Here is a 71,123-nt window from a genome sequence, read left to right as displayed (position 1 = left end):
AAGCCATTGCTTGTTGCTTTTACATCCATGTATGGAAGAACCCCGGCAGGCATCTGCCAATAAAAAGGGTCAATTTTTGGATGGGTTGTGAAAAGCCATTGCTTGTTGCTTTTACATCCATGTATGGAAGAACCCCGGCAGGCATCTGCCAATAAAAAGGGTCAATTTTTGGATGGGTTGTGAAAAGCCATTGCTTGTTGCTTTTACATCCATGTATGGAAGAACCCCGGCAGGCATCTGCCAATAAAAAGGGTCAATTTTTGGAGGGCTTGTGAAAAGTCATTGCTTGTTGCTTTTACATCCATCTATGGAAGAACCCCGGCAGGCATCTGCCAAAAAAAGCGTAAATTTTTGGAGGGCTTGTGAAAAGCCATTGCTTTTTGCTTTTATATCCATGTATGGAAGAACCCCGGCAGGCATCTGCCCAAAAAAAAGGGTCAATTTTTGGAGGGCTTGTGAAAAGTCATTGCTTGTTGCTTTTACATCCATGTATGGAAGAACCCCGGCAGGCATCTGCCAAAAAAAGCGTCAATTTTTGGAGGGCTTGTGAAAAGCCATTGCTTGTTGCTTTTACATCCATGTATGGAAGAACCCCGGCAGGCATCTGCCCAAAAAAAGGGTCAATTTTTGGAGGGCTTGTGAAAAGTCATTGCTTGTTGCTTTTACATCCATGTATGGAAGAACCCCGGCAGGCATCTGCCAAAAAAAGCGTCAATTTTTGGAGGGCTTGTGAAAAGCCATTGCTTTTTGCTTTTACATCCATGTATGGAAGAACCCCGGCAGGCATCTGCCAATAAAAAGGGTCAATTTTTGGAGGGCTTGTCAAAAGCCATTGCTTGTTGCTTTTACATCCATGTATGGAAGAACCCCGGCAGGCATCTGCCAATAAAAATTGTAAATTTTTGGAGGGCTTGTGAAAAGCCATTGCTTGTTGCTTTTACATCCATGTATGGAAGAACCCCGGCAGGCATCTGCCCAAAAAAAGCGTCAATTTTTGGAGGGCTTGTGAAAAGCCATTGCTTGTTGCTTTTACATCCATGTATGGAAGAACCCCGGCAGGCATCTGCCAAAAAAAAGGGTCAATTTTTGGAGGGCTTGTGAAAAGTCATTGCTTGTTGCTTCTACATCCATCTATGGAAGAACCCCGGCAGGCATCTGCCAATAAAAAAGGTCAATTTTTGGAGGGCTTGTGAAAAGCCATTGCTTGTTGCTTTTACATCCATGTATGGAAGAACCCCGGCAGGCATCTGCCAAAAAAAAGGGTAAATTTTTGGAGGTCTTGTGAAAAGTCATTGCTTGTTGCTTTTACATCCATGTATGGAAGAACCCCGGCAGGCATCTGCCCAAAAAAAGGGTCAATTTTTGGAGGGCTTGTGAAAAGTCATTGCTTGTTGCTTTTACATCCATGTATGGAAGAACCCCGGCAGGCATCTGCCAAAAAAAGCGTCAACTTTTGGAGGGCTTGTGAAAAGCCATTCTTGTTGCTTTTACATCCATGTATGGAAGAACCCCGGCAGGCATCTGCCAATAAAAAGGGTCAATTTTTGGAGGGCTTGTGAAAAGTCATTGCTTGTTGCTTTTACATCCATGTATGGAAGAACCCCGGCAGGCATCTGCCAATAAAAAGGGTCAATTTTTGGAGGGCTTGTGAAAAGTCATTGCTTGTTGCTTTTACATCCATCTATGGAAGAACCCCGGCAGACATCTGCCAAAAAAAGCGTCAATTTTTGGAGGGCTTGTGAAAAGCCATTGCTTTTTGCTTTTATATCCATGTATGGAAGAACCCCGGCAGGCATCTGCCAAAAAAAGCGTACATTTTTGGAGGGCTTGTGAAAAGCCATTGCTTGTTGCTTTTACATCCATGTATGGAAGAACCCCGGCAGGCATCTGCCAATAAAAAGGGTCAATTTTTGGATGGGTTGTGAAAAGCCATTGCTTGTTGCTTTTACATCCATGTATGGAAGAACCCCGGCAGGCATCTGCCAATAAAAAGGGTCAATTTTTGGATGGGTTGTGAAAAGCCATTGCTTGTTGCTTTTACATCCATATATGGAAGAACCCCGGCACGCATCTGCCAAAAAAATGGGTCAATTTTTGGAGGGCTTGTAAAAAGTCATTGCTTGTTGCTTCTACATCCATCTATGGAAGAACCCCGGCAGGTATCTGCCAATAAAAAAGGTCAATTTTTGGAGGTCTTGTGAAAAGCCATTGCTTGTTGCTTTTACATCCATGTATGGAAGAACCCCGGCAGGCATCTGCCAATAAAAAGGGTCCATTTTTGGAGGGCTTGTGAAAAGCCATTGCTTGTTGCTTTTACATCCATGTATGGAAGAACCCCGGCAGGCATCTGACAATAAAAAGGGTCATTTTTTGTAGGGCTTGTGAAAAGCCATTGCTTGTTGCTTTTACATCCATGTATGGAAGAACCCCGGCAGGCATCTGCCAAAAAAAGCGTCAATTTTTGGAGGGCTTGTGAAAAGCCATTGCTTGTTGCTTTTACATCCATGTATGGAAGAACCCCGGCAGGCATCTGCCAAAAAAAAGGGTCAATTTTTGGAGGGCTTGTGAAAAGCCATTGCTTGTTGCTTTTACATCCATCTATGGAAGAACCCCGGCAGGCATCTGCCAAAAAAAAGCGTCAATTTTTGGAGAGCTTGTGAAAAGTCATTGCTTGTTGCTTTTACATCCATGTATGGAAGAACCCCGGCAGGCATCTGCCAAAAAAAAGCGTACATTTTTGGAGGGCTTGTGAAAAGCCATTGCTTGTTGCTTTTACATCCATGTATGGAAGAACCCCGGCAGGCATCTGCCAATAAAAAGGGTCCATTTTTGGAGGGCTTGTGAAAAGCCATTGCTTGTTGCTTTTACATCCATGTATGGAAGAACCCCGGCAGGCATCTGACAATAAAAAGGGTCATTTTTTGTAGGGCTTGTGAAAAGCCATTGCTTGTTGCTTTTACATCCATGTATGGAAGAACCCCGGCAGGCATCTGCCAAAAAAAGCGTCAATTTTTGGAGGGCTTGTGAAAAGCCATTGCTTGTTGCTTTTACATCCATGTATGGAAGAACCCCGGCAGGCATCTGCCAAAAAAAAGGGTCAATTTTTGGAGGGCTTGTGAAAAGCCATTGCTTGTTGCTTTTACATCCATCTATGGAAGAACCCCGGCAGGCATCTGCCAAAAAAAAGCGTCAATTTTTGGAGAGCTTGTGAAAAGTCATTGCTTGTTGCTTTTACATCCATGTATGGAAGAACCCCGGCAGGCATCTGCCAAAAAAAAGCGTACATTTTTGGAGGGCTTGTGAAAAGCCATTGCTTGTTGCTTTTACATCCATGTATGGAAGAACCCCGGCAGGCATCTGCCAATAAAAAGGGTCAATTTTTGGATGGGTTGTGAAAAGCCATTGCTTGTTGCTTTTACATCCATGTATGGAAGAACCCCGGCAGGCATCTGCCAATAAAAAGGGTCAATTTTTGGATGGGTTGTGAAAAGCCATTGCTTGTTGCTTTTACATCCATGTATGGAAGAACCCCGGCAGGCATCTGCCAATAAAAAGGGTCCATTTTTGGAGGGCTTGTGAAAAGCCATTGCTTGTTGCTTTTACATCCATGTATGGAAGAACCCCGGCACGCATCTGCCAATAAAAATTGTAAATTTTTGGAGGGCTTGTGAAAAGTCATTGCTTGTTGCTTTTACATCCATGTATGGAAGAACCCCGGCAGGCATCTGCCAAGAAAAGCGTCAATTTTTGGAGGGCTTGTGAAAAGCCATTGCTTGTTGCTTTTACATCCATGTATGGAAGAACCCCGGCAGGCATCTGCCCAAAAAAAGGGTCAATTTTTGGAGGGCTTGTGAAAAGTCATTGCTTGTTGCTTTTACATCCATGTATGGAAGAACCCCGGCAGGCATCTGCCAAAAAAAGCGTCAATTTTTGGAGGGCTTGTGAAAAGCCATTGCTTGTTGCTTTTACATCCATGTATGGAAGAACCCCGGCAGGCATCTGCCAATAAAAAGGGTCCATTTTTGGAGGGCTTGTGAAAAGCCATTGCTTGTTGCTTTTACATCCATGTATGGAAGAACCCCGGCAGGCATCTGCCAATAAAAAGGGTACATTTTTGGAGGGCTTGTGAAAAGCCATTGCTTGTTGCTTTTACATCCATGTATGGAAGAACCCCGGCAGGCATCTGCCAAAAAAAAGGGTCAATTTTTGGAGGGCTTGTGAAAAGCCATTGCTTGTTGCTTTTACATCCATCTATGGAAGAACCCCGGCAGGCATCTGCCAAAAAAAAGCGTCAATTTTTGGAGAGCTTGTGAAAAGTCATTGCTTGTTGCTTTTACATCCATGTATGGAAGAACCCCGGCAGGCATCTGCCAAAAAAAGCGTACATTTTTGGAGGGCTTGTGAAAAGCCATTGCTTGTTGCTTTTACATCCATGTATGGAAGAACCCCGGCAGGCATCTGCCAATAAAAAGGGTCCATTTTTGGAGGGCTTGTGAAAAGCCATTGCTTGTTGCTTTTACATCCATGTATGGAAGAACCCCGGCAGGCATCTGCCCAAAAAAAGGGTCAATTTTTGGAGGGCTTGTGAAAAGTCATTGCTTGTTGCTTTTACATCCATGTATGGAAGAACCCCGGCAGGCATCTGCCAAAAAAAGCGTCAATTTTTGGAGGGCTTGTGAAAAGCCATTGCTTGTTGCTTTTACATCCATGTATGGAAGAACCCCGGCAGGCATCTGCCAAAAAAAGCGTCAATTTTTGGAGCGCTTGTGAAAAGTCATTGCTTTTTGCTTTTACATCCATGTATGGAAGAACCCCGGCAGGCATCTGCCAAAAAAAGCGTAAATTTTTGGAGGGCTTGTGAAAAGCCATTGCTTGTTGCTTTTACATCCATGTATGGAAGAACCCCGGCAGGCATCTGCCAATAAAAAGGGTCCATTTTTGGAGGGCTTGTGAAAAGCCATTGCTTGTTGCTTTTACATCCATGTATGGAAGAACCCCGGCAGGCATCTGCCCAAAAAAAGGGTCAATTTTTGGAGGGCTTGTGAAAAGTCATTGCTTGTTGCTTTTACATCCATGTATGGAAGAACCCCGGCAGGCATCTGCCAAAAAAAGCGTCAATTTTTGGAGGGCTTGTGAAAAGCCATTGCTTGTTGCTTTTACATCCATGTATGGAAGAACCCCGGCAGGCATCTGCCCAAAAAAAGGGTCAATTTTTGGAGGGCTTGTGAAAAGTCATTGCTTGTTGCTTTTACATCCATGTATGGAAGAACCCCGGCAGGCATCTGCCAAAAAAAGCGTCAATTTTTGGAGGGCTTGTGAAAAGTCATTGCTTTTTGCTTTTACATCCATGTATGGAAGAACCCCGGCAGGCATCTGCCAAAAAAAGCGTAAATTTTTGGAGGGCTTGTGAAAAGCCATTGCTTGTTGCTTTTACATCCATGTATGGAAGAACCCCGGCAGGCATCAGCCAATAAAAAGGGTCAATTTTTGGAGGGCTTGTGAAAAGCCATTGCTTGTTGCTTTTACATCCATGTATGGAAGAACCCCGGCAGGCATCTGCCAATAAAAAGGGTCAATTTTTGGAGGGCTTGTCAAAAGCCATTGCTTGTTGCTTTTACATCCATGTATGGAAGAACCCCGGCAGGCATCTGCCAATAAAAAGGGTCAATTTTTGGAGGGCTTGTGAAAAGCCATTGCTTGTTGCTTTTACATCCATGTATGGAAGAACCCCGGCAGGCATCTGCCAATAAAAAGGGTCAATTTTTGGAGGGCTTGTCAAAAGCCATTGCTTGTTGCTTTTACATCCATGTATGGAAGAACCCCGGCAGGCATCTGCCAATAAAAAGAGTAAATTTTTGGAGGGCTTGTGAAAAGCCATTGCTTGTTGCTTTTACATCCATGTATGGAAGAACCCCGGCAGGCATCTGCCAATAAAAAGAGTAAATTTTTGGAGGGCTTGTGAAAAGCCATTGCTTGTTGCTTTTACATCCATGTATGGAAGAACCCCGGCAGGCATCTGCCAAAAAAAAGGGTCAATTTTTGGAGGGCTTGTGAAAAGTCATTGCTTGTTGCTTTTACATCCATGTATGGAAGAACCCCGGCAGGCATCTGCCAAAAAAAAGGGTCAATTTTTGGAGGGCTTGTGAAAAGCCATTGCTTGTTGCTTTTACATCCATCTATGGAAGAACCCCGGCAGGCATCTGCCAAAAAAAAGCGTCAATTTTTGGAGGGCTTGTGAAAAGTCATTGCTTGTTGCTTTTACATCCATGTATGGAAGAACCCCGGCAGGCATCTGCCAAAAAAAGCGTAAATTTTTGGAGGGCTTGTGAAAAGCCATTGCTTGTTGCTTTTACATCCATGTATGGAAGAACCCCGGCAGGCATCTGCCAATAAAAAGGGTCCATTTTTGGAGGGCTTGTGAAAAGCCATTGCTTGTTGCTTTTACATCCATGTATGGAAGAACCCCGGCAGGCATCTGCCAATAAAAAGGGTCATTTTTTGTAGGGCTTGTCAAAAGCCATTGCTTGTTGCTTTTACATCCATGTATGGAAGAACCCCGGCACGCATCTGCCAATAAAAATTGTAAATTTTTGGAGGGCTTGTGAAAAGTCATTGCTTGTTGCTTTTACATCCATGTATGGAAGAACCCCGGCAGGCATCTGCCAAAAAAAGCGTACATTTTTGGAGGGCTTGTGAAAAGCCATTGCTTGTTGCTTTTACATCCATGTATGGAAGAACCCCGGCAGGCATCTGCCAATAAAAAGGGTCCATTTTTGGAGGGCTTGTGAAAAGCCATTGCTTGTTGCTTTTACATCCATGTATGGAAGAACCCCGGCAGGCATCTGCCCAAAAAAAGGGTCAATTTTTGGAGGGCTTGTGAAAAGTCATTGCTTGTTGCTTTTACATCCATCTATGGAAGAACCCCGGCAGGCATCTGCCAAAAAAAGCGTCAATTTTTGGAGGGCTTGTGAAAAGCCATTGCTTTTTGCTTTTATATCCATGTATGGAAGAACCCCGGCAGGCATCTGCCAATAAAAAGGGTCATTTTTTGTAGGGCTTGTGAAAAGCCATTGCTTGTTGCTTTTACATCCATGTATGGAAGAACCCCGGCAGGCATCTGCCAAAAAAAGCGTCAATTTTTGGAGGGCTTGTGAAAAGCCATTGCTTGTTGCTTTTACATCCATGTATGGAAGAACCCCGGCAGGCATCTGCCAAAAAAAGCGTCAATTTTTGGAGGGCTTGTGAAAAGTCATTGCTTTTTGCTTTTACATCCATGTATGGAAGAACCCCGGCAGGCATCTGCCAAAAAAAGCGTAAATTTTTGGAGGGCTTGTGAAAAGCCATTGCTTGTTGCTTTTACATCCATGTATGGAAGAACCCCGGCAGGCATCTGCCAATAAAAAGGGTCCATTTTTGGAGGGCTTGTGAAAAGCCATTGCTTGTTGCTTTTACATCCATGTATGGAAGAACCCCGGCAGGCATCTGCCCAAAAAAAGGGTCAATTTTTGGAGGGCTTGTGAAAAGTCATTGCTTGTTGCTTTTACATCCATGTATGGAAGAACCCCCGGCAGGCATCTGCCAAAAAAAGCGTCAATTTTTGGAGGGCTTGTGAAAAGCCATTGCTTGTTGCTTTTACATCCATGTATGGAAGAACCCCGGCAGGCATCTGCCAATAAAAAGGGTCAATTTTTGGAGGGCTTGTGAAAAGTCATTGCTTGTTGCTTTTACATCCATCTATGGAAGAACCCCGGCAGGCATCTGCCAAAAAAAGCGTCAATTTTTGGAGGGCTTGTGAAAAGCCATTGCTTTTTGCTTTTATATCCATGTATGGAAGAACCCCGGCAGGCATCTGCCAAAAAAAGCGTAAATTTTTGGAGGGCTTGTGAAAAGCCATTGCTTGTTGCTTTTACATCCATGTATGGAAGAACCCCGGCAGGCATCTGCCAATAAAAAGGGTCCATTTTTGGAGGGCTTGTGAAAAGCCATTGCTTGTTGCTTTTACATCCATGTATGGAAGAACCCCGGCAGGCATCTGCCAATAAAAAGGGTCAATTTTTGGAGGGCTTGTCAAAAGCCATTGCTTGTTGCTTTTACATCCATGTATGGAAGAACCCCGGCAGGCATCTGCCAATAAAAAGGGTAAATTTTTGGAGGGCTTGTGAAAAGCCATTGCTTGTTGCTTTTACATCCATGTATGGAAGAACCCCGGCAGGCATCTGCCAAAAAAAAGGGTCAATTTTTGGAGGGCTTGTGAAAAGCCATTGCTTGTTGCTTTTACATCCATCTATGGAAGAACCCCGGAAGGCATCTGCCAAAAAAAGCGTCAATTTTTGGAGGGCTTGTGAAAAGTCATTGCTTGTTGCTTTTACATCCATGTATGGAAGAACCCCGGCAGGCATCTGCCAAAAAAAAGGGTCAATTTTTGGAGGGCTTGTGAAAAGTCATTGCTTGTTGCTTTTACATCCATGTATGGAAGAACCCCGGCAGGCATCTGCCAAAAAAAGCGTAAATTTTTGGAGGGCTTGTGAAAAGCCATTGCTTGTTGCTTTTACATCCATTTATGGAAGAACCCCGGCAGGCATCTGCCCAAAAAATAGGGTACATTTTTGGAGGGCTTGTGAAAAGTCATTGCTTGTTGCTTTTACATCCATGTATGGAAGAACCCCGGCAGGCATCTGCCAAAAAAAAGGGTCAATATTTGTAGGGCTTGTGAAAAGCCATTGCTTGTTGCTTTTACATCCATGTATGGAAGAACCCCGGCAGGCATCTGCCAAAAAAAGCGTCAATTTTTGGAGGGCTTGTGAAAAGCCATTGCTTGTTGCTTTTACATCCATGTATGGAAGAACCCCGGCAGGCATCTGCCAATAAAAAGGGTCCATTTTTGGAGGGCTTGTGAAAAGCCATTGCTTGTTGCTTTTACATGTATGGAAGAACCCCGGCAGGCATCTGCCAATAAAAAGGGTAAATTTTTGGAGGGCTTGTCAAAAGCCATTGCTTGTTGCTTTTACATCCATGTATGGAAGAACCCCGGCAGGCATCTGCCAATAAAAAGGGTCAATTTTTGGAGGGCTTGTGAAAAGCCATTGCTTGTTGCTTTTACATCCATGTATGGAAGAACCCCGGCAGGCATCTGCCAATAAAAAGGGTAAATTTTTGGAGGGCTTGTGAAAAGCCATTGCTTGTTGCTTTTACATCCATGTATGGAAGAACCCCGGCAGGCATCTGCCAAAAAAAAGGGTCAATTTTTGGAGGGCTTGTGAAAAGCCATTGCTTGTTGCTTTTACATCCATCTATGGAAGAACCCCGGAAGGCATCTGCCAAAAAAAGCGTCAATTTTTGGAGGGCTTGTGAAAAGTCATTGCTTGTTGCTTTTACATCCATGTATGGAAGAACCCCGGCAGGCATCTGCCAAAAAAAAGGGTCAATTTTTGGAGGGCTTGTGAAAAGCCATTGCTTGTTGCTTTTACATCCATGTATGGAAGAACCCCGGCAGGCATCTGCCAAAAAAAGCGTAAATTTTTGGAGGGCTTGTGAAAAGCCATTGCTTGTTGCTTTTACATCCATGTATGGAAGAACCCCGGCAGGCATCTGCCAAAAAAAGCGTCAATTTTTGGAGGGCTTGTGAAAAGCCATTGCTTGTTGCTTTTACATCCATGTATGGAAGAACCCCGGCAGGCATCTGCCAAAAAAAGCGTCAATTTTTGGAGGGCTTGTGAAAAGCCATTGCTTGTTGCTTTTACATCCATGTATGGAAGAACCCCGGCAGGCATCTGCCCAAAAAAAGGGTCAATTTTTGGAGGGCTTGTGAAAAGCCATTGCTTGTTGCTTTTACATCCATGTATGGAAGAACCCCGGCAGGCATCTGCCCAAAAAAAGGTCAATTTTTGGAGGGCTTGTGAAAAGTCATTGCTTGTTGCTTTTACATCCATGTATGGAAGAACCCCGGCAGGCATCTGCCAAAAAAAGCGTCAATTTTTGGAGGGCTTGTGAAAAGTCATTGCTTGTTGCTTTTACATCCATCTATGGAAGAACCCCGGCAGGTATCTGCCAATAAAAAAGGTCAATTTTTGCATGGGTTGTGAAAAGCCATTGCTTGTTGCTTTTACATCCATGTATGGAAGAACCCCGGCAGGCATCTGCCAATAAAAAGGGTCAATTTTTGCATGGGTTGTGAAAAGCCATTGCTTGTTGCTTTTACATCCATGTATGGAAGAACCCCGGCAGGCATCTGCCAATAAAAAGGGTAAATTTTTGGAGGGCTTGTCAAAAGCCATTGCTTGTTGCTTTTACATCCATGTATGGAAGAACCCCGGCAGGCATCTGCCAATAAAAATTGACAATTTTTGGAGGGCTTGTGAAAAGTCATTGCTTGTTGCTTTTACATCCATGCATGGAAGAACCCCGGCAGGCATCTGCCAATAAAAAGGGTAAATTTTTGGAGGGCTTGTGAAAAGCCATTGCTTGTTGCTTTTACATCCATGTATGGAAGAACCCCGGCAGGCACCTGTCCAAAAAAAGGGTACATTTTTTGAGGGCTTGTGAAAAGTCATTGCTTGTTGCTTTTACATCCATCTATGGAAGAACCCCGGCAGGCATCTGCCAAAAAAAGCGTAAATTTTTGGAGGGCTTGTGAAAAGCCATTGCTTGTTGCTTTTACATCCATGTATGGAAGAACCCCGGCAGGCATCTGCCAAAAAAAGGGTCAATTTTTGGAGGGCTTGTGAAAAGCCATTGCTTGTTGCTTTTACATCCATGTATGGAAGAACCCCGGCAGGCACCTGCCCAAAAAAAGGGTACATTTTTTGAGGGCTTGTGAAAAGTCATTGCTTGTTGCTTTTACATCCATCTATGGAAGAACCCCGGCAGGCATCTGCCAAAAAAAGCGTAAATTTTTGGAGGGCTTGTGAAAAGCCATTGCTTGTTGCTTTTACATCCATGTATGGAAGAACCCCCGGCAGGCATCTGCCAAAAAAAGGGTCAATTTTTGGAGGGCTTGTGAAAAGCCATTGCTTGTTGCTTTTACATCCATGTATGGAAGAACCCCGGCAGGCATCTGCCAAAAAAAGCGTCAATTTTTGGAGGGCTTGTGAAAAGTCATTGCTTGTTGCTTTTACATCCATGTATGGAAGAACCCCGGCAGGCATCTGCCAAAAAAAGCGTCAATTTTTGGAGGGCTTGTGAAAAGCCATTGCTTGTTGCTTTTACATCCATGTATGGAAGAACCCCGGCAGGTATCTGCCAAAAAAAGGGTCAATTTTTGGAGGGCTTGTGAAAAGTCATTGCTTGTTGCTTCTACATCCATCTATGGAAGAACCCCGGCAGGTATCTGCCAATAAAAAAGGGTCCATTTTTGGAGGGCTTGTGAAAAGTCATTGCTTGTTGCTTCTACATCCATCTATGGAAGAACCCCGGCAGGTATCTGCCAATAAAAAAGGTCAATTTTTGGAGGGCTTGTGAAAAGCCATTGCTTGTTGCTTTTACATCCATGTATGGAAGAACCCCGGCAGGCATCTGCCAATAAAAAGGGTCAATTTTTGGATGGGTTGTGAAAAGCCATTGCTTGTTGCTTTTACATCCATGTATGGAAGAACCCCGGCAGGCATCTGCCAATAAAAAGGGTCAATTTTTGGAGGGCTTGTCAAAAGCCATTGCTTGTTGCTTTTACATCCATGTATGGAAGAACCCCTGCAGGCATCTGCCAATAAAAATTGTCAATTTTTGGAGGGCTTGTGAAAAGCCATTGTTTGTTGCTATTACATCCATGTATGGAAGAACCCCGGCAGGTATCTGCCAATAAAAAAGGTCAATTTTTGGAGGGCTTGTGAAAAGCCATTGCTTGTTGCTTTTACATCCATCTATGGAAGAACCCCGGCAGGCATCTGCCCAAAAAAAGGGTCAATTTTTGGAGGGCTTGTGAAAAGCCATTGCTTGTTGCTTTTACATCCATGTATGGAAGAACCCCGGCAGGCATCTGCCAATAAAAAGGGTCAATTTTTGGAGGGCTTGTCAAAAGCCATTGCTTGTTGCTTTTACATCCATGTATGGAAGAACCCCTGCAGGCATCTGCCAATAAAAATTGTCAATTTTTGGAGGGCTTGTGAAAAGCCATTGTTTGTTGCTATTACATCCATGTATGGAAGAACCCCGGCAGGTATCTGCCAATAAAAAAGGTCAATTTTTGGAGGGCTTGTGAAAAGCCATTGCTTGTTGCTTTTACATCCATGTATGGAAGAACCCCGGCAGGCATCTGCCAAAAAAAAGGGTCAATTTTTGGAGGGCTTGTGAAAAGTCATTGCTTGTTGCTTTTACATCCATGTATGGAAGAACCCCGGCAGGCATCTGCCAATAAAAAGGGTCAATTTTTGGAGGGCTTGTCAAAAGCCATTGCTTGTTGCTTTTACATCCATGTATGGAAGAACCCCTGCAGGCATCTGCCAATAAAAATTGTCAATTTTTGGAGGGCTTGTGAAAAGCCATTGTTTGTTGCTATTACATCCATGTATGGAAGAACCCCGGCAGGTATCTGCCAATAAAAAAGGTCAATTTTTGGAGGGCTTGTGAAAAGCCATTGCTTGTTGCTTTTACATCCATGTATGGAAGAACCCCGGCAGGCATCTGCCAAAAAAAAGGGTCAATTTTTGGAGGGCTTGTGAAAAGTCATTGCTTGTTGCTTTTACATCCATGTATGGAAGAACCCCGGCAGGCATCTGCCCAAAAAAAGGGTCAATTTTTGGAGGACTTGTGAAAAGCCATTGCTTGTTGCTTTTACATCCATGTATGGAAGAACCCCGGCAGGCATCTGCCAAAAAAAAGGGTCAATTTTTGGAGGTCTTGTGAAAAGTCATTGCTTGTTGCTTTTACATCCATGTATGGAAGAACCCCGGCAGGCATCTGCCAAAAAAAAGGGTCAATTTTTGGAGGGCTTGTGAAAAGTCATTGCTTGTTGCTTTTACATCCATGTATGGAAGAACCCCGGCAGGCATCTGCCCAAAAAAAGGGTCAATTTTTGGAGGGCTTGTGAAAAGCCATTGCTTGTTGCTTTTACATCCATGTATGGAAGAACCCCGCAGGCATCTGCCCAAAAAAAGGGTCAATTTTTGGAGTTCTTGTGAAAAGTCATTGCTTGTTGCTTTTACATCCATGTATGGAAGAACCCCGGCAGGCATCTGCCAAAAAAAAGGGTCAATTTTTGGAGGGCTTGTGAAAAGTCATTGCTTGTTGCTTTTACATCCATGTATGGAAGAACCCCGGCAGGCATCTGCCCAAAAAAAGGGTCAATTTTTGGAGGGCTTGTGAAAAGCCATTGCTTGTTGCTTTTACATCCATGTATGGAAGAACCCCGGCAGGCATCTGCCAAAAAAAAGGGTCAATTTTTGGAGGTCTTGTGAAAAGTCATTGCTTGTTGCTTTTACATCCATGTATGGAAGAACCCCGGCAGGCATCTGCCAAAAAAAGGGTCAATTTTTGGAGGGCTTGTGAAAAGTCATTGCTTGTTGCTTTTACATCCATGTATGGAAGAACCCCGGCAGGCATCTGCCCAAAAAAAGGGTCAATTTTTGGAGGGCTTGTGAAAAGCCATTGCTTGTTGCTTTTACATCCATGTATGGAAGAACCCCGGCAGGCATCTGCCAAAAAAAAGGGTCAATTTTTGGAGGTCTTGTGAAAAGTCATTGCTTGTTGCTTTTACATCCATGTATGGAAGAACCCCGGCAGGCATCTGCCAAAAAAAGGGACAATTTTTGGAGGGCTTGTGAAAAGTCATTGCTTGTTGCTTTTACATCCATGTATGGAAGAACCCCGGCAGGCATCTGCCAAAAAAAGGGTAAATTTTTGGAGGGCTTGTGAAAAGTCATTGCTTGTTGCTTTTACATCCATGTATGGAAGAACCCCGGCAGGCATCTGCCAAAAAAAAGGGTACATTTTTGGAGGGCTTGTGAAAAGCCATTGCTTGTTGCTTTTACATCCATGTATGGAAGAACCCCGGCAGGCATCTGCCAATAAAAATTGTCAATTTTTGGAGGGCTTGTGAAAAGTCATTACTTGTTGCTTTTACATCCATGTATGGAAGAACCCCGGCAGGCATCTGCCAATAAAAAGGGTAAATTTTTGGAGGGCTTGTGAAAAGCCATTGCTTGTTGCTTTTACATCCATGTATGGAAGAACCCCGGCAGGCATCTGCCAAAAAAAGCGTCAATTTTTGGAGGGCTTGTGAAAAGCCATTGCTTGTTGCTTTTACATCCATGTATGGAAGAACCCCGGCAGGCATCTGCCCAAAAAAAGGGTCAATTTTTGGAGGGCTTGTGAAAAGTCATTGCTTGTTGCTTTTACATCCATGTATGGAAGAACCCCGGCAGGCATCTGCCAAAAAAAGCGTAAATTTTTGGAGGGCTTGTGAAAAGCCATTGCTTGTTGCTTTTACATCCATGTATGGAAGAACCCCGGCAGGCATCTGCCAAAAAAAGCGTAAATTTTTGGAGGGCTTGTGAAAAGCCATTGCTTGTTGCTTTTACATCCATGTATGGAAGAACCCCGGCAGGCATCTGCCAATAAAAAAGGTCAATTTTTGGAGGGCTTGTGAAAAGCCATTGCTTGTTGCTTTTACATCCATGTATGGAAGAACCCCGGCAGGCATCTGCCAAAAAAAGCGTAAATTTTTGGAGGGCTTGTGAAAAGCCATAGCTTGTTGCTTTTACATCCATGTATGGAAGAACCCCGGCAGGCATCTGCCAAAAAAAGCGTAAATTTTTGGAGGGCTTGTGAAAAGCCATTGCTTGTTGCTTTTACATCCATGTATGGAAGAACCCCGGCAGGCATCTGCCAATAAAAAGGGTCAATTTTTGGAGGGCTTGTGAAAAGCCATTGCTTGTTGCTTTTACATCCATGTATGGAAGAACCCCGGCAGGCATCTGCCAATAAAAAGGGTCAATTTTTGGAGGGCTTGTCAAAAGCCATTGCTTGTTGCTTTTACATCCATGTATGGAAGAACCCCGGCAGGCATCTGCCAATAAAAAGGGTAAATTTTTGGAGGGCTTGTGAAAAGCCATTGCTTGTTGCTTTTACATCCATGTATGGAAGAACCCCGGCAGGCATCTGCCAATAAAAAGGGTAAATTTTTGCAGGGCTTGTGAAAAGCCATTGCTTGTTGCTTTTACATCCATGTATGGAAGAACCCCGGCAGGCATCTGCCAATAAAAAGCGTCAATTTTTGGAGGGCTTGTGAAAAGTCATTGCTTGTTGCTTTTACATCCATGTATGGAAGAACCCCGGCAGGCATCTGCCAATAAAAAGGGTCAATTTTTGGAGGGCTTGTCAAAACCCATTGCTTGTTGCTTTTACATCCATCTATGGAAGAACCCCGGCAGGCATCTGCCCAAAAAAAGGGTCAATTTTTGGAGGGCTTGTGAAAAGTCATTGCTTGTTGCTTTTACATCCATGTATGGAAGAACCCCGGCAGGCATCTGCCAAAAAAAGGGTCAATTTTTTGAGGGCTTGTGAAAAGTCATTGCTTGTTGCTTTTACATCCATGTATGGAAGAACCCCGGCAGGCATCTGCCAAAAAAAGGGTCAATTTTTGGAGGGCTTGTGAAAAGTCATTGCTTGTTGCTTTTACATCCATGTATGGAAGAACCCCGGCAGGCATCTGCCAATAAAAAGGGTAAATTTTTGGAGGGCTTGTGAAAAGCCATTGCTTGTTGCTTTTACATCCATGTATGGAAGAACCCCGGCAGGCATCTGCCAAAAAAAAGGGTCAATTTTTGGAGGGCTTGTGAAAAGTCATTGCTTGTTGCTTCTACATCCATCTATGGAAGAACCCCGGCAGGTATCTGCCAATAAAAAAGGTCAATTTTTGGAGGGCTTGTGAAAAGCCATTGTTTGTTGCTTTTACATCCATGTATGGAAGAACCCCGGCAGGCATCTGCCAATAAAAAGGGTCAATTTTTGGATTGGTTGTGAAAAGCCATTGCTTGTTGCTTTTACATCCATGTATGGAAGAACCCCGGCAGGCATCTGCCAATAAAAAGGGTCAATTTTTGGAGGGCTTGTGAAAAGCCATTGCTTGTTGCTTTTACATCCATGTATGGAAGAACCCCGGCAGGCATCTGCCAATAAAATTTGTCAATTTTTGGAGGGCTTGTGAAAAGTCATTGCTTGTTGCTTTTACATCCATGTATGGAAGAACCCCGGCAGGCATCTGCCAAAAAAAGCGTCAATTTTTGGAGGGCTTGTGAAAAGCCATTGCTTGTTGCTTTTACATCCATGTATGGAAGAACCCCGGCAGGCATCTGCCCAAAAAAAGGGTCAATTTTTGGAGGGCTTGTGAAAAGTCATTGCTTGTTGCTTTTACATCCATGTATGGAAGAACCCCGGTAGGCATCTGCCAAAAAAAAGCGTCAATTTTTGGAGGGCTTGTGAAAAGTCATTGCTTGTTGCTTTTACATCCATGTATGGAAGAACCCCGGCAGGCATCTGCCAAAAAAAGCGTAAATTTTTGGAGGGCTTGTGAAAAGCCATTGCTTGTTGCTTTTACATCCATGTATGGAAGAACCCCGGCAGGCATCTGCCCAAAAAAAGGGTCAATTTTTGGAGGGCTTGTGAAAAGTCATTGCTTGTTGCTTCTACATCCATCTATGGAAGAACCCCGGCAGGTATCTGCCAATAAAAAAGGTCAATTTTTGGAGGGCTTGTGAAAAGCCATTGCTTGTTGCTTTTACATCCATGTATGGAAGAACCCCGGCAGGCATCTGCCAATAAAAAGGGTCAATTTTTGGATGGGTTGTGAAAAGCCATTGCTTGTTGCTTTTACATCCATGTATGGAAGAACCCCGGCAGGCATCTGCCAAAAAAAGCGTAAATTTTTGGAGGGCTTGTGAAAAGCCATTGCTTGTTGCTTTTACATCCATGTATGGAAGAACCCCGGCAGGCATATGCCAATAAAAAGGGTCCATTTTTGGAGGGCTTGTGAAAAGCCATTGCTTGTTGCTTTTACATCCATGTATGGAAGAACCCCGGCAGGCATCTGCCAATAAAAAGGGTCAATTTTTGGAGGGCTTGTCAAAAGCCATTGCTTGTTGCTTTTACATCCATGTATGGAAGAACCCCGGCAGGCATCTGCCCAAAAAAAGGGTAAATTTTTGGAGGGCTTGTGAAAAGTCATTGCTTGTTGCTTTTACATCCATGCATGGAAGAACCCCGGCAGGCATCTGCCAAAAAAAGCGTCAATTTTTGGAGGGCTTGTGAAAAGCCATTGCTTGTTGCTTTTACATCCATCTATGGAAGAACCCCGGCAGGCATCTGCCAAAAAAAGCGTCAATTTTTGGAGGGCTTGTGAAAAGCCATTGCTTTTTGCTTTTATATCCATGTATGGAAGAACCCCGGCAGGCATCTGCCAAAAAAAGCGTACATTTTTGGAGGGCTTGTGAAAAGCCATTGCTTGTTGCTTTTACATCCATGTATGGAAGAACCCCGGCAGGCATCTGCCAATAAAAAGGGTCAATTTTTGGAGGGCTTGTGAAAAGTCATTGCTTGTTGCTTTTACATCCATGTATGGAAGAACCCCGGCAGGCATCTGCCAATAAAAAGGGTCAATTTTTGGAGGGCTTGTGAAAAGCCATTGCTTGTTGCTTTTACATCCATGTATGGAAGAACCCCGGCAGGCATCTGCCAAAAAAAGCGTCAATTTTTGGAGGGCTTGTGAAAAGCCATTGCTTCTTGCTTTTACATCCATGTATGGAAGAACCCCGGCAGGCATCTGCCCAAAAAAAGGGTCAATTTTTAGAGGGCTTGTGAAAAGTCATTGATTGTTGCTTCTACATCCATCTATGGAAGAACCCCGGCAGGCATCTGCCAAAAAAAGCGTAAATTTTTGGAGGGCTTGTGAAAAGCCATTGCTTGTTGCTTTTACATCCATGTATGGAAGAACCCCGGCAGGCATCTGCCAATAAAAAGGGTCCATTTTTGGAGGGCTTGTGAAAAGCCATTGCTTGTTGCTTTTACATCCATGTATGGAAGAACCCCGGCAGGCATCTGCCAATAAAAAGGGTCAATTTTTGGAGGGCTTGTGAAAAGCCATTGCTTGTTGCTTTTACATCCATGTATGGAAGAACCCCGGCAGGCATCTGCCAATAAAAAAGGTCAATTTTTGGAGGGCTTGTGAAAAGCCATTGCTTGTTGCTTTTACATCCATGTATGGAAGAACCCCGGCAGGCATCTGCCAATAAAAAATGTCAATTTTTGGATGGGTTGTGAAAAGCCATTGCTTGTTGCTTTTACATCCATGTATGGAAGAACCCCGGCAGGCATCTGCCAATAAAAAGGGTCAATTTTTGGATGGGTTGTGAAAAGCCATTGCTTGTTGCTTTTACATCCATGTATGGAAGAACCCCGGCAGGCATCTGCCAAAAAAAGCGTCAATTTTTGGAGGGCTTGTGAAAAGCCATTGCTTTTTGCTTTTATATCCATGTATGGAAGAACCCCGGCAGGCATCTGCCCAAAAAAAAGGGTCAATTTTTGGAGGGCTTGTGAAAAGTCATTGCTTGTTGCTTTTACATCCATGTATGGAAGAACCCCGGCAGGCATCTGCCAAAAAAAGCGTCAATTTTTGGAGGGCTTGTGAAAAGCCATTGCTTGTTGCTTTTACATCCATGTATGGAAGAACCCCGGCAGGCATCTGCCCAAAAAAAGGGTCAATTTTTGGAGGGCTTGTGAAAAGTCATTGCTTGTTGCTTTTACATCCATGTATGGAAGAACCCCGGCAGGCATCTGCCAAAAAAAGCGTCAATTTTTGGAGGGCTTGTGAAAAGCCATTGCTTGTTGCTTTTACATCCATGTATGGAAGAACCCCGGCAGGCATCTGCCCAAAAAAGGGTCAATTTTTGGAGGGCTTGTGAAAAGCCATTGCTTGTTGCTTTTACATCCATGTATGGAAGAACCCCCGGCAGGCATCTGCCAATAAAAAGGGTCAATTTTTGGAGGGCTTGTGAAAAGTCATTGCTTGTTGCTTTTACATCCATCTATGGAAGAACCCCGGCAGGCATCTGCCAAAAAAAGCGTCAATTTTTGGAGGGCTTGTGAAAAGCCATTGCTTTTTGCTTTTATATCCATGTATGGAAGAACCCCGGCAGGCATCTGCCAATAAAAAGGGTCAATTTTTGGATGGGTTGTGAAAAGCCATTGCTTGTTGCTTTTACATCCATGTATGGAAGAACCCCGGCAGGCATCTGCCAATAAAAAGGGTCAATTTTTGGATGGGTTGTGAAAAGCCATTGCTTGTTGCTTTTACATCCATGTATGGAAGAACCCCGGCAGGCATCTGCCAAAAAAAGCGTCAATTTTTGGAGGGCTTGTGAAAAGCCATTGCTTTTTGCTTTTATATCCATGTATGGAAGAACCCCGGCAGGCATCTGCCCAAAAAAAAGGGTCAATTTTTGGAGGGCTTGTGAAAAGTCATTGCTTGTTGCTTTTACATCCATGTATGGAAGAACCCCGGCAGGCATCTGCCAAAAAAAGCGTCAATTTTTGGAGGGCTTGTGAAAAGCCATTGCTTGTTGCTTTTACATCCATGTATGGAAGAACCCAGGCAGGCATCTGCCCAAAAAAAGGGTCAATTTTTGGAGGGCTTGTGAAAAGTCATTGCTTGTTGCTTTTACATCCATGTATGGAAGAACCCCGGCAGGCATCTGCCAAAAAAAGCGTCAATTTTTGGAGGGCTTGTGAAAAGCCATTGCTTGTTGCTTTTACATCCATGTATGGAAGAACCCCGGCAGGCATATGCCAATAAAAAGGGTCCATTTTTGGAGGGCTTGTGAAAAGCCATTGCTTGTTGCTTTTACATCCATGTATGGAAGAACCCCGGCAGGCATCTGCCAATAAAAAGGGTCAATTTTTGGAGGGCTTGTCAAAAGCCATTGCTTGTTGCTTTTACATCCATGTATGGAAGAACCCCGGCAGGCATCTGCCCAAAAAAAGGGTAAATTTTTGGAGGGCTTGTGAAAAGTCATTGCTTGTTGCTTTTACATCCATGCATGGAAGAACCCCGGCAGGCATCTGCCAAAAAAAGCGTCAATTTTTGGAGGGCTTGTGAAAAGCCATTGCTTGTTGCTTTTACATCCATCTATGGAAGAACCCCGGCAGGCATCTGCCAAAAAAAGCGTCAATTTTTGGAGGGCTTGTGAAAAGCCATTGCTTTTTGCTTTTATATCCATGTATGGAAGAACCCCGGCAGGCATCTGCCAAAAAAAGCGTACATTTTTGGAGGGCTTGTGAAAAGCCATTGCTTGTTGCTTTTACATCCATGTATGGAAGAACCCCGGCAGGCATCTGCCAATAAAAAGGGTCAATTTTTGGAGGGCTTGTGAAAAGTCATTGCTTGTTGCTTTTACATCCATGTATGGAAGAACCCCGGCAGGCATCTGCCAATAAAAAGGGTCAATTTTTGGAGGGCTTGTGAAAAGCCATTGCTTGTTGCTTTTACATCCATGTATGGAAGAACCCCGGCAGGCATCTGCCAAAAAAAGCGTCAATTTTTGGAGGGCTTGTGAAAAGCCATTGCTTCTTGCTTTTACATCCATGTATGGAAGAACCCCGGCAGGCATCTGCCCAAAAAAAGGGTCAATTTTTAGAGGGCTTGTGAAAAGTCATTGCTTGTTGCTTCTACATCCATCTATGGAAGAACCCCGGCAGGCATCTGCCAAAAAAAGCGTAAATTTTTGGAGGGCTTGTGAAAAGCCATTGCTTGTTGCTTTTACATCCATGTATGGAAGAACCCCGGCAGGCATCTGCCAATAAAAAAGGTCAATTTTTGGAGGGCTTGTGAAAAGCCATTGCTTGTTGCTTTTACATCCATGTATGGAAGAACCCCGGCAGGCATCTGCCAATAAAAAATGTCAATTTTTGGATGGGTTGTGAAAAGCCATTGCTTGTTGCTTTTACATCCATGTATGGAAGAACCCCGGCAGGCATCTGCCAATAAAAAGGGTCAATTTTTGGATGGGTTGTGAAAAGCCATTGCTTGTTGCTTTTACATCCATGTATGGAAGAACCCCGGCAGGCATCTGCCAAAAAAAGCGTCAATTTTTGGAGGGCTTGTGAAAAGCCATTGCTTTTTGCTTTTATATCCATGTATGGAAGAACCCCGGCAGGCATCTGCCCAAAAAAAAGGGTCAATTTTTGGAGGGCTTGTGAAAAGTCATTGCTTGTTGCTTTTACATCCATGTATGGAAGAACCCCGGCAGGCATCTGCCAAAAAAAGCGTCAATTTTTGGAGGGCTTGTGAAAAGCCATTGCTTGTTGCTTTTACATCCATGTATGGAAGAACCCCGGCAGGCATCTGCCCAAAAAAAGGGTCAATTTTTGGAGGGCTTGTGAAAAGTCATTGCTTGTTGCTTTTACATCCATGTATGGAAGAACCCCGGCAGGCATCTGCCAAAAAAAGCGTCAATTTTTGGAGGGCTTGTGAAAAGCCATTGCTTGTTGCTTTTACATCCATGTATGGAAGAACCCCGGCAGGCATCTGCCCAAAAAAGGGTCAATTTTTGGAGGGCTTGTGAAAAGCCATTGCTTGTTGCTTTTACATCCATGTATGGAAGAACCCCCGGCAGGCATCTGCCAATAAAAAGGGTCAATTTTTGGAGGGCTTGTGAAAAGTCATTGCTTGTTGCTTTTACATCCATCTATGGAAGAACCCCGGCAGGCATCTGCCAAAAAAAGCGTCAATTTTTGGAGGGCTTGTGAAAAGCCATTGCTTTTTGCTTTTATATCCATGTATGGAAGAACCCCGGCAGGCATCTGCCAATAAAAAGGGTCAATTTTTGGATGGGTTGTGAAAAGCCATTGCTTGTTGCTTTTACATCCATGTATGGAAGAACCCCGGCAGGCATCTGCCAATAAAAAGGGTCAATTTTTGGATGGGTTGTGAAAAGCCATTGCTTGTTGCTTTTACATCCATGTATGGAAGAACCCCGGCAGGCATCTGCCAAAAAAAGCGTCAATTTTTGGAGGGCTTGTGAAAAGCCATTGCTTTTTGCTTTTATATCCATGTATGGAAGAACCCCGGCAGGCATCTGCCCAAAAAAAAGGGTCAATTTTTGGAGGGCTTGTGAAAAGTCATTGCTTGTTGCTTTTACATCCATGTATGGAAGAACCCCGGCAGGCATCTGCCAAAAAAAGCGTCAATTTTTGGAGGGCTTGTGAAAAGCCATTGCTTGTTGCTTTTACATCCATGTATGGAAGAACCCCGGCAGGCATCTGCCCAAAAAAAGGGTCAATTTTTGGAGGGCTTGTGAAAAGTCATTGCTTGTTGCTTTTACATCCATGTATGGAAGAACCCCGGCAGGCATCTGCCAAAAAAAGCGTCAATTTTTGGAGGGCTTGTGAAAAGCCATTGCTTGTTGCTTTTACATCCATGTATGGAAGAACCCCGGCAGGCATCTGCCCAAAAAAGGGTCAATTTTTGGAGGGCTTGTGAAAAGCCATTGCTTGTTGCTTTTACATCCATGTATGGAAGAACCCCCGGCAGGCATCTGCCAATAAAAAGGGTCAATTTTTGGAGGGCTTGTGAAAAGTCATTGCTTGTTGCTTTTACATCCATCTATGGAAGAACCCCGGCAGGCATCTGCCAATAAAAAGGGTCAATTTTTGGAGGGCTTGTCAAAAGCCATTGCTTGTTGCTTTTACATCCATGTATGGAAGAACCCCGGCAGGTATCTGCCAATAAAAAAGGTCAATTTTTGGAGGGCTTGTGAAAAGCCATTGCTTGTTGCTTTTACATCCATGTATGGAAGAACCCCGGCAGGCATCTGCCAAAAAAAAGGGTCAATTTTTGTAGGTCTTGTGAAAAGTCATTGCTTGTTGCTTTTACATCCATGTATGGAAGAACCCCGGCAGGCATCTGCCAAAAAAAAGGGTCAATTTTTGTAGGTCTTGTGAAAAGTCATTGCTTGTTGCTTTTACATCCATGTATGGAAGAACCCCGGCAGGCATCTGCCCAAAAAAAGGGTCAATTTTTGGAGGGCTTGTGAAAAGTCATTGCTTGTTGCTTTTACATCCATGTATGGAAGAACCCCGGCAGGCATCTGCCAAAAAAAGCGTCAACTTTTGGAGGGCTTGTGAAAAGCCATTGCTTGTTGCTTTTACATCCATGTATGGAAGAACACCGGCAGGCATCTGCCAAAAAAAAGGGTCAATTTTTGGAGGGCTTGTGAAAAGTCATTGCTTGTTGCTTCTACATCCATGTATGGAAGAACCCTGGCAGGTATCTGCCAAAAAAAGCGTCAATTTTTGGAGGGCTTGTGAAAAGCCATTGCTTGTTGCTTTTACATCCATGTATGGAAGAACCCCGGCAGGCATCTGCCAATAAAAAGGGTCAATTTTTGGATGGGTTGTGAAAAGCCATTGCTTGTTGCTTTTACATCCATGTATGGAAGAACCCCGGCAGGCATCTGCCAATAAAAAGGGTCAATTTTTGGAGGGCTTGTGAAAAGTCATTGCTTGTTGCTTTTACATCCATGTATGGAAGAACCCCGGCACGCATCTGCCAAAAAAAAGGGTAAATTTTTGGAGGGCTTGTAAATAGTCATTGCTTGTTGCTTCTACATCCATCTATGGAAGAACCCCGGCAGGTATCTGCCAATAAAAAAGGTCAATTTTTGGAGGTCTTGTGAAAAGCCATTGCTTGTTGCTTTTACATCCATGTATGGAAGAACCCCGGCAGGCATCTGCCAAAAAAAGCGTCAATTTTTGGAGGGCTTGTGAAAAGCCATTGCTTGTTGCTTTTACATCCATGTATGGAAGAACCCCGGCAGGCATCTGCCCAAAAAAAGGGTCAATTTTTGGAGGGCTTGTGAAAAGTCATTGCTTGTTGCTTTTACATCCATGTATGGAAGAACCCCGGCAGGCATCTGCCAAAAAAAGCGTCAATTTTTGGAGGGCTTGTGAAAAGCCATTGCTTGTTGCTTTTACATCCATGTATGGAAGAACCCCGGCAGGCATGTGCCAAAAAAAGCGTACATTTTTGGAGGGCTTGTGAAAAGCCATTGCTTGTTGCTTTTACATCCATGTATGGAAGAACCCCGGCAGGCATCTGCCAATAAAAAGGGTCAATTTTTGGAGGGCTTGTAAAAAGTCATTGCTTGTTGCTTCTACATCCATCTATGGAAGAACCCCGGCAGGTATCTGCCAATAAAAAAGGTCAATTTTTGGAGGTCTTGTGAAAAGCCATTGCTTGTTGCTTTTACATCCATGTATGGAAGAACCCCGGCAGGCATCTGCCAATAAAAAGGGTCCATTTTTGGAGGGCTTGTGAAAAGCCATTGCTTGTTGCTTTTACATCCATGTATGGAAGAACCCCGGCAGGCATCTGCCAATAAAAAGGGTCCATTTTTGGAGGGCTTGTGAAAAGTCATTGCTTGTTGCTTTTACATCCATGTATGGAAGAACCCCGGCAGGCATCTGCCAAAAAAAGCGTCAATTTTTGGAGGGCTTGTGAAAAGCCATTGCTTGTTGCTTTTACATCCATGTATGGAAGAACCCCGGCAGGCATCTGCCCAAAAAAAGGGTCAATTTTTGGAGGGCTTGTGAAAAGTCATTGCTTGTTGCTTTTACATCCATGTATGGAAGAACCCCGGCAGGCATCTGCCAAAAAAAGCGTCAATTTTTGGAGGGCTTGTGAAAAGCCATTGCTTGTTGCTTTTACATCCATGTATGGAAGAACCCCGGCAGGCATCTGCCAATAAAAAGGGTCCATTTTTGGAGGGCTTGTGAAAAGCCATTGCTTGTTGCTTTTACATCCATGTATGGAAGAACCCCGGCAGGCATCTGCCAATAAAAAGGGTACATTTTTGGAGGGCTTGTGAAAAGCCATTGCTTGTTGCTTTTACATCCATGTATGGAAGAACCCCGGCAGGCATCTGCCAATAAAAAGGGTCCATTTTTGGAGGGCTTGTGAAAAGCCATTGCTTGTTGCTTTTACATCCATGTATGGAAGAACCCCGGCAGGCATCTGCCAATAAAAAGGGTCCATTTTTGGAGGGCTTGTGAAAAGTCATTGCTTGTTGCTTTTACATCCATGTATGGAAGAACCCCGGCAGGCATCTGCCAAAAAAAGCGTCAATTTTTGGAGGGCTTGTGAAAAGTCATTGCTTGTTGCTTTTACATCCATGTATGGAAGAACCCCGGCAGGCATCTGCCAAAAAAAGCGTCAATTTTTGGAGGGCTTGTGAAAAGCCATTGCTTGTTGCTTTTACATCCATGTATGGAAGAACCCCGGCAGGCATGTGCCAAAAAAAGCGTACATTTTTGGAGGGCTTGTGAAAAGCCATTGCTTGTTGCTTTTACATCCATGTATGGAAGAACCCCGGCAGGCATCTGCCAATAAAAAGGGTCAATTTTTGGAGGGCTTGTAAAAAGTCATTGCTTGTTGCTTCTACATCCATCTATGGAAGAACCCCGGCAGGTATCTGCCAATAAAAAAGGTCAATTTTTGGAGGTCTTGTGAAAAGCCATTGCTTGTTGCTTTTACATCCATGTATGGAAGAACCCCGGCAGGCATCTGCCAATAAAAAGGGTCCATTTTTGGAGGGCTTGTGAAAAGCCATTGCTTGTTGCTTTTACATCCATGTATGGAAGAACCCCGGCAGGCATCTGCCAATAAAAAGGGTCCATTTTTGGAGGGCTTGTGAAAAGTCATTGCTTGTTGCTTTTACATCCATGTATGGAAGAACCCCGGCAGGCATCTGCCAAAAAAAGCGTCAATTTTTGGAGGGCTTGTGAAAAGCCATTGCTTGTTGCTTTTACATCCATGTATGGAAGAACCCCGGCAGGCATCTGCCCAAAAAAAGGGTCAATTTTTGGAGGGCTTGTGAAAAGTCATTGCTTGTTGCTTTTACATCCATGTATGGAAGAACCCCGGCAGGCATCTGCCAAAAAAAGCGTCAATTTTTGGAGGGCTTGTGAAAAGCCATTGCTTGTTGCTTTTACATCCATGTATGGAAGAACCCCGGCAGGCATCTGCCAATAAAAAGGGTCCATTTTTGGAGGGCTTGTGAAAAGCCATTGCTTGTTGCTTTTACATCCATGTATGGAAGAACCCCGGCAGGCATCTGCCAATAAAAAGGGTACATTTTTGGAGGGCTTGTGAAAAGCCATTGCTTGTTGCTTTTACATCCATGTATGGAAGAACCCCGGCAGGCATCTGCCAAAAAAAAGGGTCAATTTTTGTAGGTCTTGTGAAAAGTCATTGCTTGTTGCTTTTACATCCATGTATGGAAGAACCCCGGCAGGCATCTGCCCAAAAAAAGGGTCAATTTTTGGAGGGCTTGTGAAAAGTCATTGCTTGTTGCTTTTACATCCATGTATGGAAGAACCCCGGCAGGCATCTGCCAAAAAAAGCGTCAACTTTTGGAGGGCTTGTGAAAAGCCATTGCTTGTTGCTTTTACATCCATGTATGGAAGAACACCGGCAGGCATCTGCCAAAAAAAAGGGTCAATTTTTGGAGGGCTTGTGAAAAGTCATTGCTTGTTGCTTCTACATCCATGTATGGAAGAACCCTGGCAGGTATCTGCCAAAAAAAGCGTCAATTTTTGGAGGGCTTGTGAAAAGCCATTGCTTGTTGCTTTTACATCCATGTATGGAAGAACCCCGGCAGGCATCTGCCAATAAAAAGGGTCAATTTTTGGAGGGCTTGTGAAAAGTCATTGCTTGTTGCTTTTACATCCATCTATGGAAGAACCCCGGCAGACATCTGCCAAAAAAAGCGTCAATTTTTGGAGGGCTTGTGAAAAGCCATTGCTTTTTGCTTTTATATCCATGTATGGAAGAACCCCGGCAGGCATCTGCCAAAAAAAGCGTACATTTTTGGAGGGCTTGTGAAAAGCCATTGCTTGTTGCTTTTACATCCATGTATGGAAGAACCCCGGCAGGCATCTGCCAATAAAAAGGGTCAATTTTTGGATGGGTTGTGAAAAGCCATTGCTTGTTGCTTTTACATCCATGTATGGAAGAACCCCGGCAGGCATCTGCCAATAAAAAGGGTCAATTTTTGGATGGGTTGTGAAAAGCCATTGCTTGTTGCTTTTACATCCATGTATGGAAGAACCCCGGCACGCATCTGCCAAAAAAAAGGGTAAATTTTTGGAGGGCTTGTAAAAAGTCATTGCTTGTTGCTTCTACATCCATCTATGGAAGAACCCCGGCAGGTATCTGCCAATAAAAAAGGTCAATTTTTGGAGGTCTTGTGAAAAGCCATTGCTTGTTGCTTTTACATCCATGTATGGAAGAACCCCGGCAGGCATCTGCCAAAAAAAGCGTCAATTTTTGGAGGGCTTGTGAAAAGCCATTGCTTGTTGCTTTTACATCCATGTATGGAAGAACCCCGGCAGGCATGTGCCAAAAAAAGCGTACATTTTTGGAGGGCTTGTGAAAAGCCATTGCTTGTTGCTTTTACATCCATGTATGGAAGAACCCCGGCAGGCATCTGCCAATAAAAAGGGTCAATTTTTGGAGGGCTTGTAAAAAGTCATTGCTTGTTGCTTCTACATCCATCTATGGAAGAACCCCGGCAGGCATCTGCCAATAAAAAAGGTCAATTTTTGGAGGTCTTGTGAAAAGCCATTGCTTGTTGCTTTTACATCCATGTATGGAAGAACCCCGGCAGGCATCTGCCAATAAAAAGGGTCCATTTTTGGAGGGCTTGTGAAAAGCCATTGCTTGTTGCTTTTACATCCATGTATGGAAGAACCCCGGCAGGCATCTGCCAATAAAAAGGGTCCATTTTTGGAGGGCTTGTGAAAAGTCATTGCTTGTTGCTTTTACATCCATGTATGGAAGAACCCCGGCAGGCATCTGCCAAAAAAAGCGTCAATTTTTGGAGGGCTTGTGAAAAGCCATTGCTTGTTGCTTTTACATCCATGTATGGAAGAACCCCGGCAGGCATCTGCCCAAAAAAAGGGTCAATTTTTGGAGGGCTTGTGAAAAGTCATTGCTTGTTGCTTTTACATCCATGTATGGAAGAACCCCGGCAGGCATCTGCCAAAAAAAGCGTCAATTTTTGGAGGGCTTGTGAAAAGCCATTGCTTGTTGCTTTTACATCCATGTATGGAAGAACCCCGGCAGGCATCTGCCAATAAAAAGGGTCCATTTTTGGAGGGCTTGTGAAAAGCCATTGCTTGTTGCTTTTACATCCATGTATGGAAGAACCCCGGCAGGCATCTGCCAATAAAAAGGGTACATTTTTGGAGGGCTTGTGAAAAGCCATTGCTTGTTGCTTTTACATCCATGTATGGAAGAACCCCGGCAGGCATCTGCCAAAAAAAAGGGTCAATTTTTGGAGGGCTTGTGAAAAGCCATTGCTTGTTGCTTTTACATCCATGTATGGAAGAACCCCGGCAGGCATCTGCCCAAAAAAAGGGTCAATTTTTGGAGGGCTTGTGAAAAGTCATTGCTTGTTGCTTTTACATCCATGTATGGAAGAACCCCGGCAGGCATCTGCCAAAAAAAGCGTCAATTTTTGGAGGGCTTGTGAAAAGCCATTGCTTGTTGCTTTTACATCCATGTATGGAAGAACCCCGGCAGGCATCTGCCAATAAAAAGGGTCCATTTTTGGAGGGCTTGTGAAAAGCCATTGCTTGTTGCTTTTACATCCATGTATGGAAGAACCCCGGCAGGCATCTGCCAATAAAAAGGGTACATTTTTGGAGGGCTTGTGAAAAGCCATTGCTTGTTGCTTTTACATCCATGTATGGAAGAACCCCGGCAGGCATCTGCCAAAAAAAAGGGTCAATTTTTGTAGGTCTTGTGAAAAGTCATTGCTTGTTGCTTTTACATCCATGTATGGAAGAACCCCGGCAGGCATCTGCCCAAAAAAAGGGTCAATTTTTGGAGGGCTTGTGAAAAGTCATTGCTTGTTGCTTTTACATCCATGTATGGAAGAACCCCGGCAGGCATCTGCCAAAAAAAGCGTCAACTTTTGGAGGGCTTGTGAAAAGCCATTGCTTGTTGCTTTTACATCCATGTATGGAAGAACACCGGCAGGCATCTGCCAAAAAAAAGGGTCAATTTTTGGAGGGCTTGTGAAAAGTCATTGCTTGTTGCTTCTACATCCATGTATGGAAGAACCCTGGCAGGTATCTGCCAAAAAAAGCGTCAATTTTTGGAGGGCTTGTGAAAAGCCATTGCTTGTTGCTTTTACATCCATGTATGGAAGAACCCCGGCAGGCATCTGCCAATAAAAAGGGTCAATTTTTGGAGGGCTTGTGAAAAGTCATTGCTTGTTGCTTTTACATCCATCTATGGAAGAACCCCGGCAGACATCTGCCAAAAAAAGCGTCAATTTTTGGAGGGCTTGTGAAAAGCCATTGCTTTTTGCTTTTATATCCATGTATGGAAGAACCCCGGCAGGCATCTGCCAAAAAAAGCGTACATTTTTGGAGGGCTTGTGAAAAGCCATTGCTTGTTGCTTTTACATCCATGTATGGAAGAACCCCGGCAGGCATCTGCCAATAAAAAGGGTCAATTTTTGGATGGGTTGTGAAAAGCCATTGCTTGTTGCTTTTACATCCATGTATGGAAGAACCCCGGCAGGCATCTGCCAATAAAAAGGGTCAATTTTTGGATGGGTTGTGAAAAGCCATTGCTTGTTGCTTTTACATCCATGTATGGAAGAACCCCGGCACGCATCTGCCAAAAAAAAGGGTAAATTTTTGGAGGGCTTGTAAAAAGTCATTGCTTGTTGCTTCTACATCCATCTATGGAAGAACCCCGGCAGGTATCTGCCAATAAAAAAGGTCAATTTTTGGAGGTCTTGTGAAAAGCCATTGCTTGTTGCTTTTACATCCATGTATGGAAGAACCCCGGCAGGCATCTGCCAAAAAAAGCGTCAATTTTTGGAGGGCTTGTGAAAAGCCATTGCTTGTTGCTTTTACATCCATGTATGGAAGAACCCCGGCAGGCATGTGCCAAAAAAAGCGTACATTTTTGGAGGGCTTGTGAAAAGCCATTGCTTGTTGCTTTTACATCCATGTATGGAAGAACCCCGGCAGGCATCTGCCAATAAAAAGGGTCAATTTTTGGAGGGCTTGTAAAAAGTCATTGCTTGTTGCTTCTACATCCATCTATGGAAGAACCCCGGCAGGTATCTGCCAATAAAAAAGGTCAATTTTTGGAGGTCTTGTGAAAAGCCATTGCTTGTTGCTTTTACATCCATGTATGGAAGAACCCCGGCAGGCATCTGCCAATAAAAAGGGTCCATTTTTGGAGGGCTTGTGAAAAGCCATTGCTTGTTGCTTTTACATCCATGTATGGAAGAACCCCGGCAGGCATCTGCCAATAAAAAGGGTCCATTTTTGGAGGGCTTGTGAAAAGTCATTGCTTGTTGCTTTTACATCCATGTATGGAAGAACCCCGGCAGGCATCTGCCAAAAAAAGCGTCAATTTTTGGAGGGCTTGTGAAAAGCCATTGCTTGTTGCTTTTACATCCATGTATGGAAGAACCCCGGCAGGCATCTGCCCAAAAAAAGGGTCAATTTTTGGAGGGCTTGTGAAAAGTCATTGCTTGTTGCTTTTACATCCATGTATGGAAGAACCCCGGCAGGCATCTGCCAAAAAAAGCGTCAATTTTTGGAGGGCTTGTGAAAAGCCATTGCTTGTTGCTTTTACATCCATGTATGGAAGAACCCCGGCAGGCATCTGCCAATAAAAAGGGTCCATTTTTGGAGGGCTTGTGAAAAGCCATTGCTTGTTGCTTTTACATCCATGTATGGAAGAACCCCGGCAGGCATCTGCCAATAAAAAGGGTACATTTTTGGAGGGCTTGTGAAAAGCCATTGCTTGTTGCTTTTACATCCATGTATGGAAGAACCCCGGCAGGCATCTGCCAAAAAAAAGGGTCAATTTTTGGAGGGCTTGTGAAAAGCCATTGCTTGTTGCTTTTACATCCATCTATGGAAGAACCCCGGCAGGCATCTGCCAAAAAAAAGCGTCAATTTTTGGAGAGCTTGTGAAAAGTCATTGCTTGTTGCTTTTACATCCATGTATGGAAGAACCCCGGCAGGCATCTGCCAAAAAAAGCGTACATTTTTGGAGGGCTTGTGAAAAGCCATTGCTTGTTGCTTTTACATCCATGTATGGAAGAACCCCGGCAGGCATCTGCCAATAAAAAGGGTCCATTTTTGGAGGGCTTGTGAAAAGCCATTGCTTGTTGCTTTTACATCCATGTATGGAAGAACCCCGGCAGGCATCTGCCCAAAAAAAGGGTCAATTTTTGGAGGGCTTGTGAAAAGTCATTGCTTGTTGCTTTTACATCCATGTATGGAAGAACCCCGGCAGGCATCTGCCAAAAAAAGCGTCAATTTTTGGAGGGCTTGTGAAAAGCCATTGCTTGTTGCTTTTACATCCATGTATGGAAGAACCCCGGCAGGCATCTGCCCAAAAAAAGGGTCAATTTTTGGAGGGCTTGTGAAAAGTCATTGCTTGTTGCTTTTACATCCATGTATGGAAGAACCCCGGCAGGCATCTGCCAAAAAAAGCGTCAATTTTTGGAGGGCTTGTGAAAAGTCATTGCTTTTTGCTTTTACATCCATGTATGGAAGAACCTCGGCAGGCATCTGCCAAAAAAAGCGTCAATTTTTGGAGGGCTTGTGAAAAGCCATTGCTTGTTGCTTTTACATCCATGTATGGAAGAACCCCGGCAGGCATCTGCCAAAAAAAGCGTAAATTTTTGGAGGGCTTGTGAAAAGCCATTGCTTGTTGCTTTTACATCCATGTATGGAAGAACCCCGGCAGGCATCTGCCAATAAAAAGGGTCCATTTTTGGAGGGCTTGTGAAAAGCCATTGCTTGTTGCTTTTACATCCATGTATGGAAGAACCCCGGCAGGCATCTGCCCAAAAAAAGGGTCAATTTTTGGAGGGCTTGTGAAAAGTCATTGCTTGTTGCTTTTACATCCATGTATGGAAGAACCCCGGCAGGCATCTGCCAAAAAAAGCGTCAATTTTTGGAGGGCTTGTGAAAAGCCATTGCTTGTTGCTTTTACATCCATGTATGGAAGAACCCCGGCAGGCATCTGCCCAAAAAAAGGGTCAATTTTTGGAGGGCTTGTGAAAAGTCATTGCTTGTTGCTTTTACATCCATGTATGGAAGAACCCCGGCAGGCATCTGCCAAAAAAAGCGTCAATTTTTGGAGGGCTTGTGAAAAGTCATTGCTTTTTGCTTTTACATCCATGTATGGAAGAACCCCGGCAGGCATCTGCCAAAAAAAGCGTAAATTTTTGGAGGGCTTGTGAAAAGCCATTGCTTGTTGCTTTTACATCCATGTATGGAAGAACCCCGGCAGGCATCTGCCAATAAAAAGGGTCAATTTTTGGAGGGCTTGTGAAAAGTCATTGCTTGTTGCTTTTACATCCATCTATGGAAGAACCCCGGCAGGCATCTGCCAAAAAAAGCGTCAATTTTTGGAGGGCTTGTGAAAAGCCATTGCTTTTTGCTTTTATATCCATGTATGGAAGAACCCCGGCAGGCATCTGCCAAAAAAAGCGTAAATTTTTGGAGGGCTTGTGAAAAGCCATTGCTTGTTGCTTTTACATCCATGTATGGAAGAACCCCGGCAGGCATCTGCCAATAAAAAGGGTCCATTTTTGGAGGGCTTGTGAAAAGCCATTGCTTGTTGCTTTTACATCCATGTATGGAAGAACCCCGGCAGGCATCTGCCAATAAAAAGGGTCAATTTTTGGAGGGCTTGTCAAAAGCCATTGCTTGTTGCTTTTACATCCATGTATGGAAGAACCCCGGCAGGCATCTGCCAATAAAAATTGTCAATTTTTGGAGGGCTTGTGAAAAGCCATTGCTTGTTGCTTTTACATCCATGTATGGAAGAACCCCGGCAGGCATCTGCCCAAAAAAAGCGTCAATTTTTGGAGGGCTTGTGAAAAGCCATTGCTTGTTGCTTTTACATCCTTGTATGGAAGAACCCCGGCAGGCATCTGCCAAAAAAAGGGTCAATTTTTGCAGGGCTTGTGAAAAGCCATTGCTTGTTGAATTTACATCCATGTATGGAAGAACCCCGGCAGGCATCTGCCAATAAAAAGAGTAAAGTTTTGGAGGGCTTGTGAAAAGTCATTGCTTGTTGCTTTTACATCCATGTATGGAAGAACCCCGGCAGGCAACTGCCAATAAAAAGAGTAAATTTTTGGAGGGCTTGTGAAAAGCCATTGCTTGTTGCTTTTACATCCATGTATGGAAGAACCCCGGCAGGCATCTGCCAAAAAAAAGAGTACATTTTTGGAGGGCTTGTGAAAAGTCATTGCTTGTTGCTTTTACATCCATGTATGGAAGAACCCCGGCAGGCATCTGCCAAAAAAAAGGGTCAATTTTTGAAGGGCTTGTGAAAAGTCATTGCTTGTTGCTTCTACATCCATCTATGGAAGAACCCCGGCAGGTATCTGCCAATAAAAAAGGTCAATTTTTGGAGGGCTTGTGAAAAGCCATTGCTTGTTGCTTTTACATCCATGTATGGAAGAACCCCGGCAGGCATCTGCCAAAAAAAAGGGTCAATTTTTGGAGGTCTTGTGAAAAGTCATTGCTTGTTGCTTTTACATCCATGTATGGAAGAACCCCGGCAGGCATCTGCCCAAAAAAAGGGTCAATTTTTGGAGGGCTTGTGAAAAGTCATTGCTTGTTGCTTTTACATCCATGTATGGAAGAACCCCGGCAGGCATCTGCCAAAAAAAGCGTCAACTTTTGGAGGGCTTGTGAAAAGCCATTGCTTGTTGCTTTTACATCCATGTATGGAAGAACCCCGGCAGGCATCTGCCAAAAAAAAGGGTCAATTTTTGGAGGGCTTGTGAAAAGCCATTGCTTGTTGCTTTTACATCCATCTATGGAAGAACCCCGGCAGGCATCTGCCAAAAAAAAGCGTCAATTTTTGGAGAGCTTGTGAAAAGTCATTGCTTGTTGCTTTTACATCCATGTATGGAAGAACCCCGGCAGGCATCTGCCAAAAAAAGCGTAAATTTTTGGAGGGCTTGTGAAAAGCCATTGCTTGTTGCTTTTACATCCATGTATGGAAGAACCCCGGCAGGCATCTGCCAATAAAAAGGGTCCATTTTTGGAGGGCTTGTGAAAAGCCATTGCTTGTTGCTTTTACATCTATGGAAGAACCCCGGCAGGCATCTGCCAATAAAAAGGGTCAATTTTTGGAGAGCTTGTCAAAAGCCATTGCTTGTTGCTTTTACATCCATGTATGGAAGAACCCCGGCAGGCATCTGCCAATAAAAAGGGTAAATTTTTGGAGGGCTTGTGAAAAGCCATTGCTTGTTGCTTTTACATCCATGTATGGAAGAACCCCGGCAGGCATCTGCCAATAAAAAGGGTCAATTTTTGGAGGGCTTGTGAAAAGCCATTGCTTGTTGCTTTTACATCCATGTATGGAAGAACCCCGGCAGGCATCTGCCAATAAAAAGGGTAAATTTTTGGAGGGCTTGTGAAAAGCCATTGCTTGTTGCTTTTACATCCATGTATGGAAGAACCCCGGCAGGCATCTGCCAAAAAAAAGGGTCAATTTTTGGAGGGCTTGTGAAAAGCCATTGCTTGTTGCTTTTACATCCATCTATGGAAGAACCCCGGAAGGCATCTGCCAAAAAAAGCGTCAATTTTTGGAGGGCTTGTGAAAAGTCATTGCTTGTTGCTTTTACATCCATGTATGGAAGAACCCCGGCAGGCATCTGCCAAAAAAAAGGGTCAATTTTTGGAGGGCTTGTGAAAAGCCATTGCTTGTTGCTTTTACATCCATGTATGGAAGAACCCCGGCAGGCATCTGCCAAAAAAAAGGGTCAATTTTTGGAGGGCTTGTGAAAAGTCATTGCTTGTTGCTTTTACATCCATCTATGGAAGAACCCCGGCAGGCATCTGCCAAAAAAAGCGTAAATTTTTGGAGGGCTTGTGAAAAGCCATTGCTTGTTGCTTTTACATCCATTTATGGAAGAACCCCGGCAGGCATCTGCCCAAAAAATAGGGTAAATTTTTGGAGGGCTTGTGAAAAGTCATTGCTTGTTGCTTTTACATCCATGTATGGAAGAACCCCGGCAGGCATCTGCCAAAAAAAAGGGTCAATATTTGGAGGGCTTGTGAAAAGTCATTGCTTGTTGCTTTTACATCCATGTATGGAAGAACCCCGGCAGGCATCTGCCAAAAAAAGCGTCAATTTTTGGAGGGCTTGTGAAAAGCCATTGCTTGTTGCTTTTACATCCATGTATGGAAGAACCCCGGCAGGCATCTGCCAATAAAAAGGGTCCATTTTTGGAGGGCTTGTGAAAAGCCATTGCTTGTTGCTTTTACATCTATGGAAGAACCCCGGCAGGCATCTGCCAATAAAAAGGGTCAATTTTTGGAGGGCTTGTCAAAAGCCATTGCTTGTTGCTTTTACATCCATGTATGGAAGAACCCCGGCAGGCATCTGCCAATAAAAAGGGTAAATTTTTGGAGGGCTTGTGAAAAGCCATTGCTTGTTGCTTTTACATCCATGTATGGAAGAACCCCGGCAGGCATCTGCCAAAAAAAGCGTCAATTTTTGGAGGGCTTGTGAAAAGCCATTGCTTGTTGCTTTTACATCCATGTATGGAAGAACCCCGGCAGGCATCTGCCCAAAAAAAGGGTCAATTTTTGGAGGGCTTGTGAAAAGCCATTGCTTGTTGCTTTTACATCCATGTATGGAAGAACCCCGGCAGGCATCTGCCAAAAAAAAGGGTCAATTTTTGGAGGGCTTGTGAAAAGTCATTGCTTGTTGCTTTTACATCCATCTATGGAAGAACCCCGGCAGGCATCTGCCAAAAAAAGCGTCAATTTTTGGAGTGCTTGTGAAAAGCCATTGCTTGTTGCTTTTACATCCATGTATGGAAGAACCCCGGCAGGCATCTGCCAAAAAAAAGGGTAAATTTTTGGAGGGCTTGTGAAAAGTCATTGCTTGTTGCTTTTACATCCATGTATGGAAGAACCCCGGCAGGCATCTGCCAAAAAAAGCGTCAATTTTTGGAGGGCTTGTGAAAAGCCATTGCTTGTTGCTTTTACATCCATGTATGGAAGAACCCCGGCAGGCATCTGCCAAAAAAAGCGTCAATTTTTGGAGTGCTTGTGAAAAGCCATTGCTTGTTGCTTTTACATCCATGTATGGAAGAACCCCGGCAGGCATCTGCCAAAAAAAAGGGTAAATTTTTGGAGGGCTTGTGAAAAGTCATTGCTTGTTGCTTTTACATCCATGTATGGAAGAACCCCGGCAGGCATCTGCCAAAAAAAAGGGTCAATATTTGGAGGGCTTGTGAAAAGTCATTGCTTGTTGCTTTTACATCCATGTATGGAAGAACCCCGGCAGGCATCTGCCAAAAAAAGCGTCAATTTTTGGAGGGCTTGTGAAAAGCCATTGCTTGTTGCTTTTACATCCATGTATGGAAGAACCCCGGCAGGCATCTGCCAAAAAAAAGGGTCAATTTTTGGAGGGCTTGTGAAAAGTCATTGCTTGTTGCTTTTACATCCATGTATGGAAGAACCCCGGCAGGCATCTGCCAAAAAAAAGGGTCAATATTTGGAGGGCTTGTGAAAAGTCATTGCTTGTTGCTTTTACATCCATGTATGGAAGAACCCCGGCAGGCATCTGCCAAAAAAAAGGGTAAATTTTTGGAGGGCTTGTGAAAAGTCATTGCTTGTTGCTTTTACATCCATGTATGGAAGAACCCCGGCAGGCATCTGACAAAAAAAGCGTCAATTTTTGGAGGGCTTGTGAAAAGCCATTGCTTGTTGCTTTTACATCCATGTATGGAAGAACCCCGGCAGGCATCTGCCAAAAAAAGCGTCAATTTTTGGAGGGCTTGTGAAAAGCCATTGCTTGTTGCTTTTACATCCATGTATGGAAGAACCCCGGCAGGCATCTGCCAAAAAAAAGGGTAAATTTTTGGAGGGCTTGTGAAAAGTCATTGCTTGTTGCTTTTACATCCATGTATGGAAGAACCCCGGCAGGCATCTGCCAAAAAAAGCGTCAATTTTTGGAGGGCTTGTGAAAAGCCATTGCTTGTTGCTTTTACATCCATGTATGGAAGAACCCCGGCAGGCATCTGCCAAAAAAAGCGTCAATTTTTGGAGTGCTTGTGAAAAGCCATTGCTTGTTGCTTTTACATCCATGTATGGAAGAACCCCGGCAGGCATCTGCCAAAAAAAAGGGTAAATTTTTGGAGGGCTTGTGAAAAGTCATTGCTTGTTGCTTTTACATCCATGTATGGAAGAACCCCGGCAGGCATCTGCCAAAAAAAAGGGTCAATATTTGGAGGGCTTGTGAAAAGTCATTGCTTGTTGCTTTTACATCCATGTATGGAAGAACCCCGGCAGGCATCTGCCAAAAAAAAGGGTCAATATTTGGAGGGCTTGTGAAAAGTCATTGCTTGTTGCTTTTACATCCATGTATGGAAGAACCCCGGCAGGCATCTGCCAAAAAAAAAGGGTAAATTTTTGGAGGGCTTGTGAAAAGTCATTGCTTGTTGCTTTTACATCCATGTATGGAAGAACCCCGGCAGGCATCTGACAAAAAAAGCGTCAATTTTTGGAGGGCTTGTGAAAAGCCATTGCTTGTTGCTTTTACATCCATGTATGGAAGAACCCCGGCAGGCATCTGCCAAAAAAAGCGTCAATTTTTGGAGGGCTTGTGAAAAGCCATTGCTTGTTGCTTTTACATCCATATATGGAAGAACCCCGGCAGGCATCTGCCAAAAAAAAGGGTCAATTTTTGGAGGGCTTGTGAAAAGTCATTGCTTGTTGCTTTTACATCCATGTATGGAAGAACCCCGGCAGGCATCTGCCAAAAAAAAGCGTCAATTTTTGGAGGGCTTGTGAAAAGCCATTGCTTGTTGCTTTTACATCCATGTATGGAAGAACCCCGGCAGGCATCTGCCCAAAAAAAGGGTCAATTTTTGGAGGGCTTGTGAAAAGTCATTGCTTGTTGCTTTTACATCCATGTATGGAAGAACCCCGGCAGGCATCTGCCAAAAAAAGCGTAAATTTTTGGAGGGCTTGTGAAAAGTCATTGCTTGTTGCTTTTACATCGATGTATGGAAGAACCCCGGCAGGCATCTGCCAAAAAAAAGGGTCAATTTTTGGAGGGCTTGTGAAAAGTCATTGCTTGTTGCTTTTACATCCATGTATGGAAGAACCCCGGCAGGCATCTGCCAAAAAAAAGGGTCAATTTTTGGAGGGCTTGTGAAAAGCCATTGCTTGTTGCTTTTACATCCATGTATGGAAGAACCCCGGCAGGCATCTGCCAAAAAAAGCGTCAATTTTTGGAGGGCTTGTGAAAAGCCATTGCTTGTTGCTTTTACATCCATTTATGGAAGAACCGCGGCAGGCATCTGCCCAAAAAAAGGGTAAATTTTTGGAGGGCTTGTGAAAAGTCATTGCTTGTTGCTTTTACATCCATGTATGGAAGAACCCCGGCAGGCATCTGCCAAAAAAAAGGGTCAATATTTGGAGGGCTTGTGAAAAGTCATTGCTTGTTGCTTTTACATCCATGTATGGAAGAACCCCGGCAGGCATCTGCCAAAAAAAAGGGTCAATTTTTGGAGGGCTTGTGAAAAGCCATTGCTTGTTGCTTTTACATCTATGTATGGAAGAACCCCGGCAGGCATCTGCCAAAAAAAGCGTCAATTTTTGGAGGGCTTGTGAAAAGCCATTGCTTGTTGCTTTTACATCCATGTATGGAAGAACCCCGGCAGGCATCTGCCAAAAAAAGCGTCAATTTTTGGAGGGCTTGTGAAAAGCCATTGCTTGTTGCTTTTACATCCATGTATGGAAGAACCCTGGCAGGCATCTGCCCAAAAAAAGGGTCAATTTTTGGAGGGCTTGTGAAAAGTCATTGCTTGTTGCTTTTACATCCATGTATGGAAGAACCCCGGCAGGCATCTGCCAAAAAAAAGGGTCAATTTTTGGAGGGCTTGTGAAAAGTCATTGCTTGTTGCTTTTACATCCATGTATGGAAGAACCCCGGCAGGCATCTGCCAAAAAAAAGGGTCAATTTTTGGAGGGCTCGTGAAAAGTCATTGCTTGTTGCTTTTACATCCATGTATGGAAGAACCCCGGCAGGCATCTGCCAAAAAAAAGGGTCAATTTTTGGAGGGCTTGTGAAAAGTCATTGCTTGTTGCTTTTACATCCATCTATGGAAGAACCCCGGCAGGCATCTGCCAAAAAAAGCGTCAATTTTTGGAGTGCTTGTGAAAAGCCATTGCTTGTTGCTTTTACATCCATGTATGGAAGAACCCCGGCAGGCATCTGCCAAAAAAAAGGGTAAATTTTTGGAGGGCTTGTGAAAAGTCATTGCTTGTTGCTTTTACATCCATGTATGGAAGAACCCCGGCAGGCATCTGCCAAAAAAAGCGTCAATTTTTGGAGGGCTTGTGAAAAGCCATTGCTTGTTGCTTTTACATCCATGTATGGAAGAACCCCTGAAGGCATCTGCCAAAAAAAGGGTCAATTTTTGGAGGGCTTGTCAAAAGCCATTGCTTGTTGCTTTTACATCCATGTATGGAAGAACCCCGGCAGGCATCTGCCAAAAAAAAGGGTCAATTTTTGGAGGGCTTGTCAAAAGCCATTGCTTGTTGCTTTTACATCCATGTATGGAAGAACCCCGGCAGGCATCTGCCAATAAAAAGGGTCAATTTTTGGAGGGCTTGTGAAAAGTCATTGCTTGTTGCTTTTACATCCATGTATGGAAGAACCCCGGCAGGCATCTGCCAATAAAAAGGGTCAATTTTTGGAGGGCTTGTCAAAAGCCATTGCTTGTTGCTTTTACATCCATGTATGGAAGAACCCCGGCAGGCATCTGCCAATAAAAAGGGTCAATTTTTGGAGGGCTTGTGAAAAGCCATTGCTTGTTGCTTTTACATCCATGTATGGAAGAACCCCGGCAGGCATCTGCCAAAAAAAGCGTCAATTATTGGAGGGCTTGTGAAAAGCCATTGCTTGTTGCTTTTACATCCATGTATGGAAGAACCCCGGCAGGCATCTGCCAAAAAAAGCGTCAATTTTTGGAGGGCTTGTGAAAAGCCATTGCTTGTTGCTTTTACATCCATGTATGGAAGAACCCCGGCAGGCATCTGCCAAAAATAGCGTCTATTTTTGGAGGGCTTGTGAAAAGCCATTGCTTGTTGCTTTTACATCCATGTATGGAAGAACCCCGGCAGGCATCTGCCAATAAAAAGGGTACATTTTTGGAGGGCTTGTGAAAAGCCATTGCTTGTTGCTTTTACATCCATGTATGGAAGAACCCCGGCAGGCATCTGCCAAAAAAAAGGGTCAAATTTTGGAGGGCTTGTGAAAAGCCATTGCTTGTTGCTTTTACATCCATGTATGGAAGAACCCCGGCAGGCATCTGCCAAAAAAAGCGTCAATTTTTGGAGGGCTTGTGAAAAGCCATTGCTTGTTGCTTTTACATCCATGTATGGAAGAACCCCGGCAGGCATCTGCCAAAAAAAGCGTTAATTTTTGGAGGGCTTGTGAAAAGCCATTGCTTGTTGCTTTTACATCCATGTATGGAAGAACCCCGGCAGGCATCTGCCAAAAAAAAGGGTCAATTTTTGGAGGGCTTGTGAAAAGCCATTGCTTGTTGCTTTTACATCCATGTATGGAAGAACCCCGGCAGGCATCTGCCAATAAAAAGGGTCAATTTTTGGAGGGCTTGTGAAAAGCCATTGCTTGTTGCTTTTACATCCATGTATGGAAGAACCCCGGCAGGCATCGGCCAATAAAAAGGGTCAATTTTTGGAGGGCTTGTCAAAAGCCATTGCTTGTTGCTTTTACATCCATGTATGGAAGAACCCCGGCAGGCATCTGCCAATAAAAAGGGTCAATTTTTGGAGGGCTTGTGAAAAGCCATTGCTTGTTGCTTTTACATCCATGTATGGAAGAACCCCGGCAGGCATCGGCCAATAAAAAGGGTCAATTTTTGGAGGGCTTGTCAAAAGCCATTGCTTGTTGCTTTTACATCCATGTATGGAAGAACCCCGGCAGGCATCTGCCAATAAAAAGAGTAAATTTTTGGAGGGCTTGTGAAAAGTCATTGCTTGTTGCTTTTACATCCATGTATGGAAGAACCCCGGCAGGCATCTGCCAATAAAAAGAGTAAATTTTTGGAGGGCTTGTGAAAAGTCATTGCTTGTTGCTTTTACATCCATCTATGGAAGAACCCCGGCAGGCACCTGCCAAAAAAAGCGTCAATTTTTGCAGGGCTTGTGAAAAGCCATTGCTTGTTGCTTTTACATCCATGTATGGAAGAACCCCGGCAGGCATCTGCCAAAAAAAAGGGTCAATTTTTGGAGGGCTTGTGAAAAGTCATTGCTTGTTGCTTTTACATCCATCTATGGAAGAACCCCGGCAGGCATCTGCCAAAAAAAGCGTCAATTTTTGGAGGGCTTGTGAAAAGCCATTGCTTGTTGCTTTTACAACCATGTATGGAAGAACCCCGGCAGGCATCTGCCAAAAAAAAGGGTCAATTTTTGGAGGGCTTGTGAAAAGTGATTGCTTGTTGCTTTTACATCCATCTATGGAAGAACCCCGGCAGGCATCTGCCAAAAAAGCGTCAATTTTTGGAGGGCTTGTGAAAAGCCATTGCTTGTTGCTTTTATATCCATGTATGGAAGAACCCCGGCAGGCATCTGCCAAAAAAAGCGTCTATTTTTGGAGGGCTTGTGAAAAGCCATTGCTTGTTGCTTTTACATCCATGTATGGAAGAACCCCGGCAGGCATCTGCCAATAAAAAGGGTCAATTTTTGGAGGGCTTGTGAAAAGCCATTGCTTGTTGCTTTTACATCCATGTATGGAAGAACCCCGGCAGGCATCTGCCAATAAAAAGGGTCAATTTTTGGAGGGCTTGTCAAAAGCCATTGCTTGTTGCTTTTACATCCATGTATGGAAGAACCCCGGCAGGCATCTGCCAATAAAAATTGTCAATTTTTGGAGGGCTTGTGAAAAGCCATTGCTTGTTGCTTTTACATCCATGTATGGAAGAACCCCGGCAGGCATCTGCCAATAAAAAGGGTCAATTTTTGGAGGGCTTGTGAAAAGTCATTGCTTGTTGCTTTTACATCCATGTATGGAAGAACCCCGGCAGGCATCTGCCAAAAAAAGGGTCAATTTTTGGAGGGCTTGTGAATAGTCATTGCTTGTTGCTTTTACATCCATGTATGGAAGAACCCCGGCAGGCCTCTGCCAATAAAAAGGGTCAATTTTTGGAGGGCTTGTGAAAAGTCATTGCTTGTTGCTTTTACATCCATCTATGGAAGAACCCCGGCAGGCATCTGCCAAAAAAAGCGTCAATTTTTGGAGGGCTTGTGAAAAGCCATTGCTTGTTGCTTTTACATCCATGTATGGAAGAACCCCGGCAGGCATCTGCCAAAAAAAAGGGTCAATTTTTGGAGGGCTTGTGAAAAGTCATTGCTTGTTGCTTTTACATCCATGTATGGAAGAACCCCGGCAGGTATCTGCCAATAAAAAGGGTAAATTTTTGGAGGGATTGTGAAAAGCCATCGCTTGTTGCTTTTACGTCCATGTATGGAAGAACCCCGGCAGGCATCTGCCAAAAAAAGCGTCAATTTTTGGAGGGCTTGTGAAAAGCCATTGCTTGTTGCTTTTACATCCATGTATGGAAGAACCCCGGCAGGCATCTGCCAAAAAAAAGGGTCAATTTTTGGAGGGCTTGTCAAAAGTCATTGCTTGTTGCTTTTACATCCATGTATGGAAGAACCCCGGCAGGCATCTGCCAAAAAAAGGGTCAATTTTTGGAGGGCTTGTGAAAAGTCATTGCTTGTTGCTTTTACATCCATGTATGGAAGAACCCCGGCAGGCATCTGCCAAAAAAAGGGTCAATTTTTGGAGGGCTTGTGAAAAGCCATTGCTTGTTGCTTTTACGTCCATCTAAGGAATAACCCCGGCAGGCATCTGCCAATAAAAAGGGTAAATTTTTGGAGGGATTGTGAAAAGTCATTGCTTGTTGCTTTTACGTCCATCTAAGGAATAACCCCGGCAGGCATCTGCCAATAAAAAGGGTAAATTTTTGGAGGGCTTGTGAAAAGCCATTGCTTGTTGCTTTTACATCCATGTATGGAAGAACCCCGGCAGGCATCTGCCCAAAAAAAGGGTCAATTTTTGGAGGGCTTGTGAAAAGTCATTGCTTGTTGCTTTTACATCCATGTATGGAAGAACCCCGGCAGGCATCTGCCAAAAAAAGCGTCAATTTTTGGAGGGCTTGTGAAAAGCCATTGCTTGTTGCTTTTACATCCATGTATGGAAGAACCCCGGCAGGCATCTGCCAAAAAAAGCGTCAATTTTTGGAGGGCTTGTGAAAAGTCATTGCTTTTTGCTTTTACATCCATGTATGGAAGAACCCCGGCAGGCATCTGCCAAAAAAAGCGTAAATTTTTGGAGGGCTTGTGAAAAGCCATTGCTTGTTGCTTTTACATCCATGTATGGAAGAACCCCGGCAGGCATCTGCCAATAAAAAGGGTCCATTTTTGGAGGGCTTGTGAAAAGCCATTGCTTGTTGCTTTTACATCCATGTATGGAAGAACCCCGGCAGGCATCTGCCCAAAAAAAGGGTCAATTTTTGGAGGGCTTGTGAAAAGTCATTGCTTGTTGCTTTTACATCCATGTATGGAAGAACCCCGGCAGGCATCTGCCAAAAAAAGCGTCAATTTTTGGAGGGCTTGTGAAAAGTCATTGCTTTTTGCTTTTACATCCATGTATGGAAGAACCCCGGCAGGCATCTGCCAAAAAAAGCGTAAATTTTTGGAGGGCTTGTGAAAAGCCATTGCTTGTTGCTTTTACATCCATGTATGGAAGAACCCCGGCAGGCATCTGCCAATAAAAAGGGTCAATTTTTGGAGGGCTTGTGAAAAGTCATTGCTTGTTGCTTTTACATCCATCTATGGAAGAACCCCGGCAGGCATCTGCCAAAAAAAGCGTCAATTTTTGGAGGGCTTGTGAAAAGCCATTGCTTTTTGCTTTTATATCCATGTATGGAAGAACCCCGGCAGGCATCTGCCAAAAAAAGCGTAAATTTTTGGAGGGCTTGTGAAAAGCCATTGCTTGTTGCTTTTACATCCATGTATGGAAGAACCCCGGCAGGCATCTGCCAATAAAAAGGGTCCATTTTTGGAGGGCTTGTGAAAAGCCATTGCTTGTTGCTTTTACATCCATGTATGGAAGAACCCCGGCAGGCATCTGCCAATAAAAAGGGTCAATTTTTGGAGGGCTTGTCAAAAGCCATTGCTTGTTGCTTTTACATCCATGTATGGAAGAACCCCGGCAGGCATCTGCCAAAAAAAAGGGTCAATTTTTGGAGGGCTTGTGAAAAGCCATTGCTTGTTGCTTTTACATCCATCTATGGAAGAACCCCGGAAGGCATCTGCCAAAAAAAGCGTCAATTTTTGGAGGGCTTGTGAAAAGTCATTGCTTGTTGCTTTTACATCCATGTATGGAAGAACCCCGGCAGGCATCTGCCAAAAAAAAGGGTCAATTTTTGGAGGGCTTGTGAAAAGTCATTGCTTGTTGCTTTTACATCCATGTATGGAAGAACCCCGGCAGGCATCTGCCAATAAAAATTGTCAATTTTTGGAGGGCTTGTGAAAAGCCATTGTTTGTTGCTATTACATCCATGTATGGAAGAACCCCGGCAGGTATCTGCCAATAAAAAAGGTCAATTTTTGGAGGGCTTGTGAAAAGCCATTGCTTGTTGCTTTTACATCCATGTATGGAAGAACCCCGGCAGGCATCTGCCCAAAAAAAGGGTCAATTTTTGGAGGACTTGTGAAAAGCCATTGCTTGTTGCTTTTACATCCATCTATGGAAGAACCCCGGCAGGCATCTGCCAAAAAAAAGGGTCAATTTTTGGAGGGCTTGTGAAAAGTCATTGCTTGTTGCTTTTACATCCATGTATGGAAGAACCCCGGCAGGCATCTGCCCAAAAAAAGGGTCAATTTTTGGAGGGCTTGTGAAAAGCCATTGCTTGTTGCTTTTACATCCATGTATGGAAGAACCCCGGCAGGCATCTGCCCAAAAAAAGGGTCAATTTTTGGAGGTCTTGTGAAAAGTCATTGCTTGTTGCTTTTACATCCATGTATGGAAGAACCCCGGCAGGCATCTGCCAAAAAAAAGGGTCAATTTTTGGAGGGCTTGTGAAAAGTCATTGCTTGTTGCTTTTACATCCATGTATGGAAGAACCCCGGCAGGCATCTGCCCAAAAAAAGGGTCAATTTTTGGAGGGCTTGTGAAAAGCCATTGCTTGTTGCTTTTACATCCATGTATGGAAGAACCCCGGCAGGCATCTGCCAAAAAAAAGGGTCAATTTTTGGAGGTCTTGTGAAAAGTCATTGCTTGTTGCTTTTACATCCATGTATGGAAGAACCCCGGCAGGCATCTGCCAAAAAAAGGGTCAATTTTTGGAGGGCTTGTGAAAAGTCATTGCTTGTTGCTTTTACATCCATGTATGGAAGAACCCCGGCAGGCATCTGCCAATAAAAAGGGTAAATTTTTGGAGGTCTTGTGAAAAGTCATTGCTTGTTGCTTTTACATCCATGTATGGAAGAACCCCGGCAGGCATCTGCCCAAAAAAAGGGTCAATTTTTGGAGGGCTTGTGAAAAGCCATTGCTTGTTGCTTTTACATCCATGTATGGAAGAACCCCGGCAGGCATCTGCCAAAAAAAAGGGTCAATTTTTGGAGGTCTTGTGAAAAGTCATTGCTTGTTGCTTTTACATCCATGTATGGAAGAACCCCGGCAGGCATCTGCCAAAAAAAGGGACAATTTTTGGAGGGCTTGTGAAAAGTCATTGCTTGTTGCTTTTACATCCATGTATGGAAGAACCCCGGCAGGCATCTGCCAAAAAAAGGGTCAATTTTTGGAGGGCTTGTGAAAAGTCATTGCTTGTTGCTTTTACATCCATGTATGGAAGAACCCCGGCAGGCATCTGCCAATAAAAAGGGTACATTTTTGGAGGGCTTGTGAAAAGCCATTGCTTGTTGCTTTTACATCCATGTATGGAAGAACCCCGGCAGGCATCTGCAAATAAAAATTGTCAATTTTTGGAGGGCTTGTGAAAAGTCATTACTTGTTGCTTTTACATCCATGTATGGAAGAACCCCGGCAGGCATCTGCCAATAAAAAGGGTAAATTTTTGGAGGGCTTGTGAAAAGCCATTGCTTGTTGCTTTTACATCCATGTATGGAAGAACCCCGGCAGGCATCTGCCAAAAAAAGCGTAAATTTTTGGAGGGCTTGTGAAAAGCCATTGCTTGTTGCTTTTACATCCATGTATGGAAGAACCCCGGCAGGCATCTGCCCAAAAAAAGGGTCAATTTTTGGAGGGCTTGTGAAAAGTCATTGCTTGTTGCTTTTACATCCATGTATGGAAGAACCCCGGCAGGCATCTGCCAAAAAAAGCGTAAATTTTTGGAGGGCTTGTGAAAAGCCATTGCTTGTTGCTTTTACATCCATGTATGGAAGAACCCCGGCAGGCATCTGCCAAAAAAAGCGTAAATTTTTGGAGGGCTTGTGAAAAGCCATTGCTTGTTGCTTTTACATCCATGTATGGAAGAACCCCGGCAGGCATCTGCCAATAAAAAAGGTCAATTTTTGGAGGGCTTGTGAAAAGCCATTGCTTGTTGCTTTTACATCCATGTATGGAAGAACCCCGGCAGGCATCTGCCAAAAAAAGCGTAAATTTTTGGAGGGCTTGTGAAAAGCCATAGCTTGTTGCTTTTACATCCATGTATGGAAGAACCCCGGCAGGCATCTGCCAAAAAAAAGCGTAAATTTTTGGAGGGCTTGTGAAAAGCCATTGCTTGTTGCTTTTACATCCATGTATGGAAGAACCCCGGCAGGCATCTGCCAATAAAAAGGGTCAATTTTTGGAGGGCTTGTCAAAAGCCATTGCTTGTTGCTTTTACATCCATGTATGGAAGAACCCCGGCAGGCATCTGCCAATAAAAAGGGTAAATTTTTGGAGGGCTTGTGAAAAGCCATTGCTTGTTGCTTTTACATCCATGTATGGAAGAACCCCGGCAGGCATCTGCCAATAAAAAGCGTCAATTTTTGGAGGGCTTGTGAAAAGTCATTGCTTGTTGCTTTTACATCCATGTATGGAAGAACCCCGGCAGGCATCTGCCAATAAAAAGGGTCAATTTTTGGAGGGCTTGTGAAAAGCCATTGCTTGTTGCTTTTACATCCATGTATGGAAGAACCCCGGCAGGCATCTGCCAATAAAAAGGGTCAATTTTTGGAGGGCTTGTCAAAAGCCATTGCTTGTTGCTTTTACATCCATGTATGGAAGAACCCCGGCAGGCATCTGCCAATAAAAAGGGTAAATTTTTGGAGGGCTTGTGAAAAGCCATTGCTTGTTGCTTTTACATCCATGTATGGAAGAACCCCGGCAGGCATCTGCCAATAAAAAGCGTCAATTTTTGGAGGGCTTGTGAAAAGTCATTGCTTGTTGCTTTTACATCCATGTATGGAAGAACCCCGGCAGGCATCTGCCAATAAAAAGGGTCAATTTTTGGAGGGCTTGTCAAAACCCATTGCTTGTTGCTTTTACATCCATCTATGGAAGAACCCCGGCAGGCATCTGCCAATAAAAAGGGTCCATTTTTGGAGGGCTTGTGAAAAGCCATTGCTTGTTGCTTTTACATCCATGTATGGAAGAACCCCGGCAGGCATCTGCCCAAAAAAAGGGTCAATTTTTGGAGGGCTTGTGAAAAGTCATTGCTTGTTGCTTTTACATCCATGTATGGAAGAACCCCGGCAGGCATCTGCCAAAAAAAGCGTCAATTTTTGGAGGGCTTGTGAAAAGCCATTGCTTGTTGCTTTTACATCCATGTATGGAAGAACCCCGGCAGGCATCTGCCCAAAAAAAGGGTCAATTTTTGGAGGGCTTGTGAAAAGTCATTGCTTGTTGCTTTTACATCCATGTATGGAAGAACCCCGGCAGGCATCTGCCAAAAAAAGCGTCAATTTTTGGAGGGCTTGTGAAAAGTCATTGCTTTTTGCTTTTACATCCATGTATGGAAGAACCCCGGCAGGCATCTGCCAAAAAAAGCGTAAATTTTTGGAGGGCTTGTGAAAAGCCATTGCTTGTTGCTTTTACATCCATGTATGGAAGAACCCCGGCAGGCATCTGCCAATAAAAAGGGTCAATTTTTGGAGGGCTTGTGAAAAGTCATTGCTTGTTGCTTTTACATCCATCTATGGAAGAACCCCGGCAGGCATCTGCCAAAAAAAGCGTCAATTTTTGGAGGGCTTGTGAAAAGCCATTGCTTTTTGCTTTTATATCCATGTATGGAAGAACCCCGGCAGGCATCTGCCAAAAAAAGCGTACATTTTTGGAGGGCTTGTGAAAAGCCATTGCTTGTTGCTTTTACATCCATGTATGGAAGAACCCCGGCAGGCATCTGCCAATAAAAAGGGTCCATTTTTGGAGGGCTTGTGAAAAGCCATTGCTTGTTGCTTTTACATCCATGTATGGAAGAACCCCGGCAGGCATCTGCCAATAAAAAGGGTCAATTTTTGGAGGGCTTGTCAAAAGCCATTGCTTGTTGCTTTTACATCCATGTATGGAAGAACCCCGGCAGGCATCTGCCAATAAAAAGGGTAAATTTTTGGAGGGCTTGTGAAAAGCCATTGCTTGTTGCTTTTACATCCATGTATGGAAGAACCCCGGCAGGCATCTGCCAAAAAAAAGGGTCAATTTTTGGAGGGCTTGTGAAAAGCCATTGCTTGTTGCTTTTACATCCATCTATGGAAGAACCCCGGAAGGCATCTGCCAAAAAAAGCGTCAATTTTTGGAGGGCTTGTGAAAAGTCATTGCTTGTTGCTTTTACATCCATGTATGGAAGAACCCCGGCAGGCATCTGCCAAAAAAAAGGGTCAATTTTTGGAGGGCTTGTGAAAAGTCATTGCTTGTTGCTTTTACATCCATGTATGGAAGAACCCCGGCAGGCATCTGCCAATAAAAATTGTCAATTTTTGGAGGGCTTGTGAAAAGCCATTGTTTGTTGCTATTACATCCATGTATGGAAGAACCCCGGCAGGTATCTGCCAATAAAAAAGGTCAATTTTTGGAGGGCTTGTGAAAAGCCATTGCTTGTTGCTTTTACATCCATGTATGGAAGAACCCCGGCAGGCATCTGCCAAAAAAAAGGGTCAATTTTTGGAGGGCTTGTGAAAAGTCATTGCTTGTTGCTTTTACATCCATGTATGGAAGAACCCCGGCAGGCATCTGCCCAAAAAAAGGGTCAATTTTTGGAGGACTTGTGAAAAGCCATTGCTTGTTGCTTTTACATCCATCTATGGAAGAACCCCGGCAGGCATCTGCCAAAAAAAAGGGTCAATTTTTGGAGGTCTTGTGAAAAGTCATTGCTTGTTGCTTTTACATCCATGTATGGAAGAACCCCGGCAGGCATCTGCCAAAAAAAAGGGTCAATTTTTGGAGGGCTTGTGAAAAGTCATTGCTTGTTGCTTTTACATCCATGTATGGAAGAACCCCGGCAGGCATCTGCCCAAAAAAAGGGTCAATTTTTGGAGGGCTTGTGAAAAGCCATTGCTTGTTGCTTTTACATCCATGTATGGAAGAACCCCGGCAGGCATCTGCCCAAAAAAAGGGTCAATTTTTGGAGGTCTTGTGAAAAGTCATTGCTTGTTGCTTTTACATCCATGTATGGAAGAACCCCGGCAGGCATCTGCCAAAAAAAAGGGTAAATTTTTGGAGGGCTTGTGAAAAGTCATTGCTTGTTGCTTTTACATCCATGTATGGAAGAACCCCGGCAGGCATCTGCCCAAAAAAAGGGTCAATTTTTGGAGGGCTTGTGAAAAGCCATTGCTTGTTGCTTTTACATCCATGTATGGAAGAACCCCGGCAGGCATCTGCCAAAAAAAAGGGTCAATTTTTGGAGGTCTTGTGAAAAGTCATTGCTTGTTGCTTTTACATCCATGTATGGAAGAACCCCGGCAGGCATCTGCCAAAAAAAAGGGTCAATTTTTGGAGGGCTTGTGAAAAGTCATTGCTTGTTGCTTTTACATCCATGTATGGAAGAACCCCGGCAGGCATCTGCCAATAAAAAGGGTAAATTTTTGGAGGTCTTGTGAAAAGTCATTGCTTGTTGCTTTTACATCCATGTATGGAAGAACCCCGGCAGGCATCTGCCCAAAAAAAGGGTCAATTTTTGGAGGGCTTGTGAAAAGCCATTGCTTGTTGCTTTTACATCCATGTATGGAAGAACCCCGGCAGGCATCTGCCAAAAAAAAGGGTCAATTTTTGGAGGTCTTGTGAAAAGTCATTGCTTGTTGCTTTTACATCCATGTATGGAAGAACCCCGGCAGGCATCTGCCAAAAAAAAGGGACAATTTTTGGAGGGCTTGTGAAAAGTCATTGCTTGTTGCTTTTACATCCATGTATGGAAGAACCCCGGCAGGCATCTGCCAAAAAAAGGGTCAATTTTTGGAGGGCTTGTGAAAAGTCATTGCTTGTTGCTTTTACATCCATGTATGGAAGAACCCCGGCAGGCATCTGCCAATAAAAAGGGTAAATTTTTGGAGGGCTTGTGAAAAGCCATTGCTTGTTGCTTTTACATCCATGTATGGAAGAACCCCGGCAGGCATCTGCCAATAAAAATTGTCAATTTTTGGAGGGCTTGTGAAAAGTCATTACTTGTTGCTTTTACATCCATGTATGGAAGAACCCCGGCAGGCATCTGCCAATAAAAAGGGTAAATTTTTGGAGGGCTTGTGAAAAGCCATTGCTTGTTGCTTTTACATCCATGTATGGAAGAACCCCGGCAGGCATCTGCCAAAAAAAGCGTCAATTTTTGGAGGGCTTGTGAAAAGCCATTGCTTGTTGCTTTTACATCCATGTATGGAAGAACCCCGGCAGGCATCTGCCCAAAAAAAGGGTCAATTTTTGGAGGGCTTGTGAAAAGTCATTGCTTGTTGCTTTTACATCCATGTATGGAAGAACCCCGGCAGGCATCTGCCAAAAAAAGCGTAAATTTTTGGAGGGCTTGTGAAAAGCCATTGCTTGTTGCTTTTACATCCATGTATGGAAGAACCCCGGCAGGCATCTGCCAAAAAAAGCGTAAATTTTTGGAGGGCTTGTGAAAAGCCATTGCTTGTTGCTTTTACATCCATGTATGGAAGAACCCCGGCAGGCATCTGCCAATAAAAAAGGTCAATTTTTGGAGGGCTTGTGAAAAGCCATTGCTTGTTGCTTTTACATCCATGTATGGAAGAACCCCGGCAGGCATCTGCCAAAAAAAGCGTAAATTTTTGGAGGGCTTGTGAAAAGCCATAGCTTGTTGCTTTTACATCCATGTATGGAAGAACCCCGGCAGGCATCTGCCAAAAAAAGCGTAAATTTTTGGAGGGCTTGTGAAAAGCCATTGCTTGTTGCTTTTACATCCATGTATGGAAGAACCCCGGCAGGCATCTGCCAATAAAAAGGGTCAATTTTTGGAGGGCTTGTGAAAAGCCATTGCTTGTTGCTTTTACATCCATGTATGGAAGAACCCCGGCAGGCATCTGCCAATAAAAAGGGTCAATTTTTGGAGGGCTTGTCAAAAGCCATTGCTTGTTGCTTTTACATCCATGTATGGAAGAACCCCGGCAGGCATCTGCCAATAAAAAGGGTAAATTTTTGGAGGGCTTGTGAAAAGCCATTGCTTGTTGCTTTTACATCCATGTATGGAAGAACCCCGGCAGGCATCTGCCAATAAAAAGCGTCAATTTTTGGAGGGCTTGTGAAAAGTCATTGCTTGTTGCTTTTACATCCATGTATGGAAGAACCCCGGCAGGCATCTGCCAATAAAAAGGGTCAATTTTTGGAGGGCTTGTCAAAACCCATTGCTTGTTGCTTTTACATCCATCTATGGAAGAACCCCGGCAGGCATCTGCCCAAAAAAAGGGTCAATTTTTGGAGGGCTTGTGAAAAGTCATTGCTTGTTGCTTTTACATCCATGTATGGAAGAACCCCGGCAGGCATCTGCCAAAAAAAGGGTCAATTTTTGGAGGGCTTGTGAAAAGTCATTGCTTGTTGCTTTTACATCCATGTATGGAAGAACCCCGGCAGGCATCTGCCAAAAAAAGGGTCAATTTTTGGAGGGCTTGTGAAAAGTCATTGCTTGTTGCTTTTACATCCATGTATGGAAGAACCCCGGCAGGCATCTGCCAATAAAAAGGGTAAATTTTTGGAGGGCTTGTGAAAAGCCATTGCTTGTTGCTTTTACATCCATGTATGGAAGAACCCCGGCAGGCATCTGCCAAAAAAAAGGGTCAATTTTTGGAGGGCTTGTGAAAAGTCATTGCTTGTTGCTTCTACATCCATCTATGGAAGAACCCCGGCAGGTATCTGCCAATAAAAAAGGTCAATTTTTGGATGGGTTGTGAAAAGCCATTGCTTGTTGCTTTTACATCCATGTATGGAAGAACCCCGGCAGGCATCTGCCAATAAAAAGGGTCAATTTTTGGAGGGCTTGTGAAAAGCCATTGCTTGTTGCTTTACATCCATGTATGGAAGAACCCCGGCAGGCATCTGCCAATAAAAATTGTCAATTTTTGGAGGGCTTGTGAAAAGTCATTGCTTGTTGCTTTTACATCCATGTATGGAAGAACCCCGGCAGGCATCTGCCAAAAAAAGCGTCAATTTTTGGAGGGCTTGTGAAAAGCCATTGCTTGTTGCTTTTACATCCATGTATGGAAGAACCCCGGCAGGCATCTGCCCAAAAAAAGGGTCAATTTTTGGAGGGCTTGTGAAAAGTCATTGCTTGTTGCTTTTACATCCATGTATGGAAGAACCCCGGTAGGCATCTGCCAAAAAAAAGCGTCAATTTTTGGAGGGCTTGTGAAAAGTCATTGCTTGTTGCTTTTACATCCATGTATGGAAGAACCCCGGCAGGCATCTGCCAAAAAAAGCGTAAATTTTTGGAGGGCTTGTGAAAAGCCATTGCTTGTTGCTTTTACATCCATGTATGGAAGAACCCCGGCAGGCATCTGCCCAAAAAAAGGGTCAATTTTTGGAGGGCTTGTGAAAAGTCATTGCTTGTTGCTTCTACATCCATCTATGGAAGAACCCCGGCAGGTATCTGCCAATAAAAAAGGTCAATTTTTGGAGGGCTTGTGAAAAAGCCATTGCTTGTTGCTTTTACATCCATGTATGGAAGAACCCCGGGAGGCATCTGCCAAAAAAAAGGGTCAATTTTTGGATGGGTTGTGAAAAGCCATTGCTTGTTGCTTTTACATCCATGTATGGAAAGAACCCCGGCAGGCATCTGCCAAAAAAAGCGTAAATTTTTGGAGGGCTTGTGAAAAGCCATTGCTTGTTGCTTTTACATCCATGTATGGAAGAACCCCGGCAGGCATATGCCAATAAAAAGGGTCCATTTTTGGAGGGCTTGTGAAAAGCCATTGCTTGTTGCTTTTACATCCATGTATGGAAGAACCCCGGCAGGCATCTGCCAATAAAAAGGGTCAATTTTTGGAGGGCTTGTCAAAAGCCATTGCTTGTTGCTTTTACATCCATGTATGGAAGAACCCCGGCAGGCATCTGCCCAAAAAAAGGGTAAATTTTTGGAGGGCTTGTGAAAAGTCATTGCTTGTTGCTTTTACATCCATGCATGGAAGAACCCCGGCAGGCATCTGCCAAAAAAAGCGTCAATTTTTGGAGGGCTTGTGAAAAGCCATTGCTTGTTGCTTTTACATCCATCTATGGAAGAACCCCGGCAGGCATCTGCCAAAAAAAGCGTCAATTTTTGGAGGGCTTGTGAAAAGCCATTGCTTTTTGCTTTTATATCCATGTATGGAAGAACCCCGGCAGGCATCTGCCAAAAAAAGCGTACATTTTTGGAGGGCTTGTGAAAAGCCATTGCTTGTTGCTTTTACATCCATGTATGGAAGAACCCCGGCAGGCATCTGCCAATAAAAAGGGTCAATTTTTGGAGGGCTTGTGAAAAGTCATTGCTTGTTGCTTTTACATCCATGTATGGAAGAACCCCGGCAGGCATCTGCCAATAAAAAGGGTCAATTTTTGGAGGGCTTGTGAAAAGCCATTGCTTGTTGCTTTTACATCCATGTATGGAAGAACCCCGGCAGGCATCTGCCAAAAAAAGCGTCAATTTTTCGAGGGCTTGTGAAAAGCCATTGCTTCTTGCTTTTACATCCATGTATGGAAGAACCCCGGCAGGCATCTGCCCAAAAAAAGGGTCAATTTTTAGAGGGCTTGTGAAAAGTCATTGCTTGTTGCTTCTACATCCATCTATGGAAGAACCCCGGCAGGCATCTGCCAAAAAAAGCGTACATTTTTGGAGGGCTTGTGAAAAGCCATTGCTTGTTGCTTTTACATCCATGTATGGAAGAACCCCGGCAGGCATCTGCCAATAAAAAGGGTCCATTTTTGGAGGGCTTGTGAAAAGCCATTGCTTGTTGCTTTTACATCCATGTATGGAAGAACCCCGGCAGGCATCTGCCAATAAAAAGGGTACATTTTTGGAGGGCTTGTGAAAAGCCATTGCTTGTTGCTTTTACATCCATGTATGGAAGAACCCCGGCAGGCATCTGCCAATAAAAAAGGTCAATTTTTGGAGGGCTTGTGAAAAGCCATTGCTTGTTGCTTTTACATCCATGTATGGAAGAACCCCCGGCAGGCATCTGCCAATAAAAAATGTCAATTTTTGGATGGGTTGTGAAAAGCCATTGCTTGTTGCTTTTACATCCATCTATGGAAGAACCCCGGCAGGCATCTGCCAATAAAAAGGGTCAATTTTTGGATGGGTTGTGAAAAGCCATTGCTTGTTGCTTTTACATCCATGTATGGAAGAACCCCGGCAGGCATCTGCCAAAAAAAGCGTCAATTTTTGGAGGGCTTGTGAAAAGCCATTGCTTTTTGCTTTTATATCCATGTATGGAAGAACCCCGGCAGGCATCTGCCCAAGAAAAAGGGTCAATTTTTGGAGGGCTTGTGAAAAGTCATTGCTTGTTGCTTTTACATCCATGTATGGAAGAACCCCGGCAGGCATCTGCCAAAAAAAAGCGTCAATTTTTGGAGGGCTTGTGAAAAGCCATTGCTTGTTGCTTTTACATCCATGTATGGAAGAACCCCGGCAGGCATCTGCCCAAAAAAAGGGTCAATTTTTGGAGGGCTTGTGAAAAGTCATTGCTTGTTGCTTTTACATCCATGTATGGAAGAACCCCGGCAGGCATCTGCCAAAAAAAGAGTCAATTTTTGGAGGGCTTGTGAAAAGCCATTGCTTGTTGCTTTTACATCCATGTATGGAAGAACCCCGGCAGGCATCTGCCCAAAAAGGGTCAATTTTTGGAGGGCTTGTGAAAAGCCATTGCTTGTTGCTTTTACATCCATGTATGGAAGATCCCCGGCAGGCATCTGCCAATAAAAAGGGTCAATTTTTGGAGGGCTTGTGAAAAGTCATTGCTTGTTGCTTTTACATCCATCTATGGAAGAACCCCGGCAGGCATCTGCCAAAAAAAGCGTCAATTTTTGGAGGGCTTGTGAAAAGCCATTGCTTTTTGCTTTTATATCCATGTATGGAAGAACCCCGGCAGGCATCTGCCAATAAAAAGGGTCAATTTTTGGATGGGTTGTGAAAAGCCATTGATTGTTGCTATTACATCCATGTATGGAAGAACCCCGGCAGGCATCTGCCAATAAAAAGGGTCAATTTTTGGAGGGCTTGTGAAAAGTCATTGCTTGTTGCTTTTACATCCATCTATGGAAGAACGCCGGCAGGCATCTGCCAAAAAAAGCGTCAATTTTTGGAGGGCTTGTGAAAAGCCATTGCTTTTTGCTTTTATATCCATGTATGGAAGAACCCCGGCAGGCATCTGCCCAAAAAAAAGGGTCAATTTTTGGAGGGCTTGTGAAAAGTCATTGCTTGTTGCTTTTACATCCATCTATGGAAGAACCCCGGCAGGCATCTGCCAAAAAAAAGGGTCAATTTTTGGAGGGCTTGTCAAAAGCCATTGCTTGTTGCTTTTACATCCATGTATGGAAGAACCCCGGCAGGCATCTGCCAATAAAAATTGTCAATTTTTGGAGGGCTTGTGAAAAGCCATTGCTTGTTGCTTTTACATCCATGTATGGAAGAACCCCGGCAGGCATCTGCCCAAAAAAAGCGTCAATTTTTGCAGGGCTTGTGAAAAGCCATTGCTTGTTGCTTTTACATCCATGTATGGAAGAACCCCGGCAGGCATCTGCCAAAAAAAAGGGTCAATTTTTGGAGGGCTTGTGAAAAGTCATTGCTTGTTGCTTCTACATCCATCTATGGAAGAACCCCGGCAGGTATCTGCCAATAAAAAAGGTAAATTTTTGGAGGGCTTGTGAAAAGCCATTGCTTGTTGCTTTTACATCCATGTATGGAAGAACCCCGGCAGGCATCTGCCAAAAAAAAAGGGTCAATTTTTGGAGGTCTTGTGAAAAGTCATTGCTTGTTGCTTTTACATCCATGTATGGAAGAACCCCGGCAGGCATCTGCCCAAAAAAAGGGTCAATTTTTGGAGGGCTTGTGAAAAGTCATTGCTTGTTGCTTTTACATCCATGTATGGAAGAACCCCGGCAGGCATCTGCCAAAAAAAGCGTACATTTTTGGAGGGCTTGTGAAAAGCCATTGCTTGTTGCTTTTACATCCATGTATGGAAGAACCCCGGCAGGCATCTGCCCAAAAAAAGGGTCAATTTTTGGAGGGCTGTGAAAAGTCATTGCTTGTTGCTTTTACATCCATGTATGGAAGAACCCCGGCAGGCATCTGCCAAAAAAAGCGTCAACTTTTGGAGGGCTTGTGAAAAGCCATTGCTTGTTGCTTTTACATCCATGTATGGAAGAACCCCGGCAGGCATCTGCCAAAAAAAAGGGTCAATTTTTGGAGGGCTTGTGAAAAGTCATTGCTTGTTGCTTTTACATCCATCTATGGAAGAACCCCGGCAGGTATCTGCCAATAAAAAAGGTCAATTTTTGGAGGGCTTGTGAAAAGCCATTGCTTGTTGCTTTTACATCCATGTATGGAAGAACCCCGGCAGGCATCTGCCAAAAGAAAGGGTCAATTTTTGGATGAGTTGTGAAAAGCCATTGCTTGTTGCTTTTACATCCATGTATGGAAGAACCCCGGCAGGCATCTGCCAAAAAAAGCGTAAATTTTTGGAGGGCTTGTGAAAAGCCATTGCTTGTTGCTTTTACATCCATGTATGGAAGAACCCCGGCAGGCATCTGCCCAAAAAAAGGGTCAATTTTTGGAGGGCTGTGAAAAGTCATTGCTTGTTGCTTTTACATCCATGTATGGAAGAACCCCGGCAGGCATCTGCCAAAAAAAAGGGTCAATTTTTGGAGGGCTTGTGAAAAGTCATTGCTTGTTGCTTTTACATCCATGTATGGAAGAACCCCGGCAGGCATCTGCCAATAAAAAGGGTCAATTTTTGGATGGGTTGTGAAAAGCCATTGCTTGTTGCTTTTACATCCATGTATGGAAGAACCCCGGCAGGCATCTGCCAAAAAAAAGGGTCAATTTTTGGATGGGTTGTGAAAAGCCATTGCTTGTTGCTTTTACATCCATGTATGGAAGAACCCCAGCAGGCATCTGCCAATAAAAAGGGTCAATTTTTGGAGGGCTTGTGAAAAGTCATTGCTTGTTGCTTTTACATCCATCTATGGAAGAACCCCGGCAGGCATCTGCCAAAAAAAGCGTCAATTTTTGAAGGGCTTGTGAAAAGCCATTGCTTTTTGCTTTTATATCCATGTATGGAAGAACCCCGGCAGGCATCTGCCCAAAAAAAAGGGTCAATTTTTGGAGGGCTTGTGAAAAGCCATTGCTTGTTGCTTTTACATCCATGTATGGAAGAACCCCGGCAGGCATCTGCCCAAAAAAAGGGTCAATTTTTGGAGGGCTTGTCAAAAGCCATTGCTTGTTGCTTTTACATCCATGTATGGAAGAACCCCGGCAGGCATCTGCCCAAAAAAAGGGTCAATTTTTAGAGGGCTTGTCAAAAGCCATTGCTTGTTGCTTTTACATCCATCTATGGAAGAACCCCGGCAGGCATCTGCCAATAAAAATTGTCAATTTTTGGAGGGCTTGTGAAAAGCCATTGCTTGTTGCTTTTACATCCATGTATGGAAGAACCCCGGCAGGCATCTGCCCAAAAAAAGCGTCAATTTTTGGAGGGCTTGTGAAAAGCCATTGCTTGTTGCTTTTACATCCATGTATGGAAGAACCCCGGCAGGCATCTGCCAAAAAAAAGGGTCAATTTTTGGAGGGCTTGTGAAAAGTCATTGCTTGTTGCTTCTACATCCATCTATGGAAGAACCCCGGCAGGTATCTGCCAATAAAAAAGGTCAATTTTTGGAGGGCTTGTGAAAAGCCATTGCTTGTTGCTTTTACATCCATGTATGGAAGAACCCCGGCAGGCATCTGCCCAAAAAAAGGGTCAATTTTTGGAGGGCTTGTGAAAAGTCATTGCTTGTTGCTTTTACATCCATGTATGGAAGAACCCCGGCAGGCATCTGCCAAAAAAAGCGTAAATTTTTGGAGGGCTAGTGAAAAGCCATTGCTTGTTGCTTTTACATCCATGTATGGAAGAACCCCGGCAGGCATCTGCCCAAAAAAAGGGTCAATTTTTGGAGGGCTGTGAAAAGTCATTGCTTGTTGCTTTTACATCCATGTATGGAAGAACCCCGGCAGGCATCTGCCAAAAAAAGCGTCAACTTTTGGAGGGCTTGTGAAAAGCCATTGCTTGTTGCTTTTACATCCATGTATGGAAGAACCCCGGCAGGCATCTGCCAAAAAAAAGGGTCAATTTTTGGAGGGCTTGTGAAAAGTCATTGCTTGTTGCTTTTACATCCATCTATGGAAGAACCCCGGCAGGTATCTGCCAATAAAAAAGGTCAATTTTTGGAGGGCTTGTGAAAAGCCATTGCTTGTTGCTTTTACATCCATGTATGGAAGAACCCCGGCAGGCATCTGCCAATAAAAAGGGTCAATTTTTGGATGGGTTGTGAAAAGCCATTGCTTGTTGCTTTTACATCCATGTATGGAAGAACCCCGGCAGGCATCTGCCAATAAAAAGGGTCAATTTTTGGAGGGCTTGTGAAAAGCCATTGCTTGTTGCTTTTACATCCATGTATGGAAGAACCCCGGCAGACATCTGCCAAAAAAAGCGTCAATTTTTGGAGGGCTTGTGAAAAGCCATTGCTTGTTGGTTTTACATCCATGTATGGAAGAACCCCGGCAGGCATCTGCCAAAAAAAAGGGTCAATTTTTGGAGGTCTTGTGAAAAGTCATTGCTTGTTGCTTTTACATCCATGTATGGAAGAACCCCGGCAGATATCTGCCCAAAAAAAGGGTCAATTTTTGGAGGTCTTGTGAAAAGTCATTGCTTGTTGCTTTTACATCCATGTATGGAAGAACCCCGGCAGGCATCTGCCAAAAAAAGCGTCAATTTTTGGAGGGCTTGTGAAAAGCCATTGCTTGTTGCTTTTACATCCATGTATGGAAGAACCCCGGCAGGCATCTGCCAAAAAAAAGGGTCAATTTTTGGAGGTCTTGTGAAAAGTCATTGCTTGTTGCTTTTACATCCATGTATGGAAGAACCCCGGCAGGCATCTGCCAATTAAAAGGGTCAATTTTTGGATGGGTTGTGAAAAGCCATTGCTTGTTGCTTTTACATCCATGTATGGAAGAACCCCGGCAGGCATCTGCCAATAAAAAGGGTCAATTTTTGGAGGGCTTGTGAAAAGTCATTGCTTGTTGATTTTACATCCATCTATGGAAGAACCCCGGCAGGTATCTGCCAATAAAAAAGGTCAATTTTTGGAGGGCTTGTGAAAAGCCATTGCTTGTTGCTTTTACATCCATGTATGGAAGAACCCCGGCAGGCATCTGCCAATAAAAAGGGTCAATTTTTGGATGGGTTGTGAAAAGCCATTGCTTGTTGCTTTTACATCCATGTATGGAAGAACCCCGGCAGGCATCTGCCAATAAAAAGGGTCAATTTTTGGATGGGTTGTGAAAAGCCATTGCTTGTTGCTTTTACATCCATGTATGGAAGAACCCCGGCAGGCATCTGCCAAAAAAAGCGTCAATTTTTGGAGGGCTTGTGAAAAGCCATTGCTTGTTGCTTTTACATCCATGTATGGAAGAACCCCGGCAGGCATCTGCCAAAAAAAGCGTCAATTTTTGGAGGGCTTGTGAAAAGCCATTGCTTTTTGCTTTTATATCCATGTATGGAAGAACCCCGGCAGGCATCTGCCAAAAAAAGCGTAAATTTTTGGAGGGCTTGTGAAAAGCCATTGCTTGTTGCTTTTACATCCATGTATGGAAGAACCCCGGCAGGCATCTGCCAATAAAAAGGGTCCATTTTTGGAGGGCTTGTGAAAAGCCATTGCTTGTTGCTTTTACATCCATGTATGGAAGAACCCCGGCAGGCATCTGCCAATAAAAATTGTCAATTTTTGGAGGGCTTGTGAAAAGCCATTGCTTGTTGCTTTTACATCCATGTATGGAAGAACCCCGGCAGGCATCTGCCAATAAAAAGGGTCAATTTTTGGATGGGTTGTGAAAAGCCATTGCTTGTTGCTTTTACATCCATGTATGGAAGAACCCCGGCAGGCATCTGCCAATAAAAAGGGTAAATTTTTGGAGGGCTTGTGAAAAGTCATTGCTTGTTGCTTTTACATCCATGTATGGAAGAACCCCGGCAGGCATCTGCCAAAAAAAGCGTCAATTTTTGGAGGGCTTGTGAAAAGCCATTGCTTGTTGCTTTTACATCCATGTATGGAAGAACCCCGGCAGGCATCTGCCCAAAAAAAGGGTCAATTTTTGGAGGGCTTGTGAAAAGTCATTGCTTGTTGCTTTTACATCCATGTATGGAAGAACCCCGGCAGGCATCTGCCAAAAAAAGCGTCAATTTTTGGAGGGCTTGTGAAAAGTCATTGCTTGTTGCTTTTACAACCATGTATGGAAGAACCCCGGCAGGCATCTGCCAAAAAAAGCGTCAATTTTTGGAGGGCTTGTGAAAAGCCATTGCTTGTTGCTTTTACATCCATGTATGGAAGAACCCCGGCAGGCATCTGCCCAAAAAAAGGGTCAATTTTTGGAGTGCTTGTGAAAAGTCATTGCTTGTTGCTTTTACATCCATGTATGGAAGAACCCCGGCAGGCATCTGCCAAAAAAGCGTAAATTTTTGGAGGGCTTGTGAAAAGCCATTGCTTGTTGCTTTTACATCCATGTATGGAAGAACCCCGGCAGGCATCTGCCAATAAAAAGGGTCAATTTTTGGAGGGCTTGTGAAAAGTCATTGCTTGTTGCTTTTACATCCATCTATGGAAGAACCCCGGCAGGCATCTGCCAAAAAAAGCGTCAATTTTTGGAGGGCTTGTGAAAAGCCATTGCTTTTTGCTTTTATATCCATGTATGGAAGAACCCCGGCAGGCATCTGCCAAAAAAAGCGTAAATTTTTGGAGGGCTTGTGAAAAGCCATTGCTTGTTGCTTTTACATCCATGTATGGAAGAACCCCGGCAGGCATCTGCCAATAAAAAGGGTCCATTTTTGGAGGGCTTGTGAAAAGCCATTGCTTGTTGCTTTTACATCCATGTATGGAAGAACCCCGGCAGGCATCTGCCAATAAAAATTGTCAATTTTTGGAGGGCTTGTGAAAAGCCATTGCTTGTTGCTTTTACATCCATGTATGGAAGAACCCCGGCAGGCATCTGCCAAAAAAAAGGGTCAACTTTTGGAGGTCTTGTGAAAAGTCATTGCTTGTTGCTTTTACATCCATGTATGGAAGAACCCCGGCAGGCATCTGCCCAAAAAAAGGGTCAATTTTTGGAGGGCTTGTGAAAAGTCATTGCTTGTTGCTTTTACATCCATGTATGGAAGAACCCCGGCAGGCATCTGCCAAAAAAAAGGGTCAATTTTTGGAGGTCTTGTGAAAAGTCATTGCTTGTTGCTTTTACATCCATGTATGGAAGAACCCCGGCAGATATCTGCCAAAAAAAAGGGTCAATTTTTGGAGGTCTTGTGAAAAGTCATTGCTTGTTGCTTTTACATCCATGTATGGAAGAACCCCGGCAGGCATCTGCCAAAAAAAGCGTCAATTTTTGGAGGGCTTGTGAAAAGCCATTGCTTGTTGCTTTTACATCCATGTATGGAAGAACCCCGGCAGGCATCTGCCAAAAAAAAGGGTCAATTTTTGGAGGTCTTGTGAAAAGTCATTGCTTGTTGCTTTTACATCCATGTATGGAAGAACCCCGGCAGGCATCTGCCAATTAAAAGGGTCAATTTTTGGATGGGTTGTGAAAAGCCATTGCTTGTTGCTTTTACATCCATGTATGGAAGAACCCCGGCAGGCATCTGCCAATAAAAAGGGTCAATTTTTGGAGGGCTTGTGAAAAGTCATTGCTTGTTGATTTTACATCCATCTATGGAAGAACCCCGGCAGGTATCTGCCAATAAAAAAGGTCAATTTTTGGAGGGCTTGTGAAAAGTCATTGCTTGTTGCTTTTACATCCATGTATGGAAGAACCCCGGCAGGTATCTGCCAATAAAAAGAGTACATTTTTGGAGGGCTTTTGAAAAGTCATTGCTTGTTGCTTTTACATCCATCTATGGAAGAACCCCGGCAGGCATCTGCCAAAAAAAGCGTAAATTTTAGGAGGGCTTGTGAAAAGCCATTGCTTGTTGCTTTTACATCCATGTATGGAAGAACCCCGGCAGGCATCTGCCAATAAAAAGGGTCAATTTTTGGAGGGCTTGTGAAAAGCCATTGCTTGTTGCTTTTACATCCATGTATGGAAGAACCCCGGCAGGCATCTGCCAAAAAAAAGGGTCAATTTTTGGAGGGCTTGTGAAAAGTCATTGCTTGTTGCTTTTACATCCATGTATGGAAGAACCCCGGCAGGCATCTGCCAATAAAAAGGGTCAATTTTTGGAGGGCTTGTGAAAAGCCATTGCTTGTTGCTTTTACATCCATGTATGGAAGAACCCCGGCAGGCATCTGCCAATAAAAAGGGTCAATTTTTGGAGGGCTTGTGAAAAGCCATTGCTTGTTGCTTTTACATCCATGTATGGAAGAACCCCGGCAGGCATCTGCCAAAAAAAAGAGTCAATTTTTGGAGGGCTTGTGAAAAGTCATTGCTTGTTGCTTTTACATCCATGTATGGAAGAACCCCGGCAGGCATCTGCCAAAAAAAGCGTAAATTTTTGGAGGGCTTTTGAAAAGTCATTGCTTGTTGCTTTTACATCCATCTATGGAAGAACCCCGGCAGGCATCTGCCAAAAAAAGCGTACATTTTTGGAGGGCTTGTGAAAAGCCATTGCTTGTTGCTTTTACATCCATGTATGGAAGAACCCCGGCAGGCATCTGCCAAAAAAAAGGGTCAATTTTTGGAGGGCTTGTGAAAAGTCATTGCTTGTTGCTTTTACATCCATGTATGGAAGAACCCCGGCAGGCATCTGCCAAAAAAAGCGTAAATTTTTGGAGGGCTTTTGAAAAGTCATTGCTTGTTGCTCTTACATACATGTATGGAAGAACCCCGGCAGGCATCTGCCAATAAAAAGACTAAATTTTTGGAGGGCTTGTGAAAAGCCATTGCTTGTTGCTTTTACATCCATCTATGGAAGAACCCCCGCAGGCATCTGCCAAAAAAAGCGTCAATTTTTGTAGGGCTTGTGAAAAGCGATTGCTTGTTGCTTTTACATCCATGTATGGAAGAACCCCGGCAGGCATCTGCCAATAAAAAGGGTCAATTTTTGGAGGGCTTGTGAAAAGCCATTGCTTGTTGCTTTTACATCCATGTATGGAAGAACCCCGGCAGGCATCTGCCAAAAAAAAAGGGTCAATTTTTGGAGGGCTTGTGAAAAGTCATTGCTTGTTGCTTTTACATCCATGTATGGAAGAACCCCGGCAGGCATCTGCCAAAAAAAAGGGTCAATTTTTGGAGGGCTTGTGAAAAGTCATTGCTTGTTGCTTTTACATCCATGTATGGAAGAACCCCGGCAGGCATCTGCCAAAAAAAAGGGTCAATTTTTGGAGGGCTTGTGAAAAGTCATTGCTTGTTGCTTTTACGTCCATGTATGGAAGAACCCCGGCAGGCATCTGCCAAAAAAAGCGTCAATTTTTGGAGGGCTTGTGAAAAGCCATTGCTTGTTGCTTTTACATCCATGTATGGAAGAACCCCGGCAGGCATCTGCCAAAAAAAGCGTCAATTTTTGGAGGGCTTGTGAAAAGCCATTGCTTGTTGCTTTTACATCCATGTATGGAAGAACCCCGGCAGGTATCTGCCAATAAAAAGAGTAAATTTTTGGAGGGCTTTTGAAAAGTCATTGCTTGTTGCTTTTACATCCATCTATGGAAGAACCCCGGCAGGCTTCTGCCAAAAAAAGCGTACATTTTTGGAGGGCTTGTGAAAAGCCATTGCTTGTTGCTTTTACATCCATGTATGGAAGAACCCCGGCAGGCATCTGCCAAAAAAAGCGTCAATTTTTGGAGGGCTTGTGAAAAGCCATTGCTTGTTGCTTTTACATCCATGTATGGAAGAACCCCGGCAGGTATCTGCCAATAAAAAGAGTAAATTTTTGGAGGGCTTTTGAAAAGTCATTGCTTGTTGCTTTTACATCCATGTATGGAAGAACCCCGGCAGGCATCTGCCAAAAAAAGCGTACATTTTTGGAGGGCTTGTGAAAAGCCATTGCTTGTTACTTTTACATCCATGTATGGAAGAACCTCGGCAGGTATCTGACAATCAAAAGAGTACACTTTTGGAGGGCTTTTGAAAAGTCATTGCTTGTTGCTTTTACATCCATCTATGGAAGAACCCCGGCAGGCATCTGCCAAAAAAAGCGTCAATTTTTGGAGGGCTTGTGAAAAGCCATTGCTTGTTGCTTTTACATCCATGTATGGAAGAACCCCGGCAGGCATCTGCCAAAAAAAGCGTAAATTTTAGGAGGGCTTGTGAAAAGCCATTGCTTGTTGCTTTTACATCCATGTATGGAAGAACCCCGGCAGGCATCTGCCAATAAAAAGGGTCAATTTTTGGAGGGCTTGTGAAAAGCCATTGCTTGTTGCTTTTACATCCATGTATGGAAGAACCCTGGCAGGCATCTTCCAAAAAAAAGGGTCAATTTTTGGAGGGCTTGTGAAAAGTCATTGCTTGTTGCTTTTACATCCATGTATGGAAGAACCCCGGCAGGCATCTACCAATAAAAAGGGTCAATTTTTGGAGGGCTTGTGAAAAGCCATTGCTTGTTGCTTTTACATCCATGTATGGAAGAACCCCGGCAGGCATCTGCCAAAAAAAGCGTCAATTTTTGGAGGGCTTGTGAAAAGCCATTGCTTGTTGCTTTTACATCCATGTATGGAAGAACCCCGGCAGGTATCTGCCAATAAAAAGAGTAAATTTTTGGAGGGCTTTTGAAAAGTCATTGCTTGTTGCTTTTACATCCATCTATGGAAGAACCCCGGCAGGCATCTGCCAAAAAAAGCGTACATTTTTGGAGGGCTTGTGAAAAGCCATTGCTTGTTACTTTTACATCCATGTATGGAAGAACCCAAACAGGCATCTGCCAAAAAAAGCGTCAATTTTTTTAGGGCTTGTGAAAAGCCATTGCTTGTTGCTTTTACATCCATGTATGGAAGAACCCCGGCAGGTATCTGACAATCAAAAGAGTACACTTTTGGAGGGCTTTTGAAAAGTCATTGCTTGTTGCTTTTACATCCATCTATGGAAGAACCCCGGCAGGCATCTGCCAAAAAAGCGTAAATTTTAGGAGGGCTTGTGAAAAGCCATTGCTTGTTGCTTTTACATCCATGTATGGAAGAACCCCGGCAGGCATCTGCCAAAAAAAGCGTCAATTTTTGGAGGGCTTGTGAAAAGCCATTGCTTGTTGCTTTTACATCCATGTATGGAAGAACCCCGGCAGGCATCTGCCAAAAAATCGTCAATTTTTGGAGGGCTTGTGAAAAGCCATTGTTTGTTGCTTTTACATCCATGTATGGAAGAACCCCGGCAGGCATCTGCCAATAAAAAGGGTCAATTTTTGGAGGGCTTGTGAAAAGCCATTGCTTGTTGCTTTTACATCCATGTATGGAAGAACCCCGGCAGGCATCTGCCAATAAAAAGGGTCAATTTTTGGAGGGCTTGTGAAAAGCCATTGCTTGTTGCTTTTACATCCATGTATGGAAGAACCCCGGCAGGCATCTGCCAAAAAAAAGAGTCAATTTTTGGAGGGCTTGTGAAAAGTCATTGCTTGTTGCTTTTACATCCATGTATGGAAGAACCCCGGCAGGCATCTGCCAAAAAAAGCGTAAATTTTTGGAGGGCTTTTGAAAAGTCATTGCTTGTTGCTTTTACATCCATCTATGGAAGAACCCCGGCAGGCATCTGCCAAAAAAAGCGTACATTTTTGGAGGGCTTGTGAAAAGCCATTGCTTGTTGCTTTTACATCCATGTATGGAAGAACCCCGGCAGGCATCTGCCAAAAAAAGCGTCAATTTTTGGAGGGCTTGTGAAAAGCCATTGCTTGTTGCTTTTACATCCATGTATGGAAGAACCCCGGCAGGTATCTGCCAAAAAAAGCGTCAATTTTTGGAGGGCTTGTGAAAAGCCATTGCTTGTTGCTTTTACATCCATCTATGGAAGAACCCCGGCAGGCATCTGCCAAAAAAAGCGTCAATTTTTGGAGGGCTTGTGAAAAGCCATTGCTTGTTGCTTTTACATCCATGTATGGAAGAACCCCGGCAGGTATCTGCCAAAAAAAGCGTCAATTTTTGGAGGGCTTGTGAAAAGCCATTGCTTGTTGCTTTTACATCCATGTATGGAAGAACCCCGGCAGGCATCTGCCAATAAAAAGGGTCAATTTTTGGAGGGCTTGTGAAAAGCCATTGCTTGTTGCTTTTACATCCATGTATGGTAGAACCCCGGCAGGCATCTGCCAAAAAAAAAGGGTCAATTTTTGGAGGGCTTGTGAAAAGTCATTGCTTGTTGCTTTTATATCCATGTATGGAAGAACCCCGGCAGGCATCTGCCAAAAAAAGCGTCAATTTTTGGAGGGCTTGAGAAAAGCCATTGCTTGTTGCTTTTACATCCATGTATGGAAGAACCCCGGCAGGCATCTGCCAAAAAAAGCGTCAATTTTTTTAGGGCTTGTGAAAAGCCATTGCTTGTTGCTTTTACATCCATGTATGGAAGAACCCCGGCAGGCATCTGCCAAAAAAAGCGTCAATTTTTGGAGGGCTTGTGAAAAGTCATTGCTTGTTGCTTTTACATCCATGTATGGAAGAACCCCGGCAGGTATCTGCCAATAAAAAGAGTAAATTTTTGGAGGGCTTTTGAAAAGTCATTGCTTGTTGCTTTTACATCCATCTATGGAAGAACCCCGGCAGGCATCTGCCAAAAAAAGCGTAAATTTTAGGAGGGCTTGTGAAAAGCCATTGCTTGTTGCTTTTACATCCATGTATGGAAGAACCCCGGCAGGCATCTGCCAATAAAAAGGGTCAATTTTTGGAGGGCTTGTGAAAAGCCATTGCTTGTTGCTTTTACATCCATGTATGGAAGAACCCCGGCAGGCATCTGCCAATAAAAAGGGTCAATTTTAGGAGGGCTTGTGAAAAGCCATTGCTTGTTGCTTTTACATCCATGTATGGAAGAACCCCGGCAGGCATCTGCCAAAAAAAAGGGTCAATTTTTGGAGGGCTTGTGAAAAGTCATTGCTTGTTGCTTTTACATCCATGTATGGAAAAACCCCGGCAGGCATCTGCCAAAAAAAAGGGTACATTTTTGAAGGGCTTGTGAAAAGCCATTGCTTGTTGCTTTTACATCCATCTATGGAAGAACCCCGGCAGGCATCTGCCAAAAAAATCGTCAATTTTTGGAGGGCTTGTGAAAAGCCATTGTTTGTTGCTTTTACATCCATGTATGGAAGAACCCCGGCAGGCATCTGCCAATAAAAAGGGTCAATTTTTGGAGGGCTTGTGAAAAGCCATTGCTTGTTGCTTTTACATCCATGTATGGAAGAACCCCGGCAGGCATCTGCCAAAAAAAGCGTACATTTTTGGAGGGCTTGTGAAAAGCCATTGCTTGTTGCTTTTACATCCATGTATGGAAGAACCCCGGCAGGCATCTGCCAAAAAAAAGGGTAAATTTTTGGAGGGCTTGTGAAAAGCCATTGCTTGTTGCTTTTACATCCATGTATGGAAGAAACCCGGCAGGCATCTGCCAATAAAAAGGGTCAATTTTTGGAGGGCTTGTGAAAAGCCATTGCTTGTTGCTTTTACATCCATGTATGGAAGAACCCCGGCAGGCATCTGCCAAAAAAAAAGGGTCAATTTTTGGAGGGCTTGTGAAAAGTCATTGCTTGTTGCTTTTATATCCATGTATGGAAGAACCCCGGCAGGCATCTGCCAAAAAAAGCGTCAATTTTTGGAGGGCTTGTGAAAAGCCATTGCTTGTTGCTTTTACATCCATGTATGGAAGAACCCCGGCAGGCATCTGCCAAAAAAAGCGTCAATTTTTTTAGGGCTTGTGAAAAGCCATTGCTTGTTGCTTTTACATCCATGTATGGAAGTACCCCGGCAGGCATCTGCCAAAAAAAGCGTAAATTTTTGGAGGGCTTGTGAAAAGTCATTGCTTGTTGCTTTTACATCCATGTATGGAAGAACCCCGGCAGGTATCTGCCAATAAAAAGAGTAAATTTTTGGAGGGCTTTTGAAAAGTCATTGCTTGTTGCTTCTACATCCATCTATGGAAGAACCCCGACAGGCATCTGCCAAAAAAAGCGTCAATTTTAGGAGGGCTTGTGAAAAGCCATTGCTTGTTGCTTTTACATCCATGTATGGAAGAACCCCGGCAGGCATCTGCCAAAAAAAGCGTCAATTTTTGGAGGGCTTGTGAAAAGTCATTGCTTGTTGCTTTTACATCCATGTATGGAAGAACCCCGGCAGGCATCTGCCAAAAAAAGCGTCAATTTTTGGAGGGCTTGTGAAAAGCCATTGCTTGTTGCTTTTACATCCATGTATGGAAGAACCCCGGCAGGCATCTGCCCAAAAAAAGGGTCAATTTTTGGAGGGCTTGTGAAAAGTCATTGCTTGTTGCTTTTACATCCATGTATGGAAGAACCCCGGCAGGCATCTGCCAAAAAAAGCGTAAATTTTTGGAGGGCTTGTGAAAAGCCATTGCTTGTTGCTTTTACATCCATGTATGGAAGAACCCCGGCAGGCATCTGCCAATAAAAAGGGTCAATTTTTGGAGGGCTTGTGAAAAGTCATTGCTTGTTGCTTTTACATCCATCTATGGAAGAACCCCGGCAGGCATCTGCCAAAAAAAGCGTCAATTTTTGGAGGGCTTGTGAAAAGCCATTGCTTGTTGCTTTTACATCCATGTATGGAAGAACCCCGGCAGGCATCTGCCAATAAAAATTGTCAATTTTTGGAGGGCTTGTGAAAAGCCATTGCTTGTTGCTTTTACATCCATGTATGGAAGAACCCCGGCAGGCATCTGCCAATAAAAAGGGTCAATTTTTGGAGGGCTTGTGAAAAGTCATTGCTTGTTGCTTTTACATCCATCTATGGAAGAACCCCGGCAGGAATCTGCCAATAAAAAGGGTCCATTTTTGGAGGGCTTGTGAAAAGCCATTGCTTGTTGCTTTTACATCCATGTATGGAAGAACCCCGGCAGGCATCTGCCAATAAAAATTGACAATTTTTGGAGGGCTTGTGAAAAGCCATTGCTTGTTGCTTTTACATCCATGTATGGAAGAACCCCGGCAGGCATCTGCCAAAAAAAAGGGTCAACTTTTGGAGGTCTTGTGAAAAGTCATTGCTTGTTGCTTTTACATCCATGTATGGAAGAACCCCGGCAGGCATCTGCCCAAAAAAAGGGTCAATTTTTGGAGGGCTTGTGAAAAGTCATTGCTTGTTGCTTTTACATCCATGTATGGAAGAACTCCGGCAGGCATCTGCCAAAAAAAGCGTAAATTTTTGGAGGGCTTGTGAAAAGCCATTGCTTGTTGCTTTTACATCCATGTATGGAAGAACCCCGGCAGGCAACTGCCCAAAAAAAGGGTCAATTTTTGGAGGGCTGTGAAAAGTCATTGCTTGTTGCTTTTACATCCATGTATGGAAGAACCCCGGCAGGCATCTGCCAAAAAAAGCGTCAACTTTTGGAGGGCTTGTGAAAAGCCATTGCTTGTTGCTTTTACATCCATGTATGGAAGAACCCCGGCAGGCATCTGCCAAAAAAAAGGGTCAATTTTTGGAGGGCTTGTGAAAAGTCATTGCTTGTTGCTTTTACATCCATCTATGGAAGAACCCCGGCAGGTATCTGCCAATAAAAAAGGTCAATTTTTGGAGGGCTTGTGAAAAGCCATTGCTTGTTGCTTTTACATCCATGTATGGAAGAACCCCGGCAGGCATCTGCCAATAAAAAGGGTAAATTTTTGGATGGGTTGTGAAAAGCCATTGCTTGTTGCTTTTACATCCATGTATGGAAGAACCCCGGCAGGCATCTGCCAATAAAAAGGGTCAATTTTTGGAGGGCTTGTGAAAAGTCATTGCTTGTTGCTTTTACATCCATCTATGGAAGAACCCCGGCAGACATCTGCCAAAAAAAGCGTCAATTTTTGGAGGGCTTGTGAAAAGCCATTGCTTTTTGCTTTTATATCCATGTATGGAAGAACCCCGGCAGGCATCTGCCAAAAAAAGCGTAAATTTTTGGAGGGCTTGTGAAAAGCCATTGCTTGTTGCTTTTACATCCATGTATGGAAGAACCCCGGCAGGCATCTGCCAATAAAAAGGGTCAATTTTTGGATGGGTTGTGAAAAGCCATTGATTGTTGCTATTACATCCATGTATGGAAGAACCCCGGCAGGCATCTGCCAATAAAAAGGGTCAATTTTTGGAGGGCTTGTGAAAAGTCATTGCTTGTTGCTTTTACATCCATCTATGGAAGAACCCCGGCAGACATCTGCCAAAAAAAGCGTCAATTTTTGGAGGGCTTGTGAAAAGCCATTGCTTTTTGCTTTTATATCCATGTATGGAAGAACCCCGGCAGGCATCTGCCAAAAAAAGCGTAAATTTTTGGAGGGCT

The sequence above is a fragment of the Rhinoderma darwinii genome, unplaced genomic scaffold, assembly GCF_050947455.1.
Source record: "Rhinoderma darwinii isolate aRhiDar2 unplaced genomic scaffold, aRhiDar2.hap1 Scaffold_73, whole genome shotgun sequence".
NCBI lineage: Eukaryota > Metazoa > Chordata > Amphibia > Anura > Rhinodermatidae > Rhinoderma > Rhinoderma darwinii.
Note: the sequence above shows the minus strand (reverse complement) of the source record.